General features: G+C 41.0%; 1 protein-coding gene and 1 long non-coding RNA gene across 2 annotated transcripts; one reads left to right on the top strand and one right to left on the bottom strand.

Annotated features, from left to right (window-relative positions):
• Nucleotides 1–31483: 31483 nt before the first annotated feature.
• Gm40375 lies at nt 31484–38955 on the top strand. The gene is made up of 3 exons (XR_872665.2): nt 31484–31849; nt 37057–37289; nt 38557–38955. It is a non-coding gene; the product is annotated as a predicted gene, 40375 (long non-coding RNA).
• A 7830-nt stretch (nt 38956–46785) lies between these two features.
• On the bottom strand, nt 46786–50940 carry Ccdc71l (coiled-coil domain containing 71 like). The gene has a single exon (NM_001162903.1). The coding sequence runs from the start codon at nt 50743–50745 to the stop codon at nt 50089–50091; it is 657 nt and encodes a 218-aa protein (NP_001156375.1). The 5' UTR covers nt 50746–50940; the 3' UTR covers nt 46786–50088.
• Between the last annotated feature and the right edge of the window lie 21149 nt (nt 50941–72089).

Genomic DNA, 72089 nt, shown 5'->3' with positions numbered 1-72089 from the left:
ATTTGTTTTCGTGAGGAAACAAAATTATGAGGCAAGGTCTCACTATGTATCCCTGGCCATTCTGGAACTCATTATGTAGACTATGCTGGTACTGAAGTTACAGAGATCCCCATGCCTCTGCATTCTGACTACTGGTATTAAAAGTATTTGCCACGTGCATCAATGAAAGAAAAATATTAAAGAATTTTGTATCAATTCTGTTTGCTATAAGATTTTTGTCCTGAATTATAATAACTACAAAATTATATATATTTGACCAAATAAAAGTCTTACAACATGTGGTAACCAGATCACCCATCCTTGTATCCAGAGAAAAGGCCAAAAGCTGGCTAAAGAACCAGAGGTTATCTTTGAGGTATTCAGCTACAGACTTGTAGGTGAAGAGGAATTAGACATCAGGAAGCTAGCTGCCTTGCTGGCAACCCCCTCCAGCTAACCAGAAGGAAGAAGACACCTTAGGCAAGGGTCCCATCAGCCCTTGTCACAGTCACAGTGAGCCAAATCAGCACGACGTCTGCAATCAGAAGAGAACTGGGGAAGATGGAATGTTCAAACCATGCAGAGACAGAGGTATAGAAAGAATCTGTGTCTACTCCCAAACAGAGCAGAACTGACCTCATTCAGCTTCCTTCAGTACAGCTTAGATTCCCTCTGAGGAGCCTTGGGTTATATTAGTCCAATATGGAAGAAAAGATCGAGTTTTATTCAGTGTGAGAACCACATACTACTGACTACCGTCTTATATGTTCTATCGAAGACGGGATATGACACAAAAGAGTGTCAAGAAAAGAAGAAACAACAGTTTTACCAGCCTCTGCCTGTGAAGTCAGTTGAAAGATTTGAAAGCATCCATTTATGTGTGTTCATTCCCTTTTACAACAGGATCTGTTAGATGAGCAGCCGCTGGCAATATGACCGATACCAGGATGTCAGTGTTGTAGAACTAAAAGCTCATCACCTGCTAAGACGCAGCACAAATGTTACAGCACCTGGCTTAGCTCCTAGGTGTTCCCATCTGACTGTAAAAGTCAGTCCCTCAACCTAGTCAGTCATTCTGCTGCCGATGTCATGGGCCTTCTAATCCATGACTGTTCAGAACGAATGGACCAGGTATATTCAAGGAAAAAAAAAAAAAAAAAGAAAAGTACTTTCCTACTGAATTCCTGACAAGTGCTTAAAAGCATGGATTTTCAGGAGGAACTGTCAGTCAGTGGTCAGTGTCAGACTGCCTAAGTATTAGTCTCTGAATACTAGTACAGGTCTCCCATCTGAATTTCAACTCCAAATACTGACATAATATTCGTGACGTTGCACTGGAATTATTAGTAGGATTACTAACTGGTGTCCAGATTCCAGACATGTCTTCAGTGTCCTATGGTCATGGTATAGTCTGGAAAGAGATCCTTTCAATGCCACCAACAAAGAAATCAATTATGGAAAGCATATCTTAATCCTTAGAGTAAGCTATGACAGCAGTATCCCTTTCTCCTTATTCTTTTCAGTTGACCTGTTGACACAGCAGTGCTTTGGGCTGGATTCCTCAGGACATTATGTCTATATTTTCTGGGCTATAGAACTTAGTGATTTGATTCATGGCTTATGTCATAATTACATGTGCCTTTAAAATAAAACACTTAGGAAGGGAGTCAGAGGCATGGCATTAGGCTACCCTAGTGAACCTAAAACCCAGCTTGCTTCCTCATTGAGGGAGGAGCTCTGGCAGTTTCAGGAAAATGACTCACTTTCAAACCCTCCAGGAAGAAACAGTGGAATATCTGAAGACAAGTGTGTAGGTAAAATAGATGCCTTCAGGGGCAAAACCCTTTGTTAACACACCTTCAAAATGCCCTTTCCTGCTTCTCAGTTGAAACTTTTTAGAGAAATTTGAGAATATTCTCAAGTGCTCTTGACCACAATTTTTCTTATATTCTTGATGTGTGTGTGTGTGTGTGTGTGTGTGTGTGTGTGTATGTATGTATGTGTGTCTGTCTGTGTGTCTCTGTGTGTGTGATGTGTGTCTGTGCGTGTGTGTGTGTGTGTGTGTGTGTGTGTGTGTGTGTGTGTGTGTGTAATATGTGTGTGCGCATGCCCATGTACCAAGGCTAGAATTTGACACTGGAGGTCTTGACTGCTTTCCACCTTTTTTTTTTTTTAAGACAGAGGCTCTCATTGAACCTGGACCTCACCAATTAACTATGTTAGCTCTCAAGTAAGCCACCAGGATCCTCCTGTCTCTGTGACCCTGTGTTAGGATTAGGGGCATGTACCACCAAGCTTGACATTTACATGAGAGTTGGGGGTTCAGACTCAGCTTTACCTACTGAGCTATCTCGCCAGTTCCCCAACAATCTTCTAACTTTCAAACATGCATTCTATGACCTTGAGCTAAGCCCAAAAATGTGCCTTCCACCTTTTTTCTTGAGCTTAATGTGAGAATGCTCAGAACTTTCCCTCCATCATACTACCATATTAACAGAGCTCAGACCCTCTCTTCTTCTTCATCCTCCCACACCACCATGCCAATAAGCACCAGTGTAAAAGTACTTTACAACTGAGGATGACACAAGACACAACTCCTGTTTAAGAAGTTCTCAGAGAAGCTCAAAGACAACAAGAAGAAAAGAAACAGAGGTTTCTGTTACAACAGTTAGAGGAAATATCCAACAAAGCTGACTGCCTAGACTTTAAGACCTAGAAGGTCTTAAACCTTCACTTAAACCTCACCCTAAAAGCCTATTACCAGATTTAGCATATAGCACACCCAAAATAATACAAAGCACACCAAAAGGCCAGAAAAATAACAGTCTATCTAGACAGAAGCAAACTTCAGAACCACAATCCTATATTTTATCCAGTAAAAGGGTCCAAATCTGCTATTAGCTGAGAAAGTCGTTGACCCAGGAAACAGGGAGATGAGACAAGAAAGACTTAGTGTCCCAGGAACACAGTTGTTTGCTTGCAAGTCAGCTTCTCAAACCTAAAAGACTGAGAAGCTATAGTATAGCATAGTAATAACGAAGGAGAAAGAGACTTGTCAAGGGGAGTGACATTAAGATCTTTCTTCAAGGAACCTGGGTGCTAACCTCTTAGTCCTCCTTTCACAGTTTGGTATTTCTTATCATCTTTAACCTTAAAGTAAGAAGGAACTAGGCAAGTCCAGTTCTGAAACAAAACACATTTGGGTGATCAGTATGCCCATTTGCAGATCTCAGGGAGATCTGAACAAAAGATTAAGCAGCAAGTGGCAGACGACATAGAAAATGCCAATCCATTTGACATCTGCAGTCCCAAGGGTTAGCAGCAAAACTGGCTTCCAAGTCCCTAAAAATTACCCCAAGCAACTGCTTATCATCACCCACACAATGGAGGTGTTTTTTTTACAGCAAAGCTAGTGGGAAGCTAATGATGTACTGTGTAGTTATGTTATCCTGGCTAGGTTTATGTCAACTTGACACAAACTAGAGTCATCTAAGAGGAGGAAACCTCAATGGAGAAAATACTTCCAGAAGACTGAGTTGCAGGGAAGCCTTTGGGGGCATTTTAATGAGTGATGAACAGGAGAGGCCAGCTCATTGTGCATGGTGCCATCCCTGGACTGGTGGTCTTGGGTCCTATAAAAAAAAAAAAAAAAAAAAAACAGGTTGAGTAAGCCATGAGGAACAAACTAGAATTGCAAGCACCTCCCCTTTGTATCATCTCCTGCCTCCAAGTTCCTTCCCTGCTTGAGTTCCTGTCCTGACTTCCTTCAATGATGTACTGTAGTCGAGGCATAAGCCAAATAAACCCTTTCCTCCCCCAAGTTGCTTTTGGCCACAGTGTTTCATCACAGCAATGGTGACACTAAGACATGTGTGACCTCCAAAGCTAGTGATTTTTTAAGTTAACAAAGAAAGTGATGCTAGGCTTATTACCTTTTCCCTCATTAATTATTTGGCACAAAGTACTAGGTAATTAGTTTTGCTGAAGCCCTGGGTTCAAATCTGAGTACCATATATACTGGGCTCCTGTAATCCCAAGGCTCAGGACAGGAAAGTAGAAGACTATGAAGTTCAAGATCTTCAGCTACATAGCAAATTGAGGACCAGCCTGGGCTACATCAAATACTATCTCAGATATTTGTAAAATGACACAGAACTTGAAATGATCATACCTAATAGTTTGAATGAGTATGGCCCCCATAGGTCATGCTTGTTTCCTAGTTGGTAGAACTGTTAGGGAAGGATTAGAAGATGTGGCCTTGTCAGAGGAAATGTGTCACTGAGGGCTGTTTGAGGATTCAAAAACTCATGCCATTCCCACTGTGCCCTCTCCTCAGACTACCTTCAGATCAAGATCTAAGCTCTCAGCTATTCCTGCTGCCTTGCCTTTGTTCAGACATTATGAACTCTAACCCTCTAAAGTCATAAGCCCATACTGGTTCAAGACTAATGGTATAAATGCTACTTTTCAATTCCTGCTAATTTTTTTTCATGTTCACAGCATCTCTTTAGAAATGGAAAATAACAGTTACAGATAAAATTCTGTCCTCCTAATGATAAGATAGTTCTACCTATAATGGCTTGAGAGTTACCAATGTCTACAAATTGAAGGAAAAGTTAGAAGCTGCTATTAGAACCTAGAGAGAATTCCTAACCGTCAAGCCCTTGTCAGCAAGAAGTGGAAAATTCTATACCACTCCTTCCAGTCCTAGCCTTTACACCATTCGGTTTTAACACCAGACTTCTCTAACATAGAGTCAAAATTTAGTGTCTTCGTTAACTCACTGCAGGGCTCAAGTTAAAGTAATACTAGTAGCATTAGCAACAACGAAGACTGAATGTAATAATAGTATGTGGTTATAACATGGACATATGCTTTACGTACACAGAGAAGCGTTGGGAATAGTTACTTCTGCTACTTGGGTTACCTGTAAAGCAGGTTGGTATTATGGAAAGTAGACTTTGACTAGTTATAAATGTATACTGTAGATACCAGGCATGCCACTGATTGCAAAAAATAATTATAACTTATATGCTGGGAGAAGAAAGAAAATGAAATTGTGTAAACAGCTAAATTAGAACCAGAGAAGGCAGAGAAAAAAAAAGAGAATTTTTTAAAAGTTAGAAACAGGGAGGATATTAACCTAACTATATAATCATTTCAAATGCAGGCAGTCTAAATATACTAATTAAAAGTTAAGAATGTCAACATGGAAAGTCAAATTCAATGTATGAATTTCTAAGAAATTCTCTGAGAAAGCTATTTTAAATAGAAAAAAAAAAGAGTAAAATAATAGTAAAGAGATGAAAAAGATTTCTTGTCTGTATAAATTAATAATTTATTGATTGTTATTTATTTACTTTACATCTGGATCACTGATCCCTTTCCCTCCTCTACTTCTAGTCCCTCCCTGGTCCCCATCCCCTCCCCCACATGTACCCCTTCTCCACTTCTCCAAAAGGGAAGCTTCCCATGGATATCAACCAGCCTTGGCATATCAAGTTGCAATAAGATTAGGGGCATCATCTTCTATTAAGGCTTGACAAGGCAGCCCAGATAGGGGAAAGAGATCCAAAGGTAGACAATATAGTTCAGAGACAACCCCTTCTCCTGCTTTAGAAGTCCCAGATGAAGACCCAGCTGCACAACTGTTCCATATGTTCAGAGGGCCTAGGTCCACCCCATTCATGCTCTCTGGTTGGTTAGCATTTCAGTCTCTCTATGCGTCCCTATGAGTCCAGGTTAGCTGATTCTGTAGGTTGTCCTTGGCCCCTTTGGCTCCTTCAATCCTACTTCACCCTCTACCACAGAATCACCCAACTCCAAGTTCCACTTAATGTTTGGTGGAGCATCTGTTTCCATAAGTTGCTGGGTGAAACCTCACAGATCACTGTGGGGCAAGTGGACCACGCCCCCAGAAAGAACTGGTAAAGTTGAGCAGGCTCAGATCCTGGGGAAATCTCAGAATTGAGAAAGGCAGGAGTGAATCCAGCTCTCTGCCAAACTACCTGATCTGGAACACATAATCACAACACTCCACTAAGAGGAGCATAGCAATCAATAACATAGCATTAAAACCTGGGTTCTTCATGCCAATGAGCTTCTCTTCCTGAGCAGTCCTTCCCACAAACGGTATTTAATTCCTGGTTCACCCTGAGTAATGTGTATGCATTCATATTTGCCATCAAATAAAACAGTTTAGATAAGCAAGACAGCCTCCTTCACCAAGGATAACTGCAGAGGAGTGTGGGGGCATTGGGCTAAGCACAGACAGTTGAGCTGAGGTCTGAATCCCGGAAGGGTGATAATTCACCTACATGACACAGTAGTGGAACTCTGGCTCCTGCCTAAGTTACCACCTCCCACAGCTCCCACAAGAGAAGCATGGCTAGAAGTCATGTAGGCAATGTCCCAAGCTTCTGACCTTCAGGCTAAACTCCTCCCCAGTTACCTAGCAACAGTAAAGACCATAAAAAGGGCTGTTCAGCCCCACCTTGCTCTCTTACTCTCCTCTCTCTTACTTCTCACTCTCACTCTCTCACTCCTTTCTCTTTGTCTTCTCTCCTCTCTCACTCCTCTCCTCTCTTTGTCTTCTCCTCTCCTCTCCCCTCTCACTCTCTTCCTCTTACTTTCTTTCTCTCTGGCCTTCTCTCTCTCTCTCTCTCTCTCTCTCTCTCTCTCTCTCTCTCTCCTACCTTCTCTCTTTCTCCCTGTCTTTCTGTAATAAAGCTCTAAAACCATAGAATGTCTCTGCTTATCAAGGCCAACTGCACTTGGAGGATGGGATAGGCTTTCTCCTAATGAGTCATTTCTAATCTCCCGATGGAAGGCCTCCCTGTGCTCCAGTAAAGATCTGCTGCACTCACTCTCATTGGTGTGGGAACCTCTCTTCCCTCATCCCTCTCTCCCATAACCCTGGGGCTTTAGAGAAATAGCCCCAGGTCTCTCGGGTTGGGATGCCCCTTGTTCACCCTCCCAAGAGTGTGTCAAAGGCTTGGATGCCCACCCAGGGCTGAATGGGAAGCGTGTGGCAGCACTCCCATGCCTGCCTGACCAGGTGGAACTCTGGTGGGGTGTGGGTCTTTCCCCCTTCCCTCTATTCCCCAGGGCCCTCCTTTTTAGTTTCCAACAGAGGAGGCCTTTGTGGCAAAGATCTGCACCTAAATCATCTGAGAAAGTCTTCTCTCTCCCAGTCCCTCTGTACTCTTGGCACTCACTTAGAACCAAACTGGATTCTGCCCTGTCCTGAGCTCTGCTTTCCCCTCCTGCCTGGCACTTAGATAGCCTGAGAGGAAGTGTGGACCTGGGGACCCCTGTTCACAACTCCCAGTAGTATGCTGGTAGCATCTGGCTACACAGGGGACTGGAAACCACAGCAATTGTCCCAGACCCTGCTGTTTCTTACCCAAGAAAACACAGACTTGAAACCCCTATTATGAACCTTGTTTTGCCTCCCCTGAGTATCTTTCCAGCATCAATCAGGCACCCCAGCAGCAAGACAGTCATGCAGCTAGCAGATGACAGTAATGCTAGGCTCCTGTCTGCAAGTATAAAATATCATTAATAGTGCCAAGGATGGGCTTTCTCTCATAGCATGAGTTTCAAGCTAGGCTATGGGTTGACTCTTCCTTCAAATTCTGCTCCATCTTTTACCCCTGCACATTTTGTAGGTAGGAAAAATTGTAGGTATAGGATTTTGTGACTAGGTTGGTGTCCCAAGTCCTCCATTGGAAGTCTTGCATGGTTACAAAAGATGGCCAGTTCAGGTTCTAGATTCTCCCATTGCTAGGAGTCTTAGCTAGAGTTACTCTCATAGATTCCTGTGAGTTTCCATTGCACTAGGTTTCTAGCTCATCCCAGAGACACCCCCCAACCCAATAGTCTATCTCAGTACTCTCTCCCTCTGTCCTCCACACACTTTATCTATCTATCTATCTATCTATCTATCTATCTATCTATCTATCTATCATCTATCTATCTATCTATCCTGTTCCTATCCCCACTCCTTTCTCCACCCTGTCTCCTCCAGCATATTCAACAAATGGTGCTGGCCTAACTGGGTGTCTGCATCTAGAAGAATGAAAAGAGTTCCATAACTATCACCCCTCACAAGACTCATGTCCAAGTTGATCAAAGACCTCAACAAAAAAACAGATATACTAGATCTGATAGAAGAGAAAGTGGGAAATAGCCTTGAACTCATTGACATAGGAGACAACTTCCTGAACAGATCACCAACATCTCAGGCACTAAGATCAACAATTAATAAATGGGACATCATGAAACTAAAAGTCTTCTGTAAGGCAAAAGACACTGTCAATAAGACAAAATGGCAGCCTACAGGATGGGAAAAGATTTTCACCAATTCCACATCTGACAGAAGGCTGACATTCAAAATATATAAAGAATTCAAGAAACTAACATCAACAAACCAAGCAACCCAATTTTTAAAAATGTGGTACAGCTCAAAACAGAGAATTCTAGACAGAGGAATCTCTAATGGCCAAGAAGCACTTAAAGAAATGTTTAACCTCCTTAGTTGTCAGGGAAATTCAAACCAAAACAATTCTGAGATTCCACCTTACACCCCTAAGAATGTCTAATAAGAAAAATTCAAGTGACAGACCATGCTGGCAAGGATGTGGAGCAAGGGGAACACTTCTACATTGCTGGTTGGGGTGCAAACTTGTATAACAACATTGGAAAACAATTTTGTGGTTTCTCAGAAAAATGGGAATAGATCTAACTCAAAACCCAGCTATACCACTCCTGGGCTTATACCCAAAAGATAGTCTATCATACCACAAGGATAATTGCTCTACTATGTTCATAGCAGCTATTCATAATAGCCAGAAACTGGAAACAACCTAGATGTTCCTCAACTGAAGTATGGATAAAGAAATGTTGTTCATTTACACAATGAAGTATTTATTACACAGCCACTAAAAAACAATGACATCAAGACATTTGCAGGCAAATGAACAGAACTGGAAAAGGTCATCCTGAGTAAGGTAACCCAGATACAGAAAGACAAACATGGTATGTACTCAATTATAAATGGATAGTAGACATAAAGTACAGGATAACTGCTATAATCCACAGACCCAAAGAAGCTAAGTAACAAGGACAGGGGACAGGTGGGCAACACTTGAATCTCACTGAGAAGGCAAAACAGATAAGAAAGGTTTTCTCCCAAGTGTTTATCAAAAGAAAGATTATAATGGGAGGTATATAATTTAAATTAGCTTCTAGAAAAGACCTCTTCAGAACAAGAAAATTCCTGAGTAATTAAAGTGTGTTGAATTCTCCGAGGAAACTTACTAAGCCACATAGAACCAGTAAAAGATGACTCATATATTTGAGACAGAACATTGATAGAGATTCAAGAGAAAGGGAATCACTTACTATTCAGAGTTCTCCCAGTAACTGACAAATACAGAAAATAGAGCTGAACAAGATAGCACCACCCATCAACTACATCTGATTGATATTTATGGCAAACTTCAACAATAGTAGAACACTTTCTTCTAAACATATACAGGAATCACCAAGAAATACAACCTGGGCCATAAAACAGTTTTCAAAGAACTTAAAGGAATAAGAATTATACAAAGGACAGCTCAGACACAGACGAATCACACTAGAAAGAATTACAGAAAGATGGCTGGCAATTGTCCAAAACTGTTAGAGATTGAACAACCCACTGTTAAGTGACAAATAAGTCAGGGACGCCCAGGAGAAGCGTGGTAGTTTCTGGAAATTAAAATACAACCTTTACAAATGTATGAAAGCACACAGAAGTGTTCAGAATTTTGACACTGTGATACAACATTGTCATATTCCAAGCTCACACTTAAAACTCATAATCAAGTTACAAAATTAAAGTTGAAAAAATAAAGCTCACAGAAGTGAAAGAAAACTAAAAACTTCACAGTGTTTTAAATATGTTTATGATCTTGTGTTGGGCAACACTCATAGCTATGCTTGGCATGTGTCTGAGGGCTGTGGGCTGGACAGTGAATGCACAGAGATAACAGAAAAGAAGGAAGTTCTATGGCCTAAACTTCTACCTTAGGGATCCAGATGTAGTAGTATAACTGAAGACTAACGACTAAGAAAAGAAACAGTCAAATTCAGTAAAGAGCAACAACATTGAAACCTGAAGGTCAATATAGAGAAAACAAAACAAAACAGCAACAACAAAAAACCCACAATGATTTTGGCAATAACATGGAAAAGCCAGTGAAATCATACAGACTCAGAATGGTTTTATTTTTATTGGTGGTGTTGTTTCAGATAGGGTCTCATGTAGCCTAGGATAGCCTCCAACTCATTACATCTTTGAGTAGTTGAAGATAACCTAGACATCCTTATCCTCCTGTATCAAACTTCTGATTTTGTCCAGAGCATGGAAAAGCTTCTAGTGAAGCTAACTAGAAAATGGTACCGATTACTAGTACTGGGAATGGAAGAATATCCATGACTAGCCCTGTGAGCATTAAAAGAGTAATAAAAGAATGCTATGAATAACTCTCTGCCCACAAGTTTTATAATCTATAGAAATGAATCAGTTCTATAAGAGAACAAACTATTAAAATTCACACAAGAAGAAACAAATATAAAAATAAAACTGTTAATAATAACCCTTTAAAAGCACACGGTGAAGTGCCATGAGACACCTGTAATCCCAGCACTTGAAATCTGGAGGCTACCCTGGGCTACATGGGAACCTAGCTCAAAACAAGAACACCAATAAAAAGAAAAATGTTCTGAGCCTAGATAATTTTACTGGCTTGATTCTTCCAAAAAAAAAAAAAAAAAAAAAAAAAAACCGTAATAAGTAAAATGTTGCCAGTTCAGTTTTTTACAGAAAATAAATTAGAGGGACCACTTCCAACTCATCCTTATGAGGACTCATAACAAAACAAAATAGGGCTGGGGAGGCGACCTAAGCCACAGCAGCAGCGGTCGCCATCTTGGTCCGGGACCCGCCGAACTTAGGAAATTAGTCTGAACAGGTGAGAGGGTGCGCCAGAGAACCTGACAGCTTCTGGAACAGGCGGAAGCACAGAGGCGCTGAGGCAGCACCCTTTGTGGGCCGGGGACAGCCAGCCACCGTCCGGACCGGAGGACAGGTGCCCGCCCGGCTGGGGAGGCGGCCTAAGCCACAGCAGCAGCGGTCGCCATCTTGGTCCGAGACCCGCCGAACTTAGGAAATTAGTCTGAACAGGTGAGAGGGTGCGCCAGAGAACCTGACAGCTTCTGGAACAGGCAGAAGCACAGAGGCGCTGAGGCAGCACCCTGTGTGGGCCAGGGACAGCCGGCCACCTTCCGGACCGGAGGACAGGTGCCCGCCCGGCTGGGGAGGCGACCTAAGCCACAGCAGCAGCGGTCGCCATCTTGGTCCGGGACCCGCCGAACTTAGGAAATTAGTCTGAACAGGTGAGAGGGTGCGCCAGAGAACCTGACAGCTTCTGGAACAGGCAGAAGCACAGAGGCGCTGAGGCAGCACCCTTTGTGGGCCGGGGACAGCCGGCCACCGTCCGGACCGGAGGACAGGTGCCCGCCCGGCTGGGGAGGCGGCCTAAGCCACAGCAGCAGCGGTCGCCATCTTGGTCCGAGACCCGCCGAACTTAGGAAATTAGTCTGAACAGGTGAGAGGGTGCGCCAGAGAACCTGACAGCTTCTGGAACAGGCAGAAGCACAGAGGCGCTGAGGCAGCACCCTGTGTGGGCCGGGGACAGCCGGCCACCTTCCGGACCGGAGGACAGGTGCCCACCCGGCTGGGGAGGCGGCCTAAGCCACAGCAGCAGCGGTCGCCATCTTGGTCCCGGGACTCCAAGGAACTTAGGAAATTAGTCTGCTTAGGTGAGAGTCTGTACCACCTGGGAACTGCCAAAGCAACACACTGTCTGAGAAAGGTCCTGTTTTGGGCCTTCTTCTTCGGCCAGGAGGAGGTCCAAATACAAGATATCTGCGCACCTTCCCTGTAAGAGAGCTTGCCAGCAGAGAGTGCTCTGAGCACTGAAACTCAGAGGAGAGAATCTGTCTCCCAGGTCTGCTGATAGACGGTAACAGAATCACCAGAAGAACAATCTCTAAACAGAGTCAACTATAACTACTAACTCCAGAGATTACCAGATGGCGAAAGGTAAACGGAGGAATCTTACTAACAGGAACCAAGACCACTCACCATCACCAGAACCCAGCACACCCACTTCGCCCAGTCCAGGGAACCCCAACACACCTGAGAACCTAGACCTAGATTTAAAAGCATATCTCATGATGATGGTAGAGGGCATCAAGAAGGACTTTAATAAATCACTTAAAGAAATACAGGAGAACACTGCTAAAGAGTTACAAGTCCTTAAAGAAAAACAGGAAAACACAATCAAACAGGTAGAAGTCCTTACAGAAAAAGAGGAAAAAACATACAAACAGGTGATGGAAATGAACAAAACCATACTAGACCTAAAAAGGGAAGTAGACACAATAAAGAAAACTCAAAGCGAGGCAACACTAGAGATAGAAACCCTAGGAAAGAAATCTGGAACCATAGATTTGAGCATCAGCAACAGAATACAAGAGATGGAAGAGAGAATCTCAGGTGCAGAAGATTCCATAGAGAACATCGGCACAACAATCAAAGAAAATGGAAAATGCAAAAAGATCCTAACTCAAAATATCCAGGAAATCCAGGACACAATAAGAAGACCAAACGTACGGATAATAGGAGTGGATGAGAATGAAGATTTTCAACTCAAAGGTCCAGCAAACATCTTCAACAAAATTATTGAAGAAAACTTCCCAAATCTAAAGAATGAGATGCATATGAACATACAAGAAGCCTACAGAACTCCAAATAGACTGGACCAGAAAAGAAATTCCTCCCGACACATAATAATCAGAACATCAAATGCACTAAATAAAGATAGAATACTAAAAGCAGTAAGGGAAAAAGGTCAAGTAACATATAAAGGCAAGCCTATCAGAATTACACCAGATTTTTCACCAGAGACTATGAAAGCCAGAAGAGCCTGGACAGATGTTATACAGACACTAAGAGAACACAAACTGCAGCCCAGGCTACTATACCCAGCCAAACTCTCAATTATCATAGAGGGAGAAACCAAAGTATTCCACGACAAAACCAAATTCACGCATTATCTCTCCACGAATCCAGCCCTTCAAAGGATAATAACAGAAAAAAACCAATACAAGAACGGGAACAACGCCCTAGAAAAAACAAGAAGGTAATCCCTCAACAAACCTAAAAGAAGACAGCCACAAGAACAGAATGCCACCTTTAACAACTAAAATAACAGGAAGCAACAATTACTTTTCCTTAATATCTCTTAACATCAATGGTCTCAACTCGCCAATAAAAAGACATAGACTAACAAACTGGCTACACAAACAAGACCCAACATTTTGCTGCTTACAGGAAACTCATCTCAGAGAAAAAGATAGACACTACCTCAGAATGAAAGGCTGGAAAACAATTTTCCAAGCAAATGGTATGAAGAAACAAGCAGGAGTAGCCATCCTAATATCTGATAAGATTGACTTCCAACCCAAAGTCATCAAAAAAGACAAGGAGGGACACTTCATTCTCATCAAAGGTAAAATCCTCCAAGAGGAACTCTCAATTCTGAATATCTATGCTCCAAATACAAGAGCAGCCACATTCACTAAAGAAACTTTAGTAAAGCTCAAAGCACACATTGCGCCTCACACAATAATAGTGGGAGACTTCAACACACCACTTTCACCAATGGACAGATCATGGAAACAGAAACTAAACAGGGACACACTGAAACTAACAGAAGTGATGAAACAAATGGATCTGACAGATATCTACAGAACATTTTATCCTAAAACAAAAGGATATACCTTCTTCTCAGCACCTCATGGTACCTTCTCCAAAATTGACCACATAATAGGTCACAAATCAGGCCTCAACAGATTCAAAAATATTGAAATTGTCCCATGTATCCTATCAGATCACCATGCACTAAGGCTGATCTTCAATAACAAAATAAATAACAGAAAGCCAACATTCACATGGAAACTGAACAACACTCTTCTCAATGATACCTTGGTCAAGGAAGGAATAAAGAAAGAAATTAAAGACTTTTTAGAGTTTAATGAAAATGAAGCCACAACGTACCCAAACCTTTGGGACACAATGAAAGCATTTCTAAGAGGGAAACTCATAGCTATGAGTACCTTCAAGAAAAAACGGGAGAGAGCACATACTAGCAGCTTGACAACACATCTAAAAGCTCTAGAAAAAAAGGAAGCAAATTTGTCAATTCTCCATGTTACAGCACAAGCCATTGCTGTTTCTATTCAGGAATTTTTCCCCTGTACCCATATCTTCCAGGCTTTTCCCCACTTTCTCCTCTATAAGTTTCGGTGTCTCTGGTTTTATGTGAAGTTCCTTGATCCACTTAGATTTGACCTTAGTACAAGGAGATAGGAATGGATCAATTCGCATTCTTCTACATGATAACAACCAGTTGTGCCAGCATCATTTGTTGAAAAGGCTGTCTTTCTTCCACTGGATGGTTTTAGCTCCCTTGTCGAAGATCAAGTGACCATAGGTGTGTGGGTTCATTTCTGGGTCTTCAATTCTATTCCATTGGTCTACTTGTCTGTCACTATACTAGTACCATGCATTTTTTATCACAATTGCTCTGTAGTAAAGCTTTAGGTCAGGCATGGTGATTCCACCAGAGGTTCTTTTATCCTTGAAAGAGTTTTTCCTATCCTAGGATTTTTGTTATTCCAGGTGAATTTGCAGATTGCTCTTTCTAATTCGTTGAAGAATTGAGTTGGAATTATGATGGGGATTGCATTGAATCTGTAGATTGCTTTTGGCAAGATAGCCATTTTTACAATGTTGATCCTGCCAATCCATGAGCATGGGAGATCTTTCCATCTTCTGAGATCTTCTTTAATTTCTTTCTTCAAAGACTTGAACTTCTCATCATACAGATCTTTCACTTCCTTAGTTAGAATCACGCCAAGATATTTTATATTATTTGTGACTATTGAGAAGGGTGTTGTTTCCCTAATTTCTTTCTCAGCCTGTTTATTCTTTGTGTAGAGAAAGGCCATTGACTTGTTTGAGTTAATTTTATATCCAGCTAATTCACCGAAGCTGTTTATCAGGTTTAGAAGTTCTCTGGTGGAATTTTTAGGGTCACTTATATATACTATCATATCATCTGCAAAAAGTAATATTTTGACTTCTTCCTTTCCAATTTGTATCCCCTTGATCTCCTTTTGTTGTCGAATTGCTCTGTGTTGAATAGGTAGGGAGAAAGTGGGCAGCCTTGTCTAGTCCCTGATTTTAGTGGGATTGCTTCCAGGTTCTCACCATTTACTTTGATGTTGGCTACTGGTTTGCTGTAGATTGCTTTTATCATGGTTAGGTATGGGCCTTGAATTCCTGATCTTTCCAAGACTTTTATCATGAATGGGTGTTGGATTTTGTCAAATGCTTTCTTCGCATCTAACGAGATGATCATGTGGTTTTTGTCTTTGAGTTTGTTTATATAGTGGATTGCGTTGATGGATTTCCATATATTAAACCATCCCTGCATCCCTTGAATAAAACCTACTTGGTCAGGATGGATGATTGTTTTAAAGTGTTCTTGGATTCGGATAGCGAGAATTTTATTGAGTATTTTTGCATCGATATTCATAAGGGAAATTGGTCTGAAGTTGTCTATCTTTGTTGGGTCTTTTTGTGGTTTAGGTATCAGAGTAATTGTGGCTTCATAGAATGAGTTGGGTAGAGTACCTTCTACTTTTATTTGTGGAATAGTTTGTGCAGAAGTGGAATTAGATCTTCTTTGAAGGTCTGATAGAACTCTGCACTAAACCCATCTGGTCCTGGCCTTTTTTGGCTGGGAGACTATTAATGACTGCTTCTATTTCTTTAGGGGATATAGGATTGTTTAGATCGTTAACTTGATCCTGATTTAACTTTGGTACCTGGTATCTGTCTAGAAACTTGTCCATTTCATCCAGGTTGTCCAGTTTTGTTGAGTATAGCCTTTTGTAGAAGGATTTGATGGTGTTTTGGATTTCTTCAGGATCTGTTGTTATGTCTCCCTTTTCAGTTCTGATTTTGTTAATTAGGATGCTTTCCCTGTGCCCTCTAGTGAGTCTGGCTAAGGGTTTATCTATCTTGTTGATTTTCTCAAAGAACCAGCTCCTCGTTTGGTTGATTCTTTGAATAGTTCTTCTTGTTTCCACTTGGTTGATTTTGCCCCTGAGTTTGATTATTTCCTGCCGTCTACTCCTCTTCGGTGAATTTCCTTCCTTTTGTTCTAGAGCTTTTAGGTATGTTGTCAAGCTGCTAGTGTGTGCTCTCTCTAGTTTCTTTTTGGAGGCACTCAGAGCTATGAGTTTCCCTCTTAGAAATGCTTTCATTGTGTCCATAGGTTAGAGTATGTTGTGGCTTTATTTTCATTAAACTCTAAAAAGTCTTTAATTTCTTTCTTTATTCCTTCCTTGACCAAGGTATCATTGAGAAGAGTGTTATTCAGTTTCCACATGAATGTTGGCTTTCCATTATTTATATTGTTATTGAAGATCAGCCTTAGTCCATGGTGGTCTGATAGGATGCATGGGACAATTTCAATATTTTTGTATCTGTTGAGGCCTGTTTTGTGACCAATTATATGGTCAGTTTGGAGAAGGTCCCGTGAGGGGCTGAGAAGAAGGCATATCCTTTTGTTTTAGGATAAAATGTTCTGTAGATATCTGTTAAGTCCATTTGTTTCATAACTTCTGTTAGTTCCACTGTGTCCCTGTTTAGTTTCTGTTTCCACGATCTGTCCATTGATGAAAGTGGTTTGTTGAAGTCTCCCACTATTATTGTGTGAGGTGCAATGTGTGCTTTGAGCTTTACTAAAGTGACTTTAATGAATGTGGCTGCCCTTGCATTTGGAGCATAGATATTCAGAATTGAGAGTTCCTCTTAGAGGATTTTATCTTTGATGAGTATGAAGTGTCCCTCGTCTTTTTTGATAACTTTGGTGGGAAGTCTATTTTATTCGATATTAGAATGGCTACTCCAGCTTGTTTCTTCATACCATTTGCTTGGAAAATTGTTTTCCAGCCTTTCACTCTGAGGTAGTGTCTGTCTTATTCCCTGAGATGGGTTTCCTGTAAGCAGCAGAATGTTGGGTCCTGTTTGTGTAGCAAGTCTGTTAGTCTATGTCTTTTTATTGGGTAATTGAGTCCATTGATATTAAGAGATATTAAGGAAAAGTAATTTTTGCTTCCTTTTATTTTTGTTGTTAGAGTTGGTATTCTGTTCTTGTGGCTGTCTTCTTTTTGGTTTGTTGAGGGATTAATTTCTAGCTTTTTCTAGGGCGTGATTTCTGTCCTTGTATTGGTGTTTTTTCTGTTATTATCCTTTGAAGGGCTGGATTCATGGAAAGATAATGTGTGAATTTGGTTTTGTCATGGAATACTTTCGTTTCTCCATCTATGGTAATTGAGAGTTTGGCCGGGTATAGTAGCCTGGGCTGGCATTTTTGTTCTCTTAGTGTCTGTATAACATCTGTCCAGGCTCTTCTGGCTTTCATAGTCTCTGGTGAAAAGTCTGGTGTAATTCTGATAGGCCTGCCTTTATATGTTACTTGACCTTTCTCCCTTACTGCTTTTAATATTCTCTCTTTATTTAGTGCATTTGTTGTTCTGATTATTATGTGTCAGAAGGAATTTCTTTTCTGGTCCAGTCTATTTGGAGTTCTGTAGGCTTCTTGTATGTTCATGGGCATATCTTTCTTTAGGTTTGGGAAGTTTTCTTCTATAATTTTGTTGAAGATATTTGCTGGCCCTTTAAGTTGAAAATCTTCATTCTCATTTACTCCTATTATCCGTAGGTTTGGTCTTCTCCTTATGTCCTGGATTTCCTGGATGTTTTGAGTTAGGATCTTTTTGTGTTTTGTATTTTCTTTGATTTTTGTGCCGATGTTCTCTATGGAATCTTCTGCACCTGAGATTCTCTCTTCCATCTCTTGTATTCTGTTGCTGGTGCTTGCATCTATGGTTCCAGATTTCTTTCCTAGGGTCTGTATCTCCAGCATTGCCTCACTTTGGGTTTTCTTTATTGTGTATACTTCCCTTTTTAGGTCTTGGATGGTTTTATTCAATTCCATCACCTGTTTGGTTGTGTTTTCCTGCAATTCTTTAAGGGAATTTTGTGCTTCCTCTTTAAGGTCTTCTACCTGTTTAGCTGTGTTCTCCTGTATTTCTTTAAGTGAGTTATTAAAGTCCTTCTTGATGTCCTCTACCATCACCATGAGATATGTTTTTAAATCTAGGTCTAGCTTTTCGGGTGTGTTGGGGTGCCCAGGAGTAAGTGGGGTGGGAGTACTGTGTTCTGATGATGGTGAGTGGTCTTGATTTCTGTTAGTAGGATTCTTACATTTGCCTTTTGCCATCTGGTAATCTCTGGAGCTAGTTGTTATAGTTGTCTCTGGTTAGAGCTTGTTCCTCGGGTGATTATATTAGCCTCTATCAGCAGACCTGGGAGACTAGCTCTCTCCTTAGTTTCAGTGGTCAGAGTACTCTCTGCAGGCAAGCTCTCCTCTTGCAGGAAAGGTGCCCAGATATCTGGTGTTCGAACCTGCCTCCTGACCGAAGTTGTGTTCCACTCACCAGAGGTCTTAAGATCCCGTGGGGTTCCTGTGGGGGTCCTTGTGGGTGTCTGGAGACTCAGTGGGCAAGGAACCCCGGTGCTGGCATCTAATTGCATGCTTTTTATTTATTTCCCTTGTCTATTTAGGCTAAAATTCCTAACACTATATTGAATATGAGTAGTTATAACAGACCCTCTTGTCTTGTTCCTAAACTTAGAGAAGATGCTTTATTCCCTGGTTTTCAATATGATATTGAGTACAGATTTATCATATACAGCCTTTGTTATATTGGGATATGATCAATGCTTGTAATGTATATCTTATTTATTCAAGGTTTGTAACCATATGGGTTGTTAGATTTTATCCAATGTTTTCTACATGTACTGATGACTATGGGTTTCCCTCTGATTCTGTTTATATGCTAGATTATACTTATGTGCTGAATCACATATCCCTGAGATGAAACTAACTTGATTATGATATAGCATTTTTAATGAGCTCTTGAATTCAATTTGAAAGTATTTTGTTAAGGGTATTTGAACCTGTGATTATCAATGATATTGATCTATGATTTCTCTCCCTGTCTATCTGTCTATCTGTCAGTCTGTCTCTGTCTCTCTGTCTGCACCCCTCTGTGTGTGTGTGTGTGTGTGTGTGTGTGTGTGTGTGTCCTTTTCAAGTTTTTATCTTGAGCAATTTTTTATTGGATATATTCTTTATTTACATTTCAAATGTTATCCCCTTTCCTGCCCCCACAAAAACCCTATCCTATTCTCCCTCTCCCTGCTTCTATGAGGGTATTCCCCTACCCACCCACCCACCCACTCACCCACTCACCCACTCCCCACCCTGAGCCTTCACAGGACCAAGGGCTTTTCCTCCCATTGATGCCTGACAATGCCACCCTCTGCTATATATGCAGCTGGAGCCATGGATCTCTCCGTTTGTTCTTTTTAGTTGGTGGTTTAGTCCCAGGGAGCTCAGGGGGTCTGGTTGGTTGATATTGTTGTTCTCCTTACAGGGTTGCAAACCCCTTCAACTCCTTCAGTCCTTTCTCTATATCTTCCATTGGGGATCCCGTGTTGAGCAATCTTTTTATTTGTCTGTGTTATTACTTGTCCACTCTTTCTAAACCTTCATCTTTCAAAAACCACACATCCCTAGGAGTTCCTTTTTTTCTGCAAATTTCACATGTAAATTTCACTTATTCAATTCTATTCTGTGGCATTACTACATAAAAATACAGCCTAATTTTGAACAAAAACAAAGCACAAATGGGATGCTTATTCTCTCTCTCTCTCTCTCTCTCTCTCTCTCTCTCTCTCTCTCTGTGTGTGTGTGTGTGTGTGTGTGTGTGTGTTCCTGTATCCCTGTGTCCCTCCTTCCACACATTTTTTAGTTTGAATTAAAATAAATGGCAGGGCAGTTCTGTTCTGGTGGTGCTTTTCTGGTTCTGTTCTGCTATTACTGCACAGTAAACATCTTTCAGTTCCATCTTTAATGGGTACAAGAAGATGTAGCTAATCATACATCCATAATATAAACTATCAGACAATAAATGGTGCTGCTGAGATAGAGGGAAGTCATGTGTCGCCTCAAAGCTAACTTCCTCCTTATTATGTTTAGCCAAAATATTATCTCCAAAATGTTATTTCCATTTTTATGCTCTTCATTTGGTTTCTACAGGATTAAATCTGGAGAGACATAATTGATGGGCAATATTACAATTCTGTTTTTAGCATTTGTTTAGACCTGTATAAGCTTCAACACCATGCTGTCTAGACAGCTAAACTTGACTGTAAGCATAAAATTCCTAATTTATACAAATGTGAGTTAATAGGAGAGTCAGCCAAGGATACAAGCCTGAATCATACTGCTGGAATCCCAAGAACAGACCAGAAGGCATCTGAAGAGTCAGTGGGAACTGCTTAGCTTTAGACAGCTCATAAAACAGGTACTTTATGAGAGCTTCATGACTGATTCCATTCAATAGTATATTTAATCACAAAAATGATAGCAATCTGTCCAGTAGAGGAGGTGCTAGAGATGACTTATGCTCTACAAGTGGTACCCCTTACAATGTAGGAGTTATGGTTCACACTGAATTCTATATGAGTAGCCACACAGTTCTGTACCACATTCATGACCAATAAATCAAAAACATTCATATTTTATCACATGTGAAGCCTGTATACATTTCTACAACTATGAGTGAGAAACCTGAAAACATTTTGAGGTTTGTCTATAATAACAAATGTACATAGCATAAAGCAAAAAATTTTATGATGATATATTCATGTCACTCTGAAGTATTAACCCTAAAGAAGTTATACGGTATAACTTCTTTATATAAACTCATACTCACACAAAAACCTGTATACAAATACTTCTATAAGTACAAACATCTAAAAATGATTCAGAAAACAACTGGAAAGAAATAATATAATAATGTGGATGTATCTGAAAGCCATTTTGTTGTGTGAAGAAGAAAATCTGCTCTCAAAATGTAAAACTACAACAAAGTTCCATTTCTATGATAGTATGTGTGCTTGTTATGATGATCAACTTAACACAGTCTCAAATCATGTGGGATAAAAATCTTAATGAGGGATTAGGCATGTCTTTGGGGATTATCTGGATTGCCTTAGTTGATGTGGGAAGATCCAACCTAAAAGTGGGTAGCACTATTCTCTAGTTTGGGGCTCTGGACAAATCTAATTGGAGAAATCTAACTGAGCACTAAGCATGCATGCATGCATGCATTTCTCTCTGCACTTGACTGTGGATTTGATGCAACTTAGGGCTTCAAGCTTTTATCCCTGAAGTGATAGATTATAACTTGACATTGTAAGCTAAAGTAAACTCTTTTTCCGGTAGCTTGATTTTGTCAAAATATCTTATCACAGCAACAGGAAGGAAACTAGGACATTAAAGAAAATTCAAAACTCAAAGGTGACAGTGGATATCAATCAGGGCCTTGATGGAAGAGAGCTTGACTACAAGGGAAAGGCATCACTTACTTGGAGGCAGTGCTCAAACTATTCTATATCTGAGTTGGGTGGTGTTTTCCTGACTCTAAAATACACATTAGCTCATAACACTGACCACAAAACAGCTTTAACATCACAGTATATTAATCAAATCAACAACCAACAAGTATCAAGGTGTCCTCATTGTTGTGATGCCCTGCTTCTGCCTCCAACCTCCTTCATTTTACTTTTCCCTCTCCTGAGTACTGTAATGGACCCCAAACTACAGTCTGCCAATCTGCTTGCTTGCTTACTTACTTTCTTACTTTATTGCTTTCTTTTATTTTTGGAAGGAGGGTTTCTACATAGCTCTGGCTGTAACAGAACTCACTATGTAAAGAAGGCTGGCCTTGAACTCTCAGAGATTCACCGGGTCTCTGCTTCCCAGAATGCTGGGATTAAAGGTATGTACCACCATTACTTGCCCAATCTGTTTTCATAATTGTGAAATGTTTCTATCATTAAAAATAAAAATATAATAAAAATATGTCTAATGACAAATGTTGGCTGTGAACTTGATACATGTGGGAAGAGGAATCCTCACTTGATGAATTTCCTTCATCAGATGAGTCTGTAGTCATGTTCTGGGAGCATTTCTTTGATTGTTAACTGAGGAAGGCCCAGCCCATTGTGGGCAGGAACATCCCTAGGCAGGTGGGTCTGAGCTATATAAGAAAGAAGGGTAACTGGATATGAGTCTGGGAACAAACCACTAAGGAGCATTCCTCCATGGTGTCTGCTTCAGAAAGCAAACTAGAACACCGGATGTGTACACTATGCTCTATTGCATCCTCCAAACTGAAATACAAATGAAAACTAAAATATGCATCCAAAAGAAAATGTGTTGGTTTGAATGAGAATGGCCCTTAGGGGCTCATAGGCTTGTACATTTGAATGTTCAGTTTCCAATTGAAGAATCTGTTTAGAAAGAACTAGAAGATGTAGCCTTACTGGAAATGTGTTAGGGGGTTAGGTTTTGAGGTTTCAAAAGATGACACTATTCCCAGTCAGCAGTTCTCTATGTCTCTCTCTGTCTCTCTGTCTGTCTGTCTCTTTGTCTCTGTCTATCTGTCTGTCTGTCTGTTTCTCGGTGTCTGGCTCTACATCTCTGTCTCTCTCTCTCTCTCTCTGTGTCTCTCTCTGTCTCTGCCTCACTCCTGTGGAACAGATCTCATCTATTGATCCTGGACAATGTCTACCTGCCTGCTTCTATGCTGCCACCAAGATGGTCATGGACTCACTGAAACTGTAAGCCTCAACAAACTCTTCAATAACTTGTTTTGGTCCTGGTGCTTTGCCACAGCAATAGAAAAATAACTAAGACAGAAGTTGAAAGCAGTGAGTGAGATATTGTTGTGATAGGCCTGACCATGCTGTTTTTTGGAGCAATTTGGAAGACATTAAGACTTTGGATTAGGAAAGTAATTGAATACTGCAATCAGGGGCCTCCTAGTAGGGTCTTGGATGATAGTAGTGCTGAAAGAAATGTGGACCAAAAAAAGGCCCAGTCTAACAATTTTCAAAGAGAAACAATATTAGCAACTGGGTTAGAAATCATTTTTGTGATATTTGGACAAAGAATATGGATCCCTTTTGCCCTTGTCCTAAGGACTACCTGAGGCAAATTAAAAGGTTTGGGACTAACTTCATTGACAGAGGAGATTTCAAGATAGTCAGGTGCCACTTGGCTATTAGTGATCACTTTTATGCAAATCCACAGTAAAGAGAAACAAACTGATCAAAAAGAAATACTACAGCGTTTGAGGAGAAAAAGAACACCAGGAAATTTCATGCTAGAGACAAGGATGTGCTGAAAAATATAAGAATAAGCAGAATAAAGTGAGTGGGGCCCTCAGGGTCAGACCGATTCAGAATCCAGTCAACTCTACAACTTGTAAAAGAAAAAGACCCTTTCAGCAAAATCTTGCTAGTGTATGCAATGGTGTCAGCGTTTGGAAGCTGATTATGGGATGTATCCCTGGATATGGCAGTCTCTAGATGGTCCATCCTTTCGTCACAGCTCCAAACTTTGTTTCTGTAACTCCTTCCATGGGTGTTTTGTTCCCAATTCTAAGAATGGGCAAAGTGTCCACACTTTGGTCTTCGTTCTTCTTGAGTTTCATGCGTTTAGCAAATTGTATCTTATATCTTGGGTATCCTAAGTTTCTGGGCTAATATCTACTTATCAGTGAGTACATATTGTGTGAGTTGCTTTGTGAAGGACCCAGATATAGCTGTCTCTAGCAAACACAGAAGTGGATGCTCACAGTCAGCTATTGGATGGATCACAGGGCCCCCAATGGAGGAGCTAGAGACAGTACCCAAGGAGCTAAAGGGATCTGCAACCCTATAGGTGGAACAACAATATGAACTAACCAGTACCCCGGAGCTCTTGACTCTAGCTGCATATGTATCAAAAGATGGCCTAGTCGGCCATCACTGGAAAGAGAGGCCCATTGGACTTGCAAACTTTATATGCCCCAGTACAGGGGAATGCCAGGGCCAAAAAGTGGGAGTGGGTGGGTAGGGGAGAGGGGGGAGGGCATGGGGGACTTTTGGGATAGCATTGGAAATGAAAATGAGGAAATACCTAATAAAAAAAATTTTAAAAAAAGAAAAAGAAAAAGACCCAAAAGGATTTCCTTCACCTAAAAAGCAACTACCAAGGTAAGCTTATCCAAATGTTAGTCAAGGAGTGGGCCAAGATCCACCCCAAACAGGCTACAGAAGCTGTGAAGATAAATCCTATATTGTTAGAGATCCCATGGAATGATAGATACCAGAGCCATGGGATGTCTCTCAGAGAGAGATGCACATAAGAAGTGGAGCCAGAGAGAGAGAGAGAGAGAGAGAGAGAGAGAGAGAGAGAGAGAGAGAGGAGGGAGAGATCAAAGCTGGAAAGGAAAAACCATCTAAATTCTTGGTCATTGGATATAGAGCTATAGGCTTTTTTGCCTGCTGGTTTTTGGCCTTGCTTTGCCCTGCTATTTCCTCATTGTGCCCCTATTTCTCCCTTTTAGAATAATATACATTCTGTGCTGTAGTATGGTGAAAGTATGTAATTTGCATTTAGATTTTGCAGAGGGTTACAATTAAGAAATTGCTTTGAGTCTCAAAAGAGACTTTGGACTTTGAAACAGTGTTGAGTCTGTGAAAGTGTACAGAGACTTTTGAAGTTGGACTAAGTGCATTCTGCATTATGATATGATGACACGCCTATGGGGGCCAAGTACTGGAATGTGGTCATTTGAATGGGACTGGTCCCCAGAGGCTCATATATCTGAATGCTTGGCTCACAGTAGGTAGAATTCTTTGGAAGGATTAAAAGGTACAGCTTTACTGGTGAAGGTATGTCACTAGGGACAGGCTTTGAGGCTTCAAGAACCCATGCCATTCCCAGTCATAGATAGATAGATAGATAGATAGATAGATAGATAGATAGATAGATAGATAGATATCCTCCCTACCTTGTGTTTGTAGATCAGGTGTTCCAGCACCATGCTTGCCTACCTCCTACCAAGCTCCCTGCCATTATGGTCATGGACTTACTCTCTGGAATGTAGACCTCAATAAACTCTTTCTTCTAGAACTTGCATTGGTAAAGAAGTAACTAAGACAGGACATACTGTATTGTATCACACACATCATGGTTTTACAAAACAGAGCATGTTTTATTGTACTACTAGAAATGTGTGGATTGCTGTCGATACATCAGTGAGGGCAGGTGAAATATAAGGCTAGAGTCTGTGATTGGCCAAAGAAAAAGGAAGATGGGGCTAAGAGTTTCAGAGAGAGATGGCAGGGGACAGACATGAAGAAGGACAGAGAAAGATAGAGGAAGAGGACAAACTGGATCCATGTGGCTTGAAATAGCCACAAGTAGCTATAAATATCATAGAGCAGCAATAGAATAATGTCCAATCTAGGTGGGCAGCTTGTATCAATATCAGTTGAGTTTTGAGTTCTTTGAGTGGGGATTTTCTGAGTTTGGAATTTACTGTTATAAATCTGACTGATAAATTACAAGCCTCTGGAGTTTTGATTTTACTGAGTTATAGGGATTTGTGACAGCTAGCCACAGGGGGTGGATGGCTGGGAAGATATTAGCAGTTTGGAAGCAGGTGAACTATCAGGAAACGGAACACCATGGCTTGCAGCTCTCAATGGGGAAGGGGAAACTGTGTTACTGGAGTGTAACCAGCTATAGTATGGATTGATTTTTTTTAATTATCACACACAAGAGAAATGAAAGTGTTTTGTTGTTTGTTTGCTTGTTTGTTTTTAAACAATTATACCAGGCTCAGTTGACTTACTTGTGCCTAATTTTTGCTTCTCCACATGTCCCATGCTTGCTGCCTCCAGCAGGTGCCCCACTAGTCATAGTTGAGTTGTTTCTAGATGTTTCAGTTCAGTAAAACTTGTTTCCTCTGTCTCTAGAATTAACATGTAATATTGGCACAACAATTATAACACTGAGAAAGAGCAACAACATCCCAGAGATAGCATCTATCTAAAAATTGTCTGTTTAGAAAACAATATCCAGAAAATAGAAAAAAGAAAACTTCCCTGTAGGATGCTAAACAAAAAATTAAAAATTAAAAGAAAAAAGAAAGACAAATAAATGTTTTCCCAGTGTTATTGCAAGTGCTTCTGAACTAGTTGTGAGATGAGTGATTTCAAAGTAAAATAAAAACAATAGTAAAATATGCACTGGAGGAATGCAGCAGATAGAGAGCTATGGCAGAACACTTCCTCTTATTTCTTTAGCAAGCCCTAGCTACCCAGGGGAGCTTCACTTACTGCTAATAGCTGATCCTCAGGTGGTATTCATAGTTTATCACCAAAATCAATTAAGGGTATTAAATGAGGAGGTGGTAAACCATACAAGGAGACAGAGACAGCTGAACAGATGGGGTGACTCAGGGCAACATAAAACATGAAGCCTTTGCTGCAAAGTGAACAATTAGCCTGCGAATTGAGACCCAAGCACAGGCCTCCAGGTCCCCCACACTGGTGGTGCTGGGGAATATCAGGTAGCAAAGCGAAGAGCTATGCTATTGGGAGTTTAAATTACTTGGTAAAAGCCTTTCCCACTTACAGAAGAAGGGGCTGGAGATTAAAGAGGCTTTGTAATCTGCCAAGCTTACAAAGTTTACTCATGGACATGGTCTGTAACCCCAGGCTTTGTAGATCTTCACCACATGGCTCTAACCATGACCTAGCCTGCCCCATTGTTTTTGGGGGCCCAGAAAGAGGCAGCACATCATGGTGGGAGCACATAGCAGAGGAATCTTCATGGCAGCCCAGAAGTAAAGGGAGAGGAGGAAGGGTTGGGGTTGGGGTCCCAAAACACCTTTCAAGGACACTCTCAATGATTTCACTGGGTGCTGCTTCTTTAAAGTCCTGTTACCACTCAATGGTGCCATGCGGTGGTGAACCTTCTGGGAGAATATCCAGGTTCAATTAGAGCATTCAAATATGGAAAATTGCACCTTGAGATCCTTCTGCCAAATTTGCTATAAAGTTTGAGAAACACAGCCTGTGTTCAGAAATTACTTTCTAATAGTCCTTTCTCTTTACTTAAATTCAGATTTGTGTGTGTTTCAAAGTCTATTCTATGAGTTAAAATAATCTTAATACTATAATTGAAACTAAATAACTGAGTAAACATATTTATGTTATCACATGATCTTAACAATTTATTCATAGTTATCAGGACTATAATGCTGTGATTGGGAGTCCTAGCTCTAATTTTACCCAAACTGTCTACAGTTGGGACTAACACACATTTAATACATTTTTCTTCATTGTTTTCACTCTCTTAATCACATGAAGAATGGCCAGTTTTTCATAGTTGGCTTTACTCTGGTCACAAGAAGCAGAGACCCATCGGAGTTGCCTTAAGTAATTGGAGGATATGAAAAAATACAGGATTCTCAACTCCTGGATCTGACCTCTGTACTGGTGTTTGCTACTTTATGGGTTCTTCTTTTTACCACCACCACCCCATCACTAGATAGGAGAGAAGAAGAAGAAGAAGAAGAAGAAGAAGAAGAAGAAGAAGAAGAAGAAGAAGAAGAAGAAGAAGAAGAAGAAGAAGAAGAAGAAGAAGAAGAAGAAGAAGAAGAAGAAGGAGAGAGAGAGAGAGAGAGAGAGAGAGATCCTTGAATCTAATTTTTTTCCTTTTGTTTCTTCTTTGAGCTTGATTCCTAACCAAACTCCTTGACCAACAACCCCCACCTACCTCGCCTATCTGGGACCTAGCATTTATATGCCCTCTGAAAAGTTTCCAGAGTGCCAAACGTCAAACAATCACAGAAACTATGTGTAGCTGGCAAAACCATGCCTTTGCTAGAGCACAAGGCAAATCATAGTCAGCTGCTGTGGACAGTCTGAATGAGTCAACCTCACATCTCTATACCTGGGATTAAAATGAAACCACATTTTTTTAATATTTCTGTGTTTAAGGAAACCAAAATTCAAAATGGTTACTACAGACCTCATAGAAACAGAGGGATCACATTAGTCAGTCCCCCTCAGACACTGCGAGGCAGCTCAGAAAAGAGCAGATGACACAGTTATTGCTAGCAGTGTGTCCAGATACTGCTCTCCAGGGGCCAGTTTCTCTCACTCTCAGCCTCTACTGCACTTCTGTTCACTAATACTCTCTATCATGTTGGGCCTGTTCAATCAAAGGTTCTATCTGATCGTGCTAATTGTAATGGTATGGAAAATATGGAAGACACAAAAGTAAGTTCCCCATGTAAGGATCTTCCCCAATAGTGTCCTGTTCATCACATAGCATTAGGGCTGTGCAAAAAGACAAAGTTCTAGTTTCAGATCATGAACAAAAATTAAGTTAAAATGCATCAAAGATATAGAAACAAAAAGTGATCCCAGAATATCAGTTTGACTTTGGTGTAATCAAATATCCCTGAGGTCACAAGGCATTGGACATCTTCACTGGCTGTGGCCAGTGTACTATGCTGATAATAGGAAATGCTGGACATTGAATATACGGGAACCCTCATACTGTCTTTATATTTTCTATAAGTCTAAAAATACTAGAAAGCATATTTAAATGTATAAACCATTAAATTAAAAACAGATAAATTGAAAAACAAAAGCATTCTTTAATTCTTTGTAGAACTAGAAAAAAATCATGAAAATCATAAGGAAACAAGATTCTCAACAGACAAAACAACCTTTAGCAGAGAGAGCAATGCTGGAGGCACCCTGATACTGCCATATGATACAAATTATACAGCAGACTCTAGCAACAGAGCATGGTCCTGGCAAAAAGACAGTTCCAACTCCCATAATAGAGGACCTAGAAATTAACCCATACATTTACAGCACATCTACTTTTTAAAATTTTTCAATTAGGTATTTTCCTCATTTACATTTTCAATGCTATCCCAAAAGTCCCCCATACTCTCCCCCCGACTCCCCTACCCACCCACTCCCACTTCTTAGCCCTGGCGTTGCCCTGTACTGAGACATATAAAGTTTGCACGACCAATGGGCCTCTCTTTCCACTGATGGCCAACTAGGCAATCTTTTGATACATATGCAGCTAGAGTCAAGAGCTCCGGGGTACTGGTTAGTTCATAATGTTGTTCCACCTATAGGGTTGCAGATCCCTTTAGCTCCTTGGGTACTTTCTCTAGCTCCTCCATTGGGGGTCCTGTGATCCATCCAATAGCTGACTGTGAGCATCTTATGTGTTTGCTAGGCCCTGGCATAGTCTCACAAGAGACAGCTATATCAGGGTCCTTTCAGCAAAATCTTGCTTGTGTATGCAATGGTGTCAGTGTTTGGAGGCTGATTATGGGATAGATCCCCGGATGTGACAGTCTCTAGATGGTCTGACAGATGCAGACACCCACAGCCAAACAGTGGATGGAGCTTGGGAACTCTTATGGACAAAGAGGAGGAAGGATTACAGCTCCTAAGGGGATAGGAACCTACAGGAAGACCAATAGAGTCAACTAGCCTGGACCCTTTGGGGCTCTCAGAGACTGAGCCACCATCCAAAGAATATACACAAGCTGGACCTAGGCCTCCCTGCATATATGTAGCAGAAGTGCAGTTTGGTCTTCATGTGGGTCCTGAACAACTGGAGTAGGGGCCATCCCAAAAGCTGTTGCCTATACATGGGATATGTTCTTCTAGTGGGGCCCTTTGTCTGGGCTGAGTGGAAGAGGATGTACTTAGCACCACAGAAACTTGGTATGCAAGGGTGAGGGGATACCCAGGATGGCCTCCACCCACTCAGAGGAGAAGGGAAGGGAGTAAGGTGGAAGGAGTGTGGGAGGGGATGACTGGGAGGGGTCAGTGAGAGGGATGTAAAGGGAATATTTAATAATAATAATAATAATAATAATAATAATAATAATAATAATAATAATAAGTGTTTGTGTGTGTGTCGGATCATGGGAAGAGAAGCCTTTGTTTACTGCTGACCAGGCAACTTATATAACACCTATAGAAATCAGCATGGAGGTTCCTTAAAATTCTGAAGCTCATGCTCTAAGGCATACAGCAGCCCAAGTCGACAGTGGCAAGCAGTGACTGGGATTAGAGGTAAAGTGAAGGCCAACCGCCCAGGAACGGGAGGGGACTTTCCAGGTGGTAGATGAGCCAGTCGCCATCTTGATTGTGGGGATGACCCTACTCCTGTGTTGTTACACTTCATTTTCCTCCATTTGTGTCTTCACAGCACGGCCCTCCCTTGTTTGTAATGACTAACCAAAGCAAGCAGCCAAAATCTAGAATTGTGCTGTGTATAAATTATACCTGCATAAACTAGACTTTAAAAAGTAAAACTGGGGTGTCTTCTGCACTACATTTATATTACTTCGCCTTTTTAATACCTGAGTACTAAATATGACACAAATCATACTTTCATGATGTAGTAGCAGTTCTCTGTAAGTATACTGTAACGCATTTGAACCTTGTCTTATTATTGAAGTCTGTCTCCTGTTCTCACACACAGATTTTTAGATGAACATCTGTATATACTAATTCAGTCTTTCATCTCCTTTATTGCATTAGAACAAAATCTATATGTGAAAATATTGAGTGAAGTGTCTGAGCAGTTGATTGCAGTTCTGAGTATTTACCGTTAATTTCTTTCCCCAAAATATGGAAATAGCTTATCATCAGCAGTGTGAATCTGTGACAGAAAGCATAACTCCTGAACCTGAAATCTTAATTATGGACTATTATTAGTTATTCAAAATATTTGAGAGATGATATCATAACTCAGATCTGGGCACCAACCTAAGGCATAGGGAAGAGAGCTGGGTTAATGGGGAGTGGACAAATTCAGAAGGGCGGCTTCCCCAAAGCCATATTGAAAGCTTTCTTGAATGGCATTTTCCCTCTAGAATAGCAATTACTTTCCATTATAACTTGCTACTTTGCATAATGAAGAAAAATTAACAAAATTATCCACCCAAGCCCCAATTACCCTTCCAGTTTTGGGAACAATCATTTGCTTTGGCTAATATGCACCCTCCCTTTTTGGTAATCAAAACAGAATATTGAAATTTTCACCAAAAGTATCATTCAATATTATAAACACTGTATTAACAAAGAAACCTCAGCTTTGTATAGTCTTCCTCGTGGTGGCCTGTGTATGAAGGACAAAGTCTGTGCTACTTGGAGATATTTGTAACAATTCAAACAGGACAACTTTCCTCATCAACTTTCTATTAATATTCACAAGTTAGCCCTGTTGTAACTAAAATGAACACTCTTCTTACCTATTATTTTAATTAGAAAGTCACCAAAAGAGAAAAAGAACTAATTCTTGACTATGTTAATTTCATTTTCAAAGCAGAACCACAGAAGAGAAATACATGTCTAAAACTGGGTCATGTGACTCTGGAGTCCTCAATTTTACATCCCTGACTTGGAAGATGACTGACATCTGCCAGAACAGCTCTATTGAAGCCGTATTTTCCTTGCTCATACAGGCAAGGACTATGACTGTCCAGACTCAAACAGAACTTTAACCCCACCATTCACTTCAGAATGGAGGCCAACTTGGTCTGCACAAACCTCTGGCTGAGCTGACTGGCAGCAGAGCTAAGCTGAGCTCATGCTTCATCCCTGGACTCCCAGGCTACACTACTCTGTCTTGGCGTCTGCTCTGTCATGGGAAAGGTAACACATTCAAGTGTACTTATCTGGTTTCTCCCCTAAGAATGCTCTCTCTGGGGAATGACTCAGAATCACACTAGTGAAAATTCTATTCCAAATGGTCCTGAGTATTGCAGCACACTGTCCAGAATGATAAAGCCAACTTCTGACAGGAAAGAAATGCATTCGGGAATTAGGAAAAAAAAAAATATATATATATATATATATGTGTGTGTGTGTGTGTGTGTGTGTGTGTATTGGGTCAGTTTCTAATTTTCTTTTTTTTAATATTTTTATTAGGTATTTTCCTCATTTACATTTCCAATGCTATCCCAAAAGTCCCCCATACTCTCCCCCCCCCACTCCCCTACCCACCCACTCCCACTTTTTGGCCCTGGTGTTCCCATGTACTGGGGCATATAAAGTTTGCAAGTCCAATGGGCCTCTCTTTCAATTGATGGCCAACTAAGCCATCTTTTGATACATATGCAGCTAGAGTCAAGAGCTCTGGGGTACTACTTAGTTCATAATGTTGTTCCACCTATAGGGTTGCAGATCCCTTTAGCTCCTTGAGTACTTTCTCTAGCTCCTCCATTGGGAGCCCTGTGATCCATCCAATAGCTGACTGTGAGCATCCACTTCTGTGTTTGCTAGGCACCTGCATAGTCTAACAAGGGACAGCTATATCTGGGTCCTTTCAGCAAAATATTGTTAGTGTATGCAATGGTGTCAGCGTTTGGAAGCTGATTATGGGATGGATCCCGGATATGGCAGTCTCTAGATGGTCCATTCTTTCGTCACAACTCCAAACTTTGTCTCTGTAACTCCTTCCATGGGTGTTTTGTTCCCAATTCTAAGAAGGGGCAAAGTGTCCACACTTTGGTCTTCGTTCTTTTTTAGTTTCATACATTTAGCAAATTGTACCTTATATCATGGGTATCCTAAGTTTCTGGGCTAATATCCACTTATCAGTGAGTACATATTGTGTGAGTTCCTTTGTGATTGGGTTACCTCACTAAGGATGATGCCCTCCAGGTCCATCCATTTGCCTAGAAATTTCATAAGTTCATTCTTTTTAATAGCTGAGTAGTACTCCACTGTGTAAATGTACCACATTTTCTGTATCCATTCCTCTGTTGAGGGGCATCTGGGTTCTTTCCAGCTTCTGGCTATTATAAATAAGGCTGCTATGAACATAGTGGAGCATGTGTCCTCCTTACCCATTGGAACATCTTCTGAATATATGCCCAGGAGAGGTATTGCAGGATCCTCCGGTAGTACTATGTCCAACTTTTTGAGGAACTGCCAGACTGATTTGGTTGTACAAGCTTGCAATCCCACTAACAATGGAGGAGTGTTTCTCTTTCTCCACATCCTCGCCAGCATCTGCTGTCACCTGAAATTTTCATCTTAGCCATTCTGACTGGTGTGAGGTGGAATCTCAGGGTTGTTTTGATTTGCATTTCCCTGATGATTAAGGATGTTGAACATGTTTTCAGGTGCTTCTCTGCCATTTGGTGTTCCTCAGTGAGAATTCTTTGTTTAGCTCTGAGCCCCAATTTTTAATGGGGTTATTTGATTTTCTGGAGTCCACCTTCTTGAGTTCTTTATATATATTGGATTTTAGTCCCCTATCTGATTTAGGATAGGTAAAGATCCTTTCCCAATCTGCTGGTGGTCTTTTTGTCTTATTGACGATGTCTTTTGCCTTGCAGAAGCTTTGCAACTTTATGAGGTCCCATTTATCGATTCTTGATCTTATAGCACAAGCCATTGCTGTTCTATTCAGGAATTTTTCCCCTCTACCCATATCTTCGAGGCTTTTCCCTACTTTCTCTTCTATAAGTTTCAGTGTCTCTGGTTTTATGTGGAGTTCCTTAATCCACTTAGATTTGACCTTAGTACAAGGAGATAGGAATGGATCCATTTGCATTCTTCTACATGATAACTGCCAGTTGTGCCAGTACCATTTGTTGACAATGCTGTCTCTTTTTCCACTGGATGGTTTTAGCTCCCTTGTCAAAGATCAAGTAACCATAGGTGTGTGGGTTCATCTCTGGGTCTTCAATTCTGTTCCATTGGTCTACTTGTCTGTCGCTATACCAGTACCATGCAGTTTTTATCACAATTGCTCTACAAGTACTACAAGTACAGCTTTAGGTCAGGCATGGTGATTCCACCAGAGGTTCTTTTATCCTTGAGAAGAGTTTTTGCTATCCTAGGTTTTTTGTTATTCCAGATGAATATGCCGATTGCCCTTTCTAATTCGTTGAAGAATTAAGTTGGAATTTTGATGCGGATTGCATTGAATCTGTAGATTGCTTTTGGCAAGATAGCCATTTTTACAATGTTGATCCTGCCAATCCATGAGCATGGGAGATCTTTCCATCTTCTGAGATCTTCTTTAATTTCTTTCTTCAGAGACTTGAAGTTCTTATCATACAGATCTTTCACTTCCTTAGTTAGAGTCACACCAAGATATTTTATATTATTTATGACTATTGAGAAGGGTGTTGTTTCCCTAATTTCTTTCTCAGCCTGTTTATTCTTTGTGTAGAGAAAGGCCATTGACTTGTTTGAGTTAATTTTATATCCAGCTACTTCATTGAAGCTGTTTATCAGGCTTAGGAGTTCTGTGGTGGAATTTTTGGGGTAACTTATATATACTATCATATCACCTGCAAAAAGTGATATTTTTGACTTCTTCCTTTCCAATTTGTATCCCTTTGATCTCCTTTTGTTGTTGAATCGCTCTGGCTAGGACTTCAAGTACAATGTTGAATAGGTAGGGAGAGAGTGGATAGCCTTGTCTAGTCCCTGATTTTAGTGGAATTGCTTCCAGCTTCTCACCATTTACTTTGATGTTGGCTACTGGTTTGCTGTAGATTGCTTTTATCATGGTTAGGTATGGGCCTTGAATTTCTGATCTTTCCAAGACTTTTGTCATGAATGGGTGTTAGATTTTGTCAAATGCTTTCTCCGCATCTAATGAGATGATCATGTGGTTTTTGTCGCTGAGTTTGTTTATGTACTGGATTACATTGATGGATTTCCATATATTAAACCATTCCTGCATTCCTGGGATGAGTATGAAGTGCCCCTCCTTGTCTTTTTTGATGACTTTGGGTTGGAAGTTGATTCTATTAGATATTAGAATACTCAAGCTTGTTTCTTCATACCATTTGCTTGGAAAATTGTTTTCCAGCCTTTCATTCTGAGGTAGTGTCTATCTTTTTCTCTGAGATGAGTTTCCTGTAAGCAGCAAAATGTTGTGTCCTATTTGTGTAGCCAGTCTGCTAGTCTATGTCTTTCTATTGGGGAGTTGAGTCCATTGATATTAAGAGATATATAAGGAAAAGTAATTGTTGCTTCCTGTTATTTTTGTTGTTAAAGTTGGCATTATGTTCTTGTGGCTGTCTTCTTCTAGGTGTGTTGAGGGATTACCTTCTTGCTTTTTATGTGGTTTCCGTCCTTGTATTGGTTTTTTAATGTTCTTATCCTTTGAAGGGCTGGATTCATGGAAAGATAATGTGTGAATTTGGTTTTGTCTTGGAATACTTTGGTTTCTCCATCTATGGTAATTGAGAGTTTGCCTTGGTATAGTAGCCTGGGCTGGCATTTGTCTTCTCTTAGTGTCTGTATAACATCTGTCCAGGCTCTCTGGCTTTCATAGTTTCTGGTGAAAAATCTGGTGTAATTCTGATAGGCTTGCCTTTATATGTTACTTGACCCTTTTCCCTTACTGCTTTTAATATTTTGTCTTTATTTAGTGCATTTGTTGTTCTGATTATTATGTGTCGGGAGGAATTTCTTTTCTGGTCCAGTCTATTTGGAGTTCTGTAGGCTTCTTGTATGTTCATGGACATGTCATTCTTTAGGTTTGGGAAGTTTTCTTCTAAAATTTTGTTGAAGATATTTGCCGGTCCTTTAAGTTGAAAATCTTCATTCTCATCTACTCCTATTATCTGTAGGTTTGGTCTTCTCATTGTGTCCTGGATTTCCTGGATGTTTTGAGTTAGGATCTTTTTGTGTTTTGCATTTTCTTTGATTGTTGTGCCGATGTTCTCTATGGAATCTTCTGCACCTGAGATTCTCTCTTCCATCTCTTGTATTCTGTTGCTGATGCTCGCATCTATGGTTCCAGATTTCTTTCATAGGGTTTCTATCTCCAGCGTTGCCTCACTTTGAGTTTTCTTTATTGTGTCTACTTCCATTTTTAGGTCTTGGATGGTTTTATTCAATTCCATCACCTGTTTGATTTTGTTTCCCTGCAATTCTTGAAGGGATTTTTGTGCTTCCTCTTTAATGTCTTCTACCTGTTTAGCAGTGTTCTCCTGTATTTCTTTAAGTGAGTTATTAAAGTCCTTCTTGATGTCCTCTGCCATCATCATGAGATATGCTTTTAAATCTGAGTCTAGCTTTTCGGGTGTGTTGGGGTGCCCTGGACTGGGCGAAGTGGGAGTGCTGGGTTCTGATGATGGTGAGTGGTCCTGGTTTCTGTTAGTAAGATTCTTACATTTACCTTCGCCATCTGGTAATCTCTGGAGTTAGTTGTTATAGTTGTCTCTGTTTACAGACTGTTCCTCTGGTGATTCTGTTACCCTCTATCAGCAGACCTGGGAGACTAGCTTTCTCCTCTGAGTTTCAGTGGTCAGAGCAGTCTCTGAAGGCAAGCTCTCCTCTTACAGGGAAGGTTCACAGATATCTGGCGTTCGAACCTCCCTCCTGGCTGAAGATGAAGGCCCAAAACAGGACCTTTCCCAGAAGCTGTGTTGCTTTGGCCTGTCACAGAAGCTGTGAGCTTCTGTAGTCCACACTCTCACCTGTGCAGACTACTTTTGGTGGAGTCTCAGAATCAAGATGGCTCCTGCCGATGCTGAGGGAAAGGCCTCCAGGCTGGGCGGACACCTGTCCTCTGACCGGGGTGGCCGGATGTCTGGAGCCCGAAAAGTGCGCTGCCTTGGAAGCTCTGTGGCTCCTGCCTGTCCCAGAAGCTGTTAGCTTCTGTAGTGCACACTCTCACCTGTGCAGACTACTTTCAGCGGAGTCCCAGAACCAAGATGGCTCCCGCCAATCCTGAGGCCTCTAATTTTCTTATCATTATTTTATTTAAGAAACATCTTTAAAGGAAAATGCTGCGTTTTCAGTAGACAGTCAAAATAATTATAGCATCCCTTCATTGTGATTCCACACATTGTGATTCTGTCTCCCTCCCTCTCCCTTTCTTATAGGCATATTTATCATAGACAATTGGTGGACTCTCCACCAAAGGACCTACCTAAGGTATCAACAATACCCTAATGGCACACAAATCCTTGCCAGCCAACATTCAGGTTTGGAACAATGCCAAGGCCATCCTTTGGAGCTTGTAATGCCCTGTGGGGCATGGCTGTTCTGCTAGGTATGCTTCTCTGCTTTATTGAGATAAGCACTTGCTCTCAGAGACCTAAAGGAGGATGTGCAGGTATGTTTAATAAGGGCAGTTTGAACCCAAACTATAGGCAGAGTACCCTTTCAGTCCATTCTGCACTTCTAGCATCTGGTAGTCCCATTCTTGCAAGCCCCTAGCCTCTCACTTCTCACCCTTCTTGCCCACAACAACTATCTGAGACCCCTACCTCTGGTTTGATTGCCACCAACCATGGAATTATAAGGATAAGCCATCCCAGGAAACTGTATCAGCAAAAACAAAAACAAAAACAAAAACAAAAACAAAAAACACTGGAAATGATGACTTCTCTCTGGGATATGACAGTGATGGGGAGTGGGTGGGTTAACTCGCTTACAGGGGTTGCTCAGAGTCAGACACTTCAAGGTCCTAGAAGGCTGCTTTTAAAATCAAATAAAGAGCCATATAAACCATCAGAGTCCATATGTGATTGTGGAAGCAGCAGGAAGCAGCTTCATCCACCACCACAGATTTGGAGATCAACAAGTCAGACTCTCAATCATCAAGTTCCACACAAAACTGAAAGACCTACAGACAGTCTTCTGCCTGAGTTAATTTGTCCTTTGACCACACACTTCAGTGAAAAGCCACTCTGTATAACCATATCCTTTGAGCATTTTGATAGGGTTTTTATCTAGTGGGTTTTGTTTTAAAAGCACAGCTCAGGAGTGAGCTAGATTTGGGGTAAAAATTTCAAGCATGATTTACCAAGATGATAGACACATCTATAATTCTTTTCACCACAACTCTCCTCATCCCTGGGCCTTAGATTCCACCTTATCCACAATTAGAGGAAAGAGACCAGTGGAATAGCTCCACAAAAACTCTTGCCATGTAAACTGACAATCTGAGTTAAATCCCCAGGACCCACATAAAAAGCAGAAGGAGCGAACCTTAAGGTTGCTTTCTGTGATAGTTTGAAAGAGAAAGGCCCCTCCCACCCCAAAGGACATATAAGAAAGACGTTTTCCTTTTCCTTGCTTGCTTTCACTCCTGCTGGGAAGTTCGTCTGTCTTATTGCAGCAGCATCCCTGCACTGCTATTAAATATGGTTTCTTTGGTCTAACAATGTAAACTGAAGACCAGCAATGCCAAGGAATCCTCCAGGATTCTTTTGCAACTGGATTGGAACTTCTAAGACACACAGCTTTGTGGACTGAACAGCTATCATGTTGGTGGCCTCTCTGGTATGAAAGTTTACTGAGGAATTAAGTCACTGGGGTGAGCTTTGAGAGTTTGTTGCCTCCCCCCACTTCCAGTTCACTCTATTTGCTTCCTATAGGGACAGAGATGTGATCCTTCAGCTTCGTTCTCCTGCCAGAATGCCACCTCTTATCACCATGCCTACCCTCCAGGATAGACTCTTATCCTTTTGGAACCATAAACCAAAGAAATGCTTCCGTGTCTAAGTTGCTATTGGTTATGGTATTTTATCACAAGAACAGAAAAGTAACTGAGCCACAAATTGGGATGAAATAGAGGAGATATTTCTGTCAAGACCTAACTGTGTTGAGGTTTGGTTTTGTAAGAATGCACTAGAAGTTAGAGGCTTCGGAAGAAAACAAGAACTGTAACAGTACTTCAAGAAAGAGGCCGTTCTTTAATATTTTGGCCAAGAATCCAGTGACCTTCTACCCATGAACTTGCCTGAAACTAACTAAAATGTAATGGACTAATCTCTTTGGCAGAAAAAAAATATATAAAAACATCTGAACACTGAGTCTCTGGAATGGTTATTATTAATAACTCTTATGCAAGTTTACAACGACAAAGAGCAAGGGGGCAAAAGTAGAAAATGTCCAGTCTACAGAGAAAATGAGTACCAGGAAGCATGCAATTACAGTCAAGGCATGCACTGAAGATGGATTGCAGTTGTTTAGGAGATTAGCATTGGCAAATAGAGGTGTCCTACTCTGAACTGAAACAAAAGAGAGGATGCCTAACTTCAAGGTAAGATCAAACCAACCCAGCTAAGCTTCCAACTTGGGAAAGGAAGAGCCTGAAAAATTGTTGTTCCTACAGAGCAATTCCTTCAGTATAGGAAAGCTGCTGAAGCCACTGAGACCAGGCAGTGCGGGGCAGTGCCTGAGTCACTGTTAAGGGATGACACATGTAAGGGCTTTAGCCATAGCCCAAGAGTTCTCAATCTTCCAACCTAAATGGTACAGGAACAAAGGTGTTCTTGCTTTTGTTCATTCATGAGTAGACTCAATCCCAGCTGCTGAAGGAACACCTAAACTACATACCACAGAAAAGAAATGCACAGGTCCACAGTTAGAGATGTTATTGTTGCTTTTTCTTCCTCCTCCTCCTCCTCCTCCTCCTACTCCTCCTCTTTCCCTTCCTCCTCCTCCCCTTCCTCTCCTTCTTTATTTTTAATTCCACTTCAGCTTTTACTATCCTAGAGTATACTGCTCTAGGAATTATTTCACTTTCTCTAAAACTGTTACAGAGATGAGTCTAAAATCTTGGTAAGTAAAGCATGGCTTCAGATCCCAGTTCTAGCTACCTTGTGATGTCTCACATGCTTCAGATCCCAGCTCTATTTCCCTATGTGATGTCTCGAATGCTTCTTAAGCTCATCTATTAAGTATGAGTAACCCAGCTGTTATCTTAGAGGCGTTTTGTTTTGTTTTGTTTTGTTTTGTTTTGTTTTGTTTTGTTTGCTGTGATAAAACACCATGGCCAAAAGTGATTTGGAAGATTATTTTGCTTATCTTCCAAGTGAACGTTCATCACTGAGAGAAGCCAGGCCAGGGACTCAAACAGGGCAAGAACTGCCTCCAGAGGCCATAGGGAGGCCATAAAGAAGTGCTGCTTACTGACTTGCTCCTGATGGCTTGCTCAGGATGCTTTCTTATAGAATCTAGGACCACTAGCCCATGCTGGCCCCACCCACAATGGGCTGGGCACTTCTCCATCAATAACTAATTAAGAAAATGCCCTAGAAGTTTGCCTACAACCAGATCTTGTAAAGGCATTTTCTTAATTGTGGCTCCCTCTGCTCAGATGATTCTAGTGTGAGTCAAGTTGATATTAAATCTAGCCAGCACAACTGATCCCTTGTCAACTTGACACACAAACACATCACTGTTCAGCCATAATTTCCTACTTCTTGTTCATCCTCAAGATCACACATTGATCACAATATAAAACATTCCAAATTGTAAAAGTTTCACAGTCTTTAAAAATTCAAACACTTAAAAGTCCAAGATCTCTTTAAAATAGTCAAAATCTGTCAACTGTGGGGTCCTATAAAAAAAAGAATTAAAAGATAAAAGCTGCTTTCATACTTAAGAGGGATGAACCAAGACATAGTCACAAACTGAACAAAATAAAACCAACCCCAACAGTGTCAATAACTCAATGCCCAATGTCTGGGGTTCACTTACAATCTTTTGGGCTCCTCCTAAGGGTCTGGGTCTCTGGTTTACCCCCTGCAACCCATTCAGCTTGTCTCCTAGACTTAGGCAGATTCCACTCAAGAGTTGCTGCTGTTCTTAGCCTTTCCCATGGTATTGGCACCTCCAAAATACCCAGGTCCTCTCTTGTAACTGGGCTACACTTTCACCAGTAGCCTCTCTTGGGCTTTCTTTATGAACTTCAGCCCTGCCACAAAATGCCAAGCCTCAGCTGCTCTCTATGACGACTTCGTGCCTTTAAAATCATTACCACCTGAGTGACTCTTATACTACCTAATTGAGCCATCAGCCTAAGGTGCAAACTTTGCCACCTCTGGAACACAGCTTCTGTGGGATGACCCTGAAGAAACACTTCCCAGAAGGCTTCACCTCAATGGAGCGGGACTCTTCTTAATCACAACTGTTTCTTCAGCCCCAGCTGACCAGCATCCAGTGTCCCAGCAAAGGTTTTAGTGGTTCTGTTCTCTTGTTAATCACAGCTGACTCTTCAGCGACAACTGACCAAAGACCATATATTCTTCACTCAAATGGCCTGGTAGAACATTTGCTTCCCCCTGAAACTTTACAAGCCAAGCCTCCATCTTCTGAACTGCTCTCCACATTCTTATCTTCCAAGCTTCAGAACAGCCCACTGAGCCCTGAGCGAGCATTCAATCTTTCCAGCCCAAAGTTCAAATGTCACCACAGTCCTCCCAAAAACAGAGTTGGGTCTGTCTATGTCAGCAATAACCACAACCCTGGTACAAATTTCTGTCTTAGATAAGATTTTTATCCTGTGATGAAATTCCATGGCCAAAAGCAAGCTAGGAAGGGAAGGGTTTGTTTTGCTTACATCTCCATGTAACCATCCATCACTGAGGAAAATAGGGGCAGGAATTCAAACAAGGCAGGAACCTGGAAGCAGGAGTTGATGCAGAGGTCATGAAGGAGTGCTGCTTTATCAACTACAACTTGATACAAGCCAGAGTCATTGGAGAGGAGGGATCCTCAACTGAGAAAATGCCTCCATAAGATCCAGCCTTAGATAGGCCTGTAGAGCACCTTCTTAATTAGTGATTGATGTGGTGCCATCCCTGGGCTGATTGACCTGTGTTCTATAAGAAAGCAAGGTGAGCAAGCCATGAGGAGCAATCCATTAAGCAGCACCCCTCCATGGCTCCTGCACCAGCTCCTGCTCAGTTTGTGTTCCTGTCCTAACTTCCTACAGTGATGAGCAGTGATGTGGAACAGTAAGCCAAATAAATCCTTTCCTCCCCAAGCTGCTTTGGTCATAGTGTTTCATCACAGCAATAGTAACCCTAGCTAGGACACTTCCCATGGCTTGCTCAGCCTTCTTTCTTATAAAACTCAGAACTATAATACAAGCTCAGTGTTCGGCACCACCCACAATGCTCTGGGCTCTCCCTCTACCAATCATGAATTAAGAAAATGCCCTATAAGGACATGTCTACAGTTGGATCTTGTGGAGACATTTTCTCAATTGAGGCTCCCGCCCTCTTCTTTATCTTAATACACAACTTTTCATAGGCCAAAATGGCAGCCTATTCAAAGTATATTATTTCACATACATGTCTGTGTTTCAGAATTTATTTCAGGAAGCTTTATAGTCATCCAGGAACTTTTTGTTATTTTATCTCCCATGCCTGACATGCTCAAGTTTTCCTTCAAAACAAAACAAAACAAAACAAAACAAAAAACAGAAGGTGAAGAAGATCTGGAGCCCAAGTTCATCACAGCCACAGAGCAGGTTCAAGGCTAGCCTGGGTTACATGAGACTGCCTCAAAAGGGAGTTGAGGGTAGGCAGAGCTAACTACAATAGTACTTCGTGCATGGTTTAAATAAACATTAGTTGGTTTCTCATTCTCTTATGGATTTCTGATCATTTATCACATTCTGCTCAGTGTTGGCCATCATTCCTCACAAATCTACAGCATTCTTCTAGCAATTACAGTGATTTTGACTCTGCTCTCCAATACCAGAGAACCCAACTTAACATTTTATGAACTGCAGATGTTTTCATTTTCAACACCTCCCTATATATATATATATATATAAGGTATTCAGGTAAGCAAACTGAGACTGTAGAATTTTTTTCACATTTACTACTAATAAAAGCTGATATGCATTGACTGAAGCTAACCAGGTCCCAGGCAGTACTCTATTTGACATGTGTCACTTGATTTAATTCTCACGAGGGCTCTGTGACATAGATATTATGGTATGCCTGTTTTTACAGCTGAATAAACTGAGAAGTGGCAATGGTAACCTTCTTGTCAGAAGATCAGAGGGAGAGGAAGGAAGAATGTTGAAGCTAAGGGGCTTGGCTATCCTATTCTGCACTGTACTGCCTTTGCTGACACCCAGAGGTAAAACAATTAAGAAATTGTAAGTACAGTCAGGAGAGACAACAAAGCCTTCAGACATTCTATTAAGCCACATGGTGCTGAGTCTATCAATGGCTTAGTTGGTAAGATTTTGGGGTGTGTGTGTGTGTGTGTGTGTGTGTGTGTGTGTGTGTGTGTGTGTTACATGTGTATATGGTTCTACTGCCATTGCTGTTACACACAAACTGAAACCCCACACAGCAAAAAAAAATTTTTTTTTTAAAGTTTGGAAGGTGTCTTAGTCAAAGTTTCTATTCCTGCACAAACATCATGACCAAGAAGCAAGTTGGGGAGGTAAGGGTTTATTCACTTCCACTTCCACACTACTGTTCATCACCAAAGGAAGTCAGGACTGGAACTCAAGCAGGTCAGGAAGCAGGAGTTGATGCAGAAGCCATGGAGGGATGTTCTTTACTGGCTTGCTTCCCCTGGCTTGCTCAGCCAGCTTTCTTATAGAACCAAGACTACCAGCCCAGAGATGGTCCCACCCACAAGGGGACCCCCCTCCCCCATCACGAATTGAGAAAATGCCTTACAGTTGGATCTCATGGAGGCATTTCCCCAACTGAAGCTCCTTTCTCTGTGATAACTCTAGCCTGTGTCAAGTTGACACAAAACTAGCCAGTACAGAAGGTAATACCCCAAGTTTCTATGAACTCCATAAACTTGATATACCTGCTCAGTGCCACTCCACACCAAGCACATTCCAGCAACATTGTCTGATGCAAAGATAAAAGGAGTCACCTTAGGGTTTCCATAGTTCCAACAAACTCCATGGCCAAAAAAAAAACAAAAAAAAACAAAACAAAAAAAAAAAAAAAACAAGTTGGGGAGGAAAGGTTTTATTTGGCTTACACTTTCAGATCATAGAACGTCTTTGGAGGAAGTCAGGACAGGAACTTAATGAGGGCTGGGACCTAGAGTCAATAACTGATGCAGAGGTTACTAAGGAGTGCTACTTACTGGCTTGCTTCCCATGGGTTGCTCAGCCTGCTTAGTTATAGAACCCAAGACCACCATCCAAGAGATGGCACCACCCATGATGGGCTGGGCCCACCCCATTGATCACTGAGAAAATACTTTACAGCTGAATCTCTAGAGGCATTTCCTTCACTGAGGCTCCTATCTCTCTGATGACTTTACCTTGTGTCAAACTGACACATAAGGCAGCCAGCACATATGTAGATATATATGAATGCAATCACAACTTAACAGTCCTTGACATAGAGAAGTCCTACAGGCAGACAAAGGTGACGTAAACACCACTCCCCAAACCTACTATTTAGGAAGAGGAATGAACTGCTTTTGAGTTCTTTACATTCTATTCTTGTGGGTTCCTGAAAGCACATTTCCCATTATCCCCACTCCCACTTACCCAACCCTGGCCAAGATGGAGCTTATCATTTCTCAGCTAGCTTTGACAGAGATGTTTTACTTATCCAAGGCCTCCCTTTTCTGCCATCTTAGCCCTCAATGCTTGCTTTCTAGAATCTACATCTGAGGTGGAGTCCTTCAGTTCCTCCAGAGACAGTCTCCACTCTGTCATAGATGACTACAAAATATCAGAGTGGGACCAAGACAGTGACTTGAAAAGGGACATTAGGAGACACTTTGGGGCACTCATATTTTTCAGCACTGAAATTCACAAGCATACTGAATTTATTTAAATACATTGAAAAACTCTACAGTTTTAATAATATATTCTTATATACATCTATTTTTCTTTTATGCTTGTTTGAATCCATGAGACAAAAATTTAAAAAAAATCCTGCCTGGTTTTGATTTTTTTTCTACTACTAAAACATTTAAAGGATATATACTTGAACTGGGCGTGGTGGCACATGCCTGTAATCAAGCCATTTCGGGGCCAGAGGAAGGAAGATCCGAAATTCAAAGCCAGCTCTGGCTACAGAGCAAATATGATGCCAGTCTGGACTACATAAACCTTGTTTTAAAATGTATTTACACACCTAACTCCACTACTTAGATCAATGAATTTACCTTCCCTATGAACACCTTCAGAAGGAAACATAGTTATCTAGTAATATATTTATCCAACTTTGCTAGGCTAATCATAATTTGAGCCATTACACTCACCAGCTTCAAACCCCATGGCTGCTATGTTACTGCAATCATGGCTCAGAGCATTTACCAGACACACAGGAGCAGTGCTGTCCAGCAGTAAGCTTCTATAGTGTCTGTTCCCAGGTTGTTTTCATCTAGCATGCTTCCATGCACTTTCCTAGGAAGTACTTTTGTCCTGGCTTTAGATACTGCAGTTTTGATTCGTTTACCAACTCAGGAATTTGTGTTGAGAGAAATCAGAGCCAATTCATTGTCTTTATATCTAACATCTAAAACTAAGGGTGCCAATGGCTCCAACATGACGGAATTTTTGCACAGACTTCACAGAATCTAACTGCATTTTGACTCTGTGGCCATGGGAGAAAAATGCTCTACAGCAGCAGTTCTCAGCCTGAGGGTCTCAACCACTCTGAAAGTTGACTAACCCTCTCACAGGGGTCGACTATCAGACATCCTGCATATCAGGTATTTACATTTCTATCCACAACAGTAGCAAAATAAGTCATGAAGTAGCAACTCAAATAATTTTATGGTTGGAGGTCCCCACAACACGAAGAACTGTTAAAGGGCAGCAGCATTAGGTAGGTTGAGAACTCTAAAGTCTAGAGCAAATCTGCTGAAATTACTCCAAGTGAAGATTTAATGCAAAACTTTTTTGGATCAGTAACTTTAATTTACCATTTGTAAATTCTCAGATCCTTGAAAATACATAATGGCACACTTTAAATCTTTCAGAGATATTCTAACACTGGCACCTCTAACAAACCCAACTCTTGCCCTAGTACTTCCAGGAAGCATAAAAATGTAACTTTGTGTCATTTCTATTTCCCCCATTAATTACTTCCCTTTAATTGTCTTTTAACTTTCCAGACTATAATCTGCTTTTGGTGACCATGCCGAACAAACTGGAGAGATAAATTCTCATTACTCTATACTGTACTCAGCCTTCATACTTCCAATTAATAGCGTTTATTAAGTACTTCCCATGTCTCCAGAATATGTTCTTTTCAACCTTTACAGTATTCCACTACCTTATTAAGCACATTTGATTCTGGAGGATGCCAAGGCACAAAGCTTACTTACCTAGAGTCCCAGTGCTTGATGGACATGAAATTGGATATGGCAATTCTCTCCCAGGCCCATCCCCTTTGCTCCCTCCACCTAGTGATAGGCATTTGGGAATGAGGTAATGCAGTCTACACAGGATGTAAATCTGCCCTTGTTGCAGGTTGCTGATCATTCCAGTCCTATAGACTGCAGTGAGAATTCTCCCCTGACCACCTTCTGTCAACAGTCTGTATTGTTGCCACTCATGGGGCACGTCCACAATATGAAGGAAAGAGAACTTAGACCTTTTATCATCACCCCAATGGTATTTAGGGGCCAGGACTCAGAAGCCCAAATTTGAATGCACCCTTTAAAGGTTATTGCAGGCAACTGGGTTTGGTTTGAAAAAACCATTCTAGATACTAAGGAACTGACAAGTCACAAGATCGAACACAAAACAAACCTTGAGACTTCCAGCTCAAGTTTGCAAAATTTTAAAATAAGATGGTTTCTGGTTCACATGCAAACAGTCTCATTTCGAAAACTTTCAGTATCATTAGAAAAGCCAGACATTATATGCTTAAAATTTATTTACAGTTAATAAGTTAAAAAGCAACACACAACCAAATTGTAAATCTCATTCATATGCACATTAAACTGTCCAGGGAAACACTTCAGTTCCATTACAAACAATTGCATTCTAATGCACTTAAGACATAACAGTTTATCAAAAAATAGCTGAACACACCAATAAGGGAAATGTTATGTATGTATGTTCATTAAAAATCACTGATTTAAAGAATACCATAACAACCCTTAAAACAACAAAAACCCTTAAGTTCAAAATTGTGATTTTTTTTGTATTCAAATATCTTAAAAGTTTTTTTTATAAAGTTTTTTGAAAAATAGTAGTATTATGTACACATGGCAAATCAATAGGTATGAGCTACCAGCTTAAGTTACACTTGTCCATAGAATACTGGAACAGACAAAATAAATAGGCACCACAACAGCAACACTGTACTATCAACACGGAAGCTTGCCCTCAGCTATCGCCAGGTCATTGGCTTAGCAAAGTAAAAGTAAGTTGCTGGGTGACAGGGAGGAGAATGAAAATGACATCAGGAGTCTAATAAGGTTACCTTGAGGTGCCAGTCACCACAAATAGGAACTCAAAAGTCAAGAACTAAACAAAAGCTCAGCGAGGTGGTGCATCCCCTCCCAGATGATCTCTCTACTTGTGCCATGAGAGATGACAGAGGGCAAAATAACAAATGGGACGTCTTTAAAACTACCCACAAATGAAGCTAGAGTTTCCTTCTAGTACAAAATCCAGATGCTTCATCGTAAAGGCCACAGTGTCAAGTTTCTTTCCACATCCTGTCCAAAGGTACCCAGGAAAAATTCCACTTTCTTATAATAGACTCATCAGCTACATTAGATGTGTCTTCATATGTTCAAAGCTGCAACATGGGTTTTGCTGCAGAAAAACTTGGCAAAATAAAGGTTATATTTTTGAGCCGTATCAAACTCCGCATTGGAAACCAAATCCAAACTTTAGTCAGTTGGAACGATAAGCCAAAGAAGCATTTATGCATACCATCAACTGCACTAAAGTACCAAGGCATGAGAGAAACAAATGTCAAAAATCTCAGTAAAAATAAATGCATGGTGTAACTGGTTACCTGTCCATTGTGGCCCCGAGGTAAATTTTACCCTCAGCCATGTCTAATTTCAGAATCTTCTGGGAAGTATCTAGATAAATCCCATGTTGAAATTACATTCTAATATGGCCATTGAATTTATTTCTTGTTATAAAACTATATACACGTGAAGTGGTACAAATGCATTTTCATCAGGTGCTAGTTAGCTATAAAAGTTAACAATATATTTTCTGGGAAGAAAATCCCATGTCTCTGAAATACATTTGGCAATGGAAGCTAATAACCAAACTGTCTTAGCTTCCCATGACACAGCTCTAACACTCTCCCTCTCATGGTGACCCACCTTTCATGTACTCAAGTAACAGTATTTGTAACAATGTATTATCAATGAGTGGTGAATAAAAGACCGAGGCTTGTGGGAAACTGGCATAAAGTCATATATGTATATATATATATATATGTGTGTGTGTGTGTGTGTGGTTTTTTACAAAACAAAAACACTAAAATTAAACTCACAGCTCTTTTCATGAACTATTAAAAACTTAAAATACTTAATTCAGAAAGCTATGCCGTTGAATTCTAGAAACACAAGAGTCAAAACTGCAACTGTCATTATTCTCAGAAACTGCCAAGCAGAGATAAACCTTAGTGCTGAGTGCTTAATAAGTTCCAGCCCTGTAGGAATGTCCCATGGCAGAACACTTAAATCTGAAATAACAGTGGTAGAAAAAACACTATTTGACCCTTTAGGTATTGCAGAAAAAGCTGGCTGTGGCACCACTGGCTAAAAACCCACCAAGTCTTGCCGCCACCAATGACCAAAGGCACTTGGATAATCAAGAACTCCACTCTGGGCCATATGGTATACACGCTATTATAAAAGTGGACAAGTACAAGAAGGGTCAGTACTGTGTGGCTCCATGTTTTGATTCCTGTGGCCTTCAGCTATCAAAGATTGCAAACACAATGATGAATGGGAAGAAGAGAAAAAGAAAACTCATAGGACAAACTGTCAACCAATTGTCATGGTTTTCAGAAATACAATGAGTATTAGCTTAGGCATTTCTTGTTATTCAACAACAAAGAATTAAGATCTACTTTTCTGCCAAATAACGTTGACCAGTTATATGGTACCAAGAAATGCCCCTGCCCCTCCCTATAGATCATTCACAATTCTGGGAATTCTAAAGGGTATTCTGTTTATCTGTTTATTCACAATGTCCACACGTATTGATCTCTCCTAAGCAACTTCCATCTTAATTCTCTTCCCATTAACAATCCTGAATATTATGTTACACCAGGAAGCGAGGTCAAACACCTCCAACTGGATTCCAGTCATTCTTGTAGCCAACATCTTCTTCAAAATTTATTCAATTTTTATCACAAGCCATGTGGTTCAAAACACTTCAATTTTATTCAATTTAAATGAATAGAGTAAGTCAACTTTTTCTTAAACAAAACTTTTAAAGAATATTCTACCATTTTACTTAGGAGCTCAGTAAATATAAACTTTCAATATAAAACTTTATATATAAACACCTTAACCTTTTATTTTAAAGTTGTACTTTGCATCTCTTGTTAATCACTGAGCTCATGAAATTCAAAGCCATACAAATCCTTACATTAACAGTCATAAGCTTGAAACTCTTAAAAGACGACCTTGATCAAAGCTTTGGAATCCAGTAAAAATTAGAAAACGAGTGGCCTTCAGAATACCCTGAGCGTACACCAGCACTTCACCAGGAAACATAGTCGATCTTCTGTCCAGAAAGTGGGGCTGACAGTCAAAAAGAAAACAGAAGGGGAATCAGGAGCAAGTAAAATTCTGGCTGTATTACACAAGCACGAAAACAAAATTCCTTTGGAGAAAAAAATTTGTAAGTCTTCGGAGGTCTTCCAGACCGGTGAGGTAGAGTCCGAGAGGGAGAAAACGCACGTGTCCCTCCAGGTTCTGGAGACGTCTCCATCCGGGTTGGGAAGCAAAGGGACTTCTGTCGCGGGTCCGGCCGTCCCGTCTGGCCGCGGGCGTGGGGGCCGCACCTGTCCCGATCCTGGACCGCGGCGCCGCACCGCATCCAGGGGCCTAGTTCGCGCATAAAGTGCACCAAAGGGGGCCGGTTCTGTAAACATTCGACTGACATTGACATAAGTCCGTTCCAGCGCGCGGAAGCTTCCCCGGGCGGCGGCCGGCAGGAGGCGCCGCAGCGCGCATCACAGCCGGTGCACCGGGAAGCGGCGCAGCCTCACCACCGGGTCCAGGTCCACTCGCAGCACTTGGCTCGCCCTGCGCCGCGCCACCGCCAGGCTGCGCTCGCCCCACACGTCGTCGCCGACGCGGATGGTCGGGAAGCTGGTCAGCGTCGGGGTGGCCGCCCTCCAGATCTCCTCCAGGGTGCGGCCCCCGAAGCTGGATGCGGGAGGCCCGGGCTCCGCGGCCGCAGCGGCGGGGCGCGGCCTACGGGTGTCCGCGGCAGCCCGAGCTCCACGGCGCCTCCTCCTGGGCGTTGCGCGCGGGCGCGGCCGGCGCGCGGGGCGGCTGTCGGGCGCCGGGGGGTCGGGCACCAGTGCCCGGCACGAGGAGTAGCCGTAGACGTCCTTGCTGCGCAGGATGTGCGGGGAGAACTGGTGCTTGAGGCTGCAGAGGAAGCTCCAGAGCTCCGCTTCCGAGCTCATGAACTCCGTGCTGCTGGGCATGAAGAGCTTGAAGGCGTCGCCCAGCGCCTCCGTGCTTCCGGCCAGCGACAGTTGCGACCGCGAGTACACCACCTTCTCCTCCAGCGCCTCCAGCCCGGCCCCTCCTTCCGCTCCGTAGCCGCCGCCCCAGGCAGCCCGGGGCCGGCGCCGCCGCCTCTTCACGCCGCGTCGCATCAGAGGCCGCTCGGGACCGCCCGCCGTCCCTGTCCGCGCCCGGCTCGGCGGCGCTCGCCTGTGCTGGCGCCTTCCGCCCGGCGCTGCTAGCCTGTGCTGGCGCCTTCCGCCCGGCGCCGCTCGCTACTTTTCTCGCCTCGCCGCCCCTCCCCCTCGGGGCGGAGGACGCGCTGGTTGTCCTGTGGCCGGGCTAAAGATGGCGGCAGCGGCGGGCGCCCACCCCGGGGCTTTGTCATTGGACGGCGCCCGCCCCCTCCCCTGGCTTCTCTTTCTTCTCTTCTCTTGCCTCCTTTCGCCCTCAGCCTTTCTTTAAATGGGCCCGCCTTAGTCCCCGCCTCCCACGGCCTCAGCTCCTCCCATTGGGTGCTCTCCGAGTGAGGGGCGGGGACTGATGGGGGAGAGGCCAGTTCGTGGAACATGGTGGCTGTGGTGGGTGATGGTGAGGCCCTGGAAGGCCAGTCAACCATTGGGTGGATCCATGAGGGTTGCCCTGTCAAGAGAAGGAAGTGGGTGGGTGTGAGTGCCATGTTTGGGGGTGTCGTGGGTGATTGTGTTCAGCTGTGGGTTGAGCTGGGGAAGTCTACCAGTCTGAATAATGAGAGAGAACCCCAAGACTTGATAGTATAACAGCTGAGAGAGTTGGGTATAAACTAGAAGGGATGGGCATTTCATGAATCCCTTCTAAAGTCTCAAATCCTGCTTTGGCATCTTCATATGCTTTGCCTCTCTTGACCCCATCTTTTAAGAAAACTAAAAGTTCAGGCATTGATGACAGCTTCCTTCTGGGCAATGGAACCATCTTGGCACATTTAGGAGGTACAGGTCACTGGGAAAGAAAAGAGTTAATACTGTATGAACTAAAAAGTCTGCTCAAGTTGGACAAACAGCAATGGCAGCAAAGCTGTTCTGCTGAAAGAAAACATTTTTTTTAAATCAGAGTGCTATTCCACATTTCAGTTGGTATTAAATTGCCATTCGCAGCACCATCTCTATCCTTGATGTAGTATTCCACGTAATCAATAAGATTCTTTGAGAAGAATACATCCTTAAGAATGAATCACCTTTTGTATTTGGGAAGACAGTAGTAGACATCCTTTTTGTCAATTCCTCTATTCACTCTCAACTCGCTGCCTATTCACATAATAGGCGTTGAATGCATACCAAATGGATGTATGAAATAGCACTGCCTGTTTGAAATGGAGTGCAGCACTGAAATTGCTTAGAACAAGGTAATTATATATTTTGCATTTATATTGCAATTTTCTTTGAAGTCCTTTAAACTTCATTATTCCCCTTGCTGGGGATAGAACCCAGAGCTTCACACATATGAAGACTGCACCCTACTAGTGATCTATACCCTCCAGCCCCTAAGATTTCTGTAAAATAAGGTTTTTTTTTTTTAAATCTATGTCCTGGTGCTAGAATTTTCTTCAGTAAGTATCTTATTTTGCAGCACACAATGAATGCAATGCCAAATTTTTGTGATCTGCATACAGTTAAAATAGTTCCTTTAAATATTTGAGCTGAGACACACCTGGTTCAGTCTTCTTGTCGCACAGATGAGGGCAGTTTAGACCCACAGGAGTTTATTAAGACAGCTTGCTAACAGCAGGGTTGCTGCTATAGAGCTTTATGTCCCTAATCTAGAGATCTTTATATTTCACTGCTGGTTCTTCCACACTGTGTTGTGCTAACTAAATAGAAATGCTTTATGCATGTTCAGTGGCATGACCAAAAGACATAGCTGTATACCCCTGATCGTACTTCTCACCCACAACTAGGAAATTTTAATCTGTCCTGTACTGGACACGGATAATATTTTGTTTGAACCATATAACATTTTATTTAGTTTTAATAAAAGCTAAAAAAAAAAAAAGAATAAAAGAGAGAAACTTGCTTTCCTATACTAAAGTGCACACTCTACACAGTAGGCTGATGGCAAAAATAAAAACGGTGACCATGAATCAGTTTTCCATGTACCAAAATGATGGCAGCCTTATAAAGAGAAAATCGTTTTCCTAGAAAAGCATACTTCCTCTCAGAACAAGATTACATAGACAATCACTAGCTTCCTGTCTCCTCATGAAGGAATTACGTTGCAACCACTGTATTCATAGCTAGTTCTCTTGGTAATTCTGAGAACACATAATGTGAAATTTGAATAATTTCTGTCAGAATACAATAGAATATCAATTTCTGTGTAGATGGACCCAGGCAATCTCACCGTAAGCTAGAAGACTATGGAGGGAGGGCTTCATCATGAGAGAAAAGAATAAATTAGAACACAGTCTAAGTTCACATGTTGCCATGCTCACCCTTCCATGTTAACTATAAACTCTTTGGATCTTGCCACATAAATATGTACCATGCATCTACATTACGAATTAATCTGAGCCAAATAAAGTCACTAGAGACTTTGACAAAAAATACTTTCTACCTTTAATATCTTCGGTTTAATATCTCTCTTCTTTAAAATTGCATCTTGAATGGTGGCCAAAATAATAAAAAATACATATGTAAACTCATATATGTGTATGTGTGTGTGTGTGTGTTCATTATATCTATGTATGTATATAATGTATACACATGTGTATGTATAATATATTACAAAATATATGTGTGTACATTACATGTGTATATATGTATATATGCATATATGTATATATACGGTGTACATATATACATTAGCTCTGCAATAAAATAGACTTAGCACCAAATATATCTTTACAATTAAGAATTCTTAGATGCTGCTTTTTACCTTTCAGCATACATTTTCTCATCTATAAAATGAGATGTAACACTTCAATAGATTTCTTATTAGGTAATATTCATATTAAATATGCTATAGTATCTGAAACACAGTTAAACATTTAATCAATTATAGCTACCTTTATTTGTCTTATTTAATTTTGAAGATTTTATTTGGATTATCCAACATTTCAAGCACTGTATTATAGAAAATCTAGAAATCTGGTGGTGGCAGGAGTCGAGAGGAGAGTTCTATGAAGAAATTTAAGAGATTACCTAACAAATTGAACAATCTGCATTCATCTGGGTATATTGAGACACCAAGAGGTCTGGCCAAGGCCACAGAACAATCCAGAAAGTGACTGGACTGAAGTCTGGGTCTCTAACAAAGTTATTTCTAGCATTCTAAATGTGTATTTAATTTTTAATTTAAATGGTGCTGACTATAGCATGATCTATCAAGAAAAAGAAAACAACTTTCACTATGTTCGTTTTAAAGTAATGTAGATTCCTCTACAAAGTGATCTGAAAGCACCCATGTGTTCCAAAACTGTGTAATGTATAATACATTCAGACCATATAATCCAAGATGATAAAACTCCCCCTTCTATGAAGATGGAAATCATGTATTTTCCTGATTGTTCCTGAACACTCCAAATAAAAACTCTAGGCATCACACATTGAATGAACACAAAAAGACAAATGTGGAAAGAGCAGGCTGCCCCCCCATAAAAGGGTGTGGCTCTCTGGGTTTCTGTTCCACATATATCTGAAACTGGGTGCCAGAGACGAACAATTCAGAAATGCCCACATCTCAAACACAAGAACCCTCAACAAAATCTCACTCTAGCTGTGGGACCAGAGAAGGGCCAGCCTGGGAAAGTGGGAAAAACAAAAACAACAAAAATTCATAGGTTGAAAAAGTATGACTTCTCCTCTTGCCAGGCTGTAAAAAGGTACCCCACCTATCTTCATCCTACCTCGATGCACCTCTTCTGGGATGGCATTGCAGAAATCCAGATGCATCAGGGTGGTTTCTCTCACTAGGTCATAAAAAATGAATCTCCACTCCCTGTTGATGCAGACAAGTGCAGACCACAACAAAGACCCTACCCCCATTACCCTAGTGGGAAGCCAGAATTCCCACCACCATCCACCCTTAATGAAGATCCACTTCCATCCCCTCAGTATCACTGGAAGCAGAACAAGAACACTAAACTGTTTTCTGCCAATACTGAGGCAGCTTTTCCCCATGTTGGGACGTCAGACAAAGCCAACGGAACGAGTTTTAAATAAGACTCAGAGTACATAATGCAATGCCTTAAAATACGTACGTACCGGTTGGGAATCCTTTACTAGACACTCTTAACTAAATGGAAAAGAAGATCAGTGTCAACAAGATACGAGTGACGTTAGAATCATGCAACGAAGATGCGAAAGCAGCTGTCATAAAAATAAATAAGTAACTGAACATCCTAAAACAAGTGAAGAAACAAGGCTATAGAAAGGAAACAGAAAATCTCATTAATGGAATACAGAGATTATAAATAGGAATTTTATGATTGAAAATCCAACAGACATTAAAAAGACATACTCAGCCATTGGCACACTATTAGAATAGGGGTGGGGCTATAGCAAAAATACCTGGTGAACTTGAGGATAACGCAGTAGGTGTAGTTCACTAACCACAGAGGGAAAGTAGGCAAAACTTAATTGAACAAGGCCTCAGGGTCTAGAGAGCTGAGGTCTGATATTTGCCTCATTGAAATCTGAAAGATTGGAAGGGACTGGGCAGAGAGAAAAGCTGATGAAATAGTAGCTGAAACTCTGATTGGCAGAGATTTGAGAACAAGCCAAGTTAAAACCAAAGAATTCCACATTGATCCACTTCAGAGTTGATCTGCTGAAAATCAAAACCTACAAAACAAAATGAAATCAGCTTAATTAAAATTACCTTACTCACTGTCCAGCAGAACACAAGTGTGCATGCGCACACAGTTATGATTCACAGTGAAACACCAAAAGTGATTTTACCCCCTAGAAATCATGGATGGCAGACCAAGAAAAGTAGCTTCATATTTTCCATTTTTCATGTGATTCTTCCATCCAGTGAGAACACCCTTTCAAAAATCAAGGCGAGATTCACACAAAGGAAGGCAGTTTGTTCCAGGTAGACAGACCCTAAAGCATAGCAAAAACAATCAAAGCCTAACCCCTCCCCAAAAAAAGAATAGCTAAAGGTCATCTTCTAAATAGAAGCAATACAAATGTTCTGAGCACATTAGGATCAAAGAACTCTGCAGGCAAAAATATGCGTAAATGCCAAGTCTTTTTCTTCCTGAGTTCTCGATGATTGATGGCTATCATCGATGGAATGTTTGGTCTTTCAAAAATTCACAGGAAAGAAAAATGAACTATGTGGAAGCAACCACTGAGAATTCTTTTTTTTTTTTTCCATTTTTTATTAGGTATTTAGCTCATTTACATTTCCAATGCTATACCAAAAGTCCCCCTTACCCACCCACCCCCACTCCCCTACCCACCCACTCCCCCCCTTTGGCCCTGGCGTTCCCCTGTACCGGGGCACACAAAGTCTGCGTGTCCAATGGGCCTCTCTTTCCAGTGATGGCCGACTAGGCCATCTTTTGATACATATGCAGCTAGAGTCAAGAGCTCAGGGGTACTGGTTAGTTCATAATGTTGTTCCACCTATAGGGTTGAAGATCCCTTTAGCTCCTTGGGTACTTTCTCTAGCTCCTCCATTGGGAGCCCTGTGATCCATCCATTAGCTGACTGTGAGCATCCACTTCTGTGTTTGCTAGGCCCCGGCATAGTCTCACAAGAGACAGCTACACCTGGGTCCTTTCAGTAAAATCTTGCTAGTGTATGCAATGGTGTCAGCATTTGGAAGCTGATTATGGGGTGGATCCCTGGATATGGCAGTCTCTACATGGTCCATCCTTTCATCTCAGCTCCATACTTTGTTTCTGTAACTCCTTCCATGGGTGTTTTGTTCCCACTTCTAAGGAGGGGCATAGTGTCCACACTTCAGTCTTCATTTTTCTTGAGTTTCATGTGTTTAGGAAATTGTATCTTATATCGTGGGTATCCTAGGTTTTGGGCTAGTATCCACTTATCAGTGAGTACATATTGTGTGAGTTCCTTTGTGATTGTGTTACCTCACTCAGGATGATGCTCTCCAGGTCCATCCATTTGGCTAGGAATTTCATAAATTCATTCTTTTTAATAGCTGAGTAGTACTCCATTGTGTAGATGTACCACATTTTCTGTATCCATTCCTCTGTTGAGGGGCATCTGGGTTCTTTCCAGTTTCTGGCTATTATAAATAAGGCTGCTATGAACATAGTGGAGCATGTGTCCTTCTTACCAGTTGGGGCTTCTTCTGGATATATGCCCAGGAGAGGTATTGCTGGATCCTCCGGTAGTACTATGTCCAATTTTCTGAGGAACCGCCAGACTGATTTCCAGAGTGGTTGTACAAGCCTGCAATCCCACCAACAATGGAGGAGTGTTCCTCTTTCGCCACATCCTCGCCAGCATCTGCTGTCACCTGAATTTTTGATCTTAGCCATTCTCACTGGTGTGAGGTGGAATCTCAGGGTTGTTTTGATTTGTATTTCCCTGATGATTAAGGATGTTGAACATTTTTTCAGGTGCTTCTCTGCCATTCGGTATTCCTCAGGTGAGAATTCTTTGTTCAGTTCTGAGCCCCATTTTTTAAGGGGGTTATTTGATTTTCTGAGGTCCACCTTCTTGAGTTCTTTATATATGTTGGATATTAGTCCCCTATCTGATTTAGGATAGGTAAAGATCCTTTCCCAGTCTGTTGGTGGTCTTTTTGTCTTATAGACAGTGTCTTTTGCCTTGCAGAAACTTTGGAGTTTCATTAGGTCCCATTTGTCAATTCTCGATCTTACAGCACAAGCCATTGCTGTTCTGTTCAGGAAATTTTCCCCTGTGCCCATATCTTCAAGGCTTTTCCCCACTTTCTCCTCTATAAGTTTCAGTGTCTCTGGTTTTATGTGAAGTTCCTTGATCCACTTAGATTTGACCTTAGTACAAGGAGATAAGTATGGATCGATTCGCATTCTTCTACATGATAACAACCAGTTGTGCCAGCACCAATTGTTGAAAATGCTGTCTTTCTTCCACTGGATGGTTTTGGCTCCCTTGTCGAAGATCAAGTGACCATAGGTGTGTGGGTTCATTTCTGGGTCTTCAATTCTATTCCATTGGTCCACTTGTCTGTCTCTATACCAGTACCATGCAGTTTTTATCACAATTGCTCTGTAGTAAAGCTTTAGGTCAGGCATGGTGATTCCACCAGAGGTTCTTTTATCCTTGAGAAGAGTTTTTGCTATCCTCGGTTTTTTGTTATTCCAGATGAATTTGCAAATTGCTCCTTCTAATTCGTTGAAGAATTGAGTTGGAATTTTAATGGGGATTGCATTGAATCTGTAGATTGCTTTTGGCAAGATAGCCATTTTTACAATGTTGGTCCTGCCAATCCATGAGCATGGGAGATCTTTCCATCTTCTGAGATCTTCTTTAATTTCTTTCTTCAGGGACTTGAAGTTTTTATCATACAGATCTTTCACTTCCTTCGTTAGAGTCACGCCGAGATATTTTATATTATTTGTGGCTATTGAGAAGGGTGTTGTTTCCCTAATTTCTTTCTCAGCCTGTTTATTCTTTGTGTAGAGAAAGGCCATTGACTTGTTTGAGTTAATTTTATATCCAGCTACTTCACCGAAGCTGTTTATCAGGTTTAGGAGTTCTCTGTTGGAATTTTTAGGGTCACTTATATATACTATTATATCATCTGCAAAAAGTGATATTTTGACTTCCTCTTTTCCAATTTGTATCCCCTTGATCTCCTTTTGTTGTCGAATTGCTCTGGCTAATACTTCAAGTACTATGTTGAAAAGGTAGGGAGAAAGTGGGCAGCCTTGTCTAGTCCCTGATTTTAGTGGGATTGCTTCCAGCTTCTCTCCATTTACTTTGATGTTGGCTACTGGTTTGCTGTAGATTGCTTTTATCATGTTTAGGTATTGGCCTTGAATTCCTGATCTTTCCAGAACTTTTATCATGAATGGGTGTTGGATCTTGTCAAATGCTTTTTCTGCATCTAACGAGATGATCATGTGGTTTTTGTCTTTGAGTTTGTTTATATAATGGATTACATTGATGGATTTTCGTATATTAAACCATCCCTGCATCCCTGGAATAAAACCTACTTGGTCAGGATGGATGATTGCTTTAATGTGTTCTTGGATTCGGTTAGCGAGAATTTTATTAAGAATTTTTGCATCGATGTTCATAAGAGAAATTGGTCTGAAGTTCTCTATCTTTGTTGGATCTTTCTGTGGTTTAGGTATCAGAGTAATAGTGGCTTCATAAAATGAGTTGGGTAGAATACCTTCTACTTCTATCTTGTGAAAAAGTTTGTGCAGAACTGGAGTTAGATCTTCTTTGAAGGTCTGATAGAACTCTGCACTAAACCCGTCTGGTCCTGGGCTTTTTTTGGCTGGGAGACTATTAATAACTGCTTCTATTTCTTTAGGGGATATGGGACTGTTTAGAAGGTCAACTTGATCCTGATTCAACTTTGGTACCTGGTATCTGTCCAGAAATTTGTCCATTTCGTCCAGGTTTTCCAGTTTTGTAGAAGGATCTGATGGTGTTTTGGATTTCTTCAGGATCTGTTGTTATGTCTCCCTTTTCATTTCTGATTTTGTTAATTAGGATTTTGTCCCTGTGCCCTTTAGTGAGTCTAGCTAAGGGTTTATCTATCTTGTTGATTTTCTCAAAGAACCAACTCCTCGTTTGGTTAATTCTTTGAATAGTTCTTCTTGTTTCCACTTGGTTGATTTCACCCCTGAGTTTGATTATTTCCTGCCGTCTACTCCTCTTGGGTGAATTTGCTTCCTTTTTTTCTAGAGCTTTTAGATGTGTTGTCAAGCTGCTAGTATGTGCTCTCTCCCGTTTTTTCTTGAAGGCACTCATAGCTATGAGTTTCCCTCTTAGAAATGCTTTCATTGTGTCCCAAAGGTTTGGGTACGTTGTGGCTTCATTTTCATTAAACTCTAAAAAGTCTTTAATTTCTTTCTTTGAGAATTCTGTATACAGAGATAAACTGGAAAGGAAGTTAAAATGGAAGTATACGATTCAGGTGCACAAACAGAAAGGGAGAAAAATAAAAATAAAATAATGGAGAACAGCCAACAAATTGAGCAGAAGATAAAAAAGAAAGTGAATTCCACCGTTTGTTATGATACAGATTTGCTTTGGTGGAGACTCATTCTGTTTCCAACCCTGGCTAGGTTAGCACTGACTACTTCAATTCTCATGGCAGCACAAGGAATTAAGACTACTACTACATTCCTCTTTGTACATTAGCATAGCAGAGCAATCCTTACCACACCTGTAACCCTTTCCCCCCTGAGGCAGCCGACCAAAGTCGTCCTTGTCTACCCAATCTTTCTCTTCTTCTTGAGTTTCCTGTGGTTTGCAAATTGTATCTTGTGTATTCTTAACAATCATTTCTAAATCATCTTTTCATGCTCAATGTTGGAATCTTCTTTGGCTATCTTTAAAGTTTACCCTTTCCCTTTTTATCTTTTTTTCTGGTTTTTAGCCCTGATGTGAACAGATGAGATACTTTACTAAAATACCACATTGCTTTTATGTAGAGAAATTTTAATCCAGCAATATAGATTCTCTGACAAGGAACTACATCCAAAGGTATGATCCCACTGGAATGTATATATGCATGCCATACACGTTTGATCTCTCTGACTGGAATAAAAATATGCCTTTAGTACACACCTCTAATTCCAAACAATGACATCTAATTGAGAGGCAGACAAAGTGACAAATCAGAGAAAGATCTGAAAGAATGAGTCAGAGAAAAGATGCACCCAACTCTCAGGAGAAGACAGGGAAGAGAAGGTATGTAAGAGCAGTGAGGGGAGAAGGGCAGTTCAGGTCAGAGGAGTTGAGTTCAGTGCAATTCAGTCGAGTGCAGTTGAGCTCAGTTCTGAGCAGAGCAGTAGAGTTTGTGGAGTTCAAGGGGCAGTTTTTCCAGTCAGAATTTTCCAGAGCAATTCAGTCAGAAGCTGAGAGAAGCCAGTCTGAATCAGTCAGCTTTGAGAGGAGTGAGCCAGGAGAGCTAAGTTAACCCAACCAGTTAGAGTGCAGAAAGAGCTGGAAAGGGTGAGTTTATTCAGCAGTAAGTCTTGGAGGCTGAAACATTCTAGACCTAGGTTAGCGGATGAAGGTTTGAAGCTGAGGCTTTTAAGGTACTCTGGGCTTGCAGAAGATTAAACCGCACAGACGCTAGAAGATTCCAGGCCTAGGCCTAGGAATAGGTTGAATAGAGAGGGAAACTCTCTGGGTTCAGCCCAAGCCAAGTATTCACACAGCTTTATCTCAGCTCTCATTTCATCACTTCACCTGAGGAAATAAAAGTGATATTTATACTTTGAGATTATGCAAACAAAAAATAGAGAAGAAAATAATTCTCTAAAACGGGGATTCCTGCAGAGATGAAACGGTTATAAATCAGTGCTTCCGAACAGCTTGGGGGGGGGGCGTGTAAATGTAGCCGATAGGCTGCTCTGGTCTGTGCCCATAGGCCTTTCACAGCTGGATTCATCGAGGCACTGTCAACCTGGGGAAACGCTGCCCATTCTCAGACTGACCCAGGGCGTCCTCAGTAATGCTTCCCTCAGGTAATGACCATCATCTCCTGGACTGGGCACACATTTGGAAGAGAATTCTCAGAATAACATCTGATATGGGAAGGAAAGACGGAGCAGGTTAAAATCTCCGCTTACACTCCTCTGGAAGAACCCACAGCCTTAGGAATAGGCACTGAAGTCGAGGTCTCAGACGCTGATCCATGGGGAATGCTTACCAAAACAGAAAAACCAAAAACCATTTGCTTACTTCATCCTTAGTTTCCTTTCTTCAAAGCCACCCCACACAAGAACTTGTCCCTACTTAGCCAAACATACTTTCTCTTGTAAAGGAGCTTTCTAAAGCTTATATATCTGGAGGGAAGCCTACTTAGCTAAAGATCATGGTTGTGAACATTGATTGTCAACTTAAGAGCATCCAAAAATCACAATTGAGACTAGCCTCTGAGTATAGACCTGAGTGTATATTCCTAAGGCTGCTGGTTCTTCCAGAGGCGCACAAGCTGAGATTTAAACCCACATTTTTCCTTCTCATACCAGATGTTATTCTGAGAATTCTCTTCCAAACGTGGGCCCAGAGAGATTTTCTAGATTAGGTTCTTTGAAAAATATCCACCCTAAATGTGGACAGCACCATTTCATTGGCTAGAGTCCCAAACATCTGAGCATTACTGCACACTAGTTGTTTTAACTTTGGACTTGAGAATGAGATGCCATGATGCCACATCCTATGTAAAGTCCTCTTGCATCTATAAAGCAATGCCCTGGGAAGTGAATTTCAAGCTGAGGATAATGGGGAAAGCTAGAAGGTAGCCAGATCCTCAGAGACATTGTGAAGACTTCAAACCAATCTTAAATTGTCCACCTATCATCATCTAGTTAGAATCATACAGGTTCTCATGCCTTAAATTACTAATTGCAGCCTAATACATCTGATATCACATCCATGTGATTGTCACATGCACTCCTGTGGTGGTTTGAATAAGAATGGACCCATAGGCTCATATATTTGAATGCTTAGTCATCAGGGAGTGATACTATTTGAAAGAATTAGAAGGATGAGGAGGTGTGGTCTTGTTGGAGTAGGTGTGGCTTTTTTGGGGGAAGTGGGCTTTGAGGCTTCAAAAGCCCATTCTAATCCATTGTTTCCCTCTACCTCTCTGCCTAAGGATCAAGATGTATCACCCAGCTACTGCTTCAGGAACTATCTGCATACTGCCATGACTCCTGTCATTATGATAATAGACTAAGCCTCTGAAACTATAAGCAAACCCCAATTAAATACTTCCTTTTATAAGAGTTGCTGTGGTCATGGTGTCTCTTCACAACAATGGAAGAGTGACTAAAAGAACTCCAACATTCCAAAGATGCCCCTGACCATGCATACCATCACCCCACTGACTGATAATGTTATAGATTTTGCTCACATCATTTTAGGTTTTTTAAATATGTAAAAATGATTCATTTGAGAAATTTCTAGATAATCAGACAGACATTCATAATAAGTCATTGCTTCTTCAAACAATAAATACATGATTAATCTAGAGAAAAATGTTGGAGGAGAAAAGACCAAAGAGACCACAGGGTTGTGTCATTTACAAATAATTTTTCAATTAAATTATTTAACCCTTCTTTCAGGAGCTTTATAGCTAGATTGCTGTAACTATTTTCCTCTGAATCATGACCGGGACTGCCTCATTCTCTCATTCACTGTCTCCTCAGTCCTCTCCCACTCTGTATCTGAGGACTAGACTGCTCAGTGACCCCTTTAGAGATGATGAGTGTCACTGTGTGATCTGGCTTCAGATCCTCAGTGCTTCAGTCTCAAGAAAAAGCGATCAAAGCCGGGTATGGTAACACACACCTTTGATCCCAGCACTCAAGAAGAAGAAGCAGACAGATTTCTATGAGCTCAAGACCAACCTCTACAGAGCGAGTTCCAGGACAGCCAAGGCTACCGAGAGAAACCCTGTCTAGAAAACCAAAAGAAAGAAAAAATAAAGAAAAAGTGATTGAGGCCCCTCTCCTACAGCATTTCTTTTAGATGTTTTTCTCCCTAACAAAGATTTTTCAAAACAATCTGGTATGAACTGTTAACATAAAATGCAATTGTTGCATAGACAACATTATAGAAATGGCACTAAAACTTTAAACAAAACATTCACTCAGTAATATCACTATTTAATACACATTTCATATTGTTTTAGTTCCAAACAGTTTTATGTCATCATACAATTGTTTCCCTATTACATAAGCATTTATATATATTTTCAATTTATTTATTCATTTTTTTCATCACAATATCAGCCCCCTTCCTCCCAGCGCCCCCTCATGCAAGTCCTCCCCCATTTCACCTTCCTTTTCTCTTTGGAGAAGAGGAAGTCCCCCCTCTAGTGTTACCCCTCCCCACTAACACCCCAGTCCTCTCATTCCCCCTCCCACATCAAGTAACTGTAAGACTAAGTGCATCCTCTCCCTCTGAGCCCAGACAAGGTGGTCCATTTACAGGAGTGGGATCCACAGACAGGCAGACCACAGGCTTAAGGACAGCACCTGCTCCAGTTGTCAGGGTACCCAAATGAAGACCAAGCTGTTCATCTGCTACATGTGCAGGTAGCCTAGGTCCAGCCCATGCTCGCTCATTGGGTTATGGTTCAGTCTCTGGGATCCCACATGGGTCCAGGTTACTTGACTCTTTTGGTCTTCCTATAGAGTCCCTAACCTCTTCAGGACTCTCAATCCTTCTCTGAACTCTTCTATAAGCTGAGCTCCATCTAATGTTTGGCTGTTGGTCTATGCATCTCTTTCCAATGGCTGCTGGGTGGAGCCTCTCAGAGTAATGTTATGCTAGGTTACTGTCTGCAAGCATAGCATAGTATCATTAATATTGTCAGGGATTGATTCTTGCCCATGGAATGGGTTTCAAGCTGGGGCAGTCATTGGTTAGCCATTCTTTCTTTCTCTGCTTTTTTTTTCCCCTGTACATTTTGTAGGCAGGACACATTTTGGGTCAAAGGTTTTGTGGAAGGATTTCTGGCTTTATCCCTCTACTAGGAGTCCTACCTGGTTGCAAGAAGTGGCCACTTGAGGACACATATACCCCATTGCCAGAAGTCTCAGCTGGAGTTGCCCCTAAGGACCCTCTGGGGCCTCACCCCATCCCAGAGCTCTGGTGGATTTTCATATATTGAACCACCCCCACATCCCTCGGATGAAGCCTACTTGATTAGGATGGATTATGTCTTTCATGTGTTCTTGGATTCAGTTCAAAAGAATTTTATTGAATACTTTTGCATCAATGTTCATAAGGAAAATTGGTCTGAAATTCTCTTTCTTTGTTGAGTCTTTGTGTGATTTCAGTATCAGGGTGACTGTGGTCTCATAGAATGAGTTTGGCAAAGTTCCCTCTATTTCTATTTTGTGGAATAGTTCATGGAGTGTTGGCATTAGCACTTCTTTGAAAGTCTGGTAAATTTTTATTCTAAAACCATTTGGGAGGTTTTTAATGACTGCTTTTAATTTCTTAGGGATTATGGGACTGTTCTGATAGTTTATCTGATCTTGATTTAGCTTTAGTAATTGGTCTAGAAAATCATCCATTTCATTTAAATTTTGTGGAGCACAGGCTTTTGAAATAAGACCTAATGATTCTTTGAATTTTTTGTGTCTGTTGTTATGTCTCACGTTTCATTTCTGATTTTGTTAATTTGGATACTGTCTCTCTGTCTTTTGGTTAGTTTGGCTAAAGGATTGTCTATCTTGTTGATTTTTCTCAAGCAGTTGTTGGTTTTGCTGTTCTTTGTATTGTTCTCTTTGTTTCTAATTGACTGATTTCAGCCCTGAGTTTGCTTATTTCCTACAGGGTGTGTTTGCTTCTCTTTTTTTCCTAGAGCCTTCACATATACTCTTAATTCATTAGTATGCAAACTCTTCAATTTCTTTACAATGGTGCTATGAACTTCCCTCTAAGCACTAGTTTCATGGTGTCCCATAAGTTTGGGTATGCTATGCCCTCACTGATCCTAGAAAATCTTTAATTTCTTTATTTCTTCCCTGACCCAGTGATCATTGAGAAGGGAGTTGTTTAGTATCCATGGATATGTAGGCATTCTGTTGTTTCTGTTGTTGATGATGTCCAGTTAAATTTAATTCTTGCACGGGGTTATTTCAAGCTTCTTGTATGTGTTGAGGCTTGCTTCGTCAGCATTTATATGGTCAGTTTTGTAGAAGGTTACATGAGGTGCTGAGAAGGAAATGTAATCTTTTGTGTTTAGGTGAAATGTTCTATAGATATTTGTTAGGTCATTTGAATCATAACTTCTGTTAGTTTTGTTATTTCTCTGTCTAGTTTCTGTCTTGATGACCTACCCATTGGTGACAGTGGGTTGTTGAAGTCTTCCACTATTAATGTGTGGGGTCGATGTGTGATTTAAGCTTAATAAGGTTTCTTTTGTGATTGTGAATACCCTTGAATTTAGGGCATAGATGTTCAAAATTGAGATGCCCTCATAGTGGATTTTTCTTTTGATGAGTATCAACTGTTATAGTCTCTCTCTCTCTCTCTCTCTCTCTCTCTCTCTCTCTCTCTCTCTCTCTCTCTCTCTCCCTCTCTCCCTCTCTCCCTCCCTCTCTCTCTCTCTCTCTCTCTCTCTCTCTCTCACATTATTTATAAGATATTTTATTTATTTATTTACATTTCAAATATTACCTCCTTTCCTGACATATTTCCCCTCTGAAAACTCCCTATCACCTCCCTCCTCCCCCTGCTCTCCACCACACCCACTTCTGCTTCCTGGCCCTGGGATTTCCCTAAACTGGGGCATAGAGCCTTCACAGTACCAAGGGCTTCTCCTCCCATTGATGTCTGACTACACCATCCTCTGCTACATATACAGCTAGAGCCTTGAGTCCTTCCATGTGTACTCTTTGGTTGGTGGTTTAGTCCCTGGGAGCTCTAGGGGTACTGGTTAGTGCATATTGTTCCTCCTCCTATGTGGCTGCAAACCCCTTCAGCTCCTTGGGTACTTTCTCTAGCTCCTTCATTGGGCACCATGTGCTCAGTCCAGTGGATGGCTGTGAGCATCCATTTTTGTATTTGTCAGGCACTGGCAGAACTTCCCAGGAGACAGCCATTTCATTCTTTTTTCAGCAATCTCTTCTCGGCATCCACAATAGTTTCTGGGTTTTGTGATTGTATGTGGGATGGATCCCCAGGTGGGTCAGTCTCTGTATGGTCATTCCTTCAGTCTCTGCTCCACACTTTGTCTCTGTATCTCCTCCCATGGGTATTTTGTTCCCCCCCCCTCTAAGAAGGATTGAAGTATCCACACTTTGGTCTTCCTTCTTGAGTTTCATGGGGCTTGTGAATTGTATTTTGGGTATTCGGAGCTTCTGGGCTAATATCTACTTATCAGTGAGTGTATATCATGTATGTTCTTTTGTGATTGGGTTACCTCACTCATGTTGATATTTTCTCTTTCCATCCATTTGCCTAAGAATATCATAAATTCATTGTTTTTAATAACTGAGTAGTACTCCATTGTGTAAATGTACCACATTTTCTATATCCATTCCTCTGTTGAGGGACAAATGGGTTCTTTCTACCTCCTGGCTATTATAAATAAGGCTGTTATGAACATAGTGGAGCATGTTGGAGCATCTTCTGGGTATATGCCCAGGGGAGGAATTGCTGGGTCCTCAGGTAGTACTATGTCCAATTTTCTGAGGAGCCACCAAACTGTTTTCCAGAGTGCTTGTACCAGCTTGCAAAGCCACCAGCAATAGAGGAGTGTTCCTCTTTCTCCACAACCTCGCCAGCATCTGATGTCACCTGAGTATTTGATCTTAGCCATTCTGACTGGTGCGAGGTGGAATCTCTGGGTTGTTTTGATTTGCATTTCCCTGATGACTATGGATGTTGGGATTTCTTTAGGAACTTCTTAGCCATTCGGTATTCCTGAGTTGAGAATTCTTTGTTTAGCTCTGTACCCCATTTTTAATAGGGTTATTTGGTTTTCTGGAGTCCAACTTCTTGAGTTCTTTATATATATTGGATATTAGCCTCCTATGAGATTTACGATGGGCTAAGATCTTTTCCCAATCTGTTGGTTGCCATTTTGTCCTACTGACAGTGTCCTTTGCCTTAAAAAACTTTGCTATTTTATCAGGTCCCATTTGTCAATTCTTGATATTACAGAACAAGCCATTGGTGTTCTGTTCAAGAATCTTTCCCCTGTGCCCATGTGCTCAAGGCTCTTCCCCACTTTTTTTTCTATTAGTTTCAGTGTATCTGGTTTTATGTGGTGGTCCTTGACCCAATTGGATTTGAGCTTTGTACAAGGAGATAAGAATGGATCAATTCACATTCTTCTACATGCTAACCACCTTTTGACCCAGCACCATTTGTTGAAAATACTGTCTGTTTTCCACTGGATGGTTTTAGCTCCTTTGTCAAAGATCAAGTGACCATAGATGTGTGGATTCATTTCTGGGTCTTCAGTTCTATTCCATTGATCTAACTGCCTGTCACTATACCAATACCATGCAGTTTTTAGTCACAGTTGCGCTATAGTACAGCTTGAGGTCAGGGATGGTGATTCCACCAGAAGTTCTTTTATTGTTGAGAATAGTTTTCACTATCCTGGGTTTTTGTTATTCCGGATGAACTTGCAAATTGCTCTTTCTAACTCTGTGAAGAATTGAGTTGGAATTTTTATGGGAATTGCATTGAATCTGTAGATTGCTTTCAGCAAGATGGCCGTTTTTACTATATTAAGCCTGCCAATCCATGAGCATGGGAAATCTTTCCATCTTCTGAGATCTTCTTCGATTTCTTGCCTCAGAGACTTGAAGTTCTTATCATACAGATCTTTCATTTGCCTAGTTAGAGTCACACCAAGGTATTTTATATTCTTTGTGACTATTGTGAAGGGTGTTGTTTCCCTAATTTCTTTCTCAGTCTGTTTATTCTTTGTGTAGAGAAAGGCCACCAATTTGTTTGAGCTAATTTTATATCTAGCTACTTCACTGAAGTTGTTTATCAGGTTTTAGAGTTCTCTGGTGGAATTTTTGTGGTCACTTGTATATACTATCATATTATCTGCAAAAAGTGATATTTTGACTTCTTCCTTTCCAATTTGTATCCCCTTGATCTCCTTTTGTTGTCGAATTGCTCTGGCTAGGACTTCAAGTACTATATTGAATAGGTAGGGAGAGACTAGGCAGCCTTATCTAATCCCTGATTTTAGTGGGATTGCTTCCAGTTTCTCACCATTTAGTTTGATGTTGGCTACTGGTTTGCTATAGATTGCTTTTATTATGTTTAGGTATGGACCTTGAATTCCTGATCTTTCCAAGACTTTTATCATGAAGTGGTGTTGGACTTTGTCAAATGCTTTCTCAGCATCTAAAGAGATGATCATGTGGTTTTTGTTTTTTGAGTTTGTTTATGTAGTGAATTATGTTGATGGGTTTCTGTATATTGAACCACCCTTGCATCCCTGGGATGAATCTTAACATTCTAATTTAATATTCAGAGACAGTTAGAACATTGGGTTTTGTTTGTTTGTTTGTTTGTTTGTTTGTTGGCTTTTACAGATTAGGAATTATATTCAAATGTACATTTTTGGCATACTTTTATTAGTTCTCTCTTATAAGCTCCCTGGGCCAAAAAGTCAAGAAATGCATATGTAAATTCTAAATAAATATTGCTACAGAGATTTCTAAGCATCCGAGTTTCAATACTTTAAGCAATATATATATGAGTACATATAATTTTCCTTTACCTTCCCCAGCACTGTGAAATATATATATATATATATATTTGTGTGTGTGTGTGTGTGTGTGTGTGTGTGTGTGTGTGTGTGTGTGTGTTTCATGCTGGGTGTCACTAATTCATCTCTTATATTCACTTGAATACTAGTGAGAGTGATCCTTTTTTTTTTCTCCTGTCTCTTGACATTGTTACTGAGGTTGTCTCTTCGTGGTCTCTATCCTCTGGCTTTTGCCCTTCTCATGCTTTTCATCTATGATGTGCATAAAATGACAGATAACTGAATAAGCCTATAGGCAAGCACTATGATGCAGGAAGAGCTTATATCCCTTCTGAAGTACCATAAACAAAACTTTTTCTAAAAGCATAATCTCAAAGAAACAAGAAAAAAGTCTAAACCTGGGGTCTACGACCTCTGTTTTAGAAGAGAACCATGAAAGAATTCTGTCATAATAGCAGCAGATGCTTATGCTTAAAAGTAAGGGGACTTGGTTTAGCAGTAGGCTTAAACGAGGCACAGTAGGCATTTGCTTTCCCCCAAGACATTGTGAAGTCACAGTTGTAGTAATAATCAGTGTATTCTGTACTCCTTAGACCATTCCTCGAGCATTGCATATAGTCCTGAGACCAGAGCACCCTGGTGTCTTTCTTGGGGGTTGATTAGAAAGATGAGGTCACTCCATAGTACTAGGTCATGAGAACAATGGAAGGTTGACTTAGGATGTTTTACCTGGAAAAGAGGCCTATGTAGCATGTTAGCAATGACCTGCAACTATTTTCATCCAGAATGTTCTCTGAGGTTCTAAATAGAGCAAGTACTACCCATAGTTGCTATATAATTAGAATAATGGATCACCCTGGTCAGATGAAATAGAGAAATTTCTCCCTTTGGGGATAAAAAGATTGTCACACTTTGGAGTACAGCATGAAAAGGGCAGTGACATTTGGTTTTGTTCTTCGTCTTGTCTTTTTTGTCCTCACTTTTGCACTGTTACTTCAATAGCATGCATTAGCTCCAGCTGACAAATAGAACCAATGAACTACAACCACAGAGCAAATCCAGTCCCTGCCTACTTTTGAGAGTACATTTTTGTTGTGATATGTTTAGCCTCCTTCCTAAAGCAATAGCAGACCTAAGTAGGGGGACTAAAGGCTGCATGAGATGCAAAGCCAACGTGCTCAGTGCATGGCCTTTCACTGAAGAGATTTGTCAAACACTGATCTACAATGATGTGAGTAATCCATTTCCGAAGACCAAGATCTAGTATGGTAGCGCTAAGGATTTAAAAGGTAAAGACTGTTTATTTGAAAAGCAGACCTAGGGGGAGAGATTTTTACCCTTTAATGTATTACATTAGTTGCCCTTCATTCCTATGTCCCCATTACACATGTACATCCTAGGACATATGTGCTGCCAAACAGTTCCATTTCATCTTGGAAGAGTAGTTTGGTGACTCTTAGAACCCAGTGCAGAGTATATGTCAACCCCGGGGGGGGGGGGGGAACAACCAAGAATGAAACACTGAATACCATCTGAGTAGTTTGGTTACCATTTTCTCTCTTGGCCCCTCTATGTGTATATGCTATGGCCTCAGTGTGGTTTTCCCAGAAGAATTCCTCAGGAATTGCTTTGATCTCCAAACTTACATTATGCTGATAGTATGAAGAAACTGGAAAATTAATGCCACTATACTTTATACTGCTTGGGAGAAATGATTACATTAGATTAGATTAGATTAGATTAGGTCATTAGAGTACAACCTATGTTTGAATCCTGTTTGTTTATAAGGTCAAGGAACAGAAACAAATACATACATGCTCCTGCATGTGGTATAACTGAGGTCTGGGAAGTACTTGTAAGAACCTGTGTCACTCCTAGACTTAGAACCTCTAGAATTATGGGTCTGAGTAAACCACTCTTCCTTGTAAAGTACCCTATCTCAGGTATTTCGTTGTAGTAATAAAAAATGGATAAATATGACATCAAATTTATTTCATCTTTTTTGACAAACTTTTAATGAAAAGATTATACTAATAAAATTTTGTTTGCTTTTTAAGGCCAGTCTTATGATGAAGCCCTGGTTGGCCTGGAACTTGCTACATAAATGAAGCCGGTTTTAAACTTGCAGTGATCATCCTGCCTCTGTCTCTAGAATGCTGATATTACAGGTGTGAACCACCAAACTTGAATGTTTACAGAGTGGGGTTTTGCTGTTGTTGTTGTTGATGATGATGATGATGTTTATTTGGTTGGTTGGTTGTTTTATAGTTCATATAGTTACATAAGGCCTAAACAAAGAAAACTATGATAATTAGGAAATTTCATGTTCTAAAACTATTTTGTGGTTAGAGTACATACACAGTTCATATTTCAGTTTAGCCACAAATTTAGGAACACGTAGATTAAAAACTACAGCTATAAAGCAAGGCGTGTGGACTGAGCACATAAAGCAAGGCACCCACCCCAGCAGTGCTGAGCAGGCAATGTGGAGCAGGCAGAGAAGCAATGGAACTGTGCTTGTGAGAGCACGTGGCAAGCGAGACTCTTCAAAAGAATAAAAAGCATCCAGCAGGTACCATGAGTCACAGAGAAAATTATACTCCATTTCTAGACTCTGCCTTTAGGGATTTAGCATTGCTATTATTTTAGATTATAAATAACAGCAAATGGGGCCACTTTGCCCTTTTTCACACTTTTGGCCTCCAAGGACACCTGGAGATCTGAACATAGAGATTTTGCAGGCAATTTTCTTACATGAGAAAATGGTGGCTCAATCTTTTCCAAGGTGACAAAGTTTGATATATGATCTAGTTTCTTCCTTCCTTCCTTCCTTCCTTCCTTTTTTATTGAAAATATATTTTTTCATACAATGTATTTTTTGATCATGGTTTACCCTCCCCCAACTCCTGCCAATTCCTTCCAACCTCTCTACTCACCCAAATCCATGCCCTTTCTTGAGCTTTCTCATTAGAAAACAAGCAGACGTATAATAACAATGATGATGATGATAATATAAGCAGGTATATAATAGTAACATCAACAACAAAATAAGATAAAATAAAGACAAATAAACTAGAATAGGACAAAACAAATACAAACAGAT

This window comes from Mus musculus, chromosome 12 (assembly GCF_000001635.26).
Source record: "Mus musculus strain C57BL/6J chromosome 12, GRCm38.p6 C57BL/6J".
Lineage (NCBI taxonomy): Eukaryota > Metazoa > Chordata > Mammalia > Rodentia > Muridae > Mus > Mus musculus.
This window is presented reverse-complemented; position numbering and strand designations above follow the sequence as displayed.

Coding starts and splice junctions, on each gene's coding strand:
- Ccdc71l (NM_001162903.1), bottom strand. CDS start 50,745: ATGCGACGCGGCGTGAAGAGGCGGCGGCGCCGGCCCCGGGCTGCCTGG.